The sequence below is a fragment of the Leptodactylus fuscus genome, chromosome 1 (genome assembly GCF_031893055.1).
Source record: "Leptodactylus fuscus isolate aLepFus1 chromosome 1, aLepFus1.hap2, whole genome shotgun sequence".
Taxonomy (NCBI): domain Eukaryota; kingdom Metazoa; phylum Chordata; class Amphibia; order Anura; family Leptodactylidae; genus Leptodactylus; species Leptodactylus fuscus.
In genome coordinates, this window is record NC_134265.1 from 274,770,834 (window position 1) to 274,842,922 (window position 72,089).

Here is a 72,089-nt window from a genome sequence, read left to right on the forward strand (position 1 = left end):
CACATCAGTTTTTCCTGCAGCGCTTTTTGCAGAAACTCCACAGAGGTTTGCTCTGAGGACTTTCTGCTTCCATTATACCTATAGGGACACTGTAGGTGATTCTGTAGGTATGACTGCTGCGATTTCCAAAAACTGCAACAGTTACCTACACACTCATACATATACATTCATATATACTCACACACACACACACACACATATATATATATATATATCTAGCATATACACATTTATATACATTCATATACCATATATACCATATATACTAACATATATACATACACTCACACATTATAGCATACTGTATATACACACACACATACCTGTATACAAACATACAGTCCTCACACAGTATACAAGACACATACTTTAACCCTTAAGTACTATCATGGTGTCTATCATAATGATATGTGTGTGGTAGTGGTGTATGATAGACACCATGGTAGGACTTAAGGGTTAAACAAATATACACACATACATATTAAATATTACATTTTACCAAAAAAAAGAAAAAAATATACTCACATTTGTGAAGCATCATCAGCAGCAGACTCCTCTGTCCCCACAGGGCCGATGTAAGCGATGACTCACTCTGAAGAGGAGGGGGAGGGGGGAAAGTCCCGGCTTGCAGAGAGATCGCTTCCTAAGATTGCACTGGCAGGAGGCCTCTGTGTAAGTGTCGGGGCCCTGGGAAACTGACGGCAGCCGTGCTTCTTTATTCATTACAGCGCTGCCTGCAGCCTGGGGCCCCGAGCTTACTGTTGCAGCCCCTGCCACTAGCAGTGCTCAGTTTGCAAATGCAAATGCACTGGACAGGGGCCCGAACCAGCCCCTGACATCCCGATCGGGCCCCTGACCAGTGCTTCTCCTGCCTATGCTTTTTCTTAAATAAAACGTGCAGCAATATATAGTCGGGGCCTGGGGCCCACCGGGGGATTCCCCGATGCTCCGGCGGGCCAGTCCGACCCTGCCCCCACATCACCCTCTTGCTTACACGCAGCCTGGTCCTCCATCCCCCCTTTTGCTTACACGCAGCCTGCACCACCATTCCCCCATTTTACTGACTTACAGTCTGCACCCCCATTCCCCCATCTTTTTCATAGACAGCTTGCACCCCCATTCCCCTCTCTTGCTCACACATGTTTTCTTCTCTCCTCCTAACCTTCCATCAGTCTCCGTTCCCAGCAGCTTCCTCTTCCAGTGTAACACCATACTGTACTGTGCAATCCAGAGCAGCTCTGCCCACACAAGAGTCTGATCATATCCTAGTGGGCTAAAGGATCTTTGATGACTTCATGACCATGTGTCATGACATCATCAAAGTTCCTTTAGCCCACTAGGGTTTATTGTCTACCATTCTAGACACCAGCACAAGATATTAGGGCTTGGGAACAGCAGGCAGGAAACAGAAATTTCTCCTGCCTGCTGTCATCATGAAAATGCCGATAGGCAGAGGCCTGGACAGCAGGCGGACCCTGCTTGGGTATAGTAGTGAAGCCAGAAATTGCTGGCTTCACTATTGTTAAAAGATGGAGTGTGGAGGAGGCAGTTCAGGCACTCCTCTGCAAAAGGCCGGGTGCTGTCACATCCATCTTCAGGCAGCAAAGGAGCCAAATAGAAACAGTCTACAAGTAGCGTTTTTCCATCCGGCTGAGGCACAGATTCTGCCTTTTGTGCGAGAACTGATCCCATAGAAAACTATGGGATACGTTCTGGCATCAGTTTTCCTCTGGCTTGTGTGCACCACCCCAGAGGGAAAGTGCTAGCAACGCCGGATACATGTGAACGCACGCTTAGCAGAACATGGTCTAATAAGTCCCTATACAAGTCTCTACCTAATGAAAGACATTACCCCTTCTCCTTGGATTTTCATATTGCATGAACTCTGCCAGCCTGTACTTTAGTCCTTATTGACTACAAATTTTTCTGAACTCCACCTGCCCATGAACAGAACACATGCTATATCCAACAGTGGATGAAAAATACTTTAAGCAGTAATTTTGATACAATAGAGTATTATTGATGGTCTACTCCATTGAATAAAATTCTAAGTTATAGTACAAGATGATCTGTCAGTGTATTACTAAGACCAAATCATTTTAGGGCCGCATAGATTAATAAACTGGGAATTGTTGTATTTCAGTCTTTAACATGCAATTGTATGTGCATATATGTAAATCATATTAGGGTGTATGTTATGTTCATTGATTCTTCACAAGAGGCTCTATGGCAATGCTAAAAAAAAAAAAAGAATAAAATTTTATTTGTGAACAAAACATGGTTTGTTTCATCCTGCTTGTCCCTTGTATGTTTTATTTAGTAGAGAGAAGACGGTAAAACTATTTCTCTAAGTCATATAGCATCTGTCCCAAATGGATAAAATATCACACTTTGAAAAATGACTTGGAAAATATAAAAAATATTGGGAAGCCCTACTGTGACACAATGATGGAAAGCCTGCAAAATGCAACTAACACAGAAGCAGCATAAACATCATTGTTTACCATGAGATGAAGTTGCTCGCTGCATTATAGGGCAGTATTTCTAGTATATTTTCCTAATAATGTTCTTGGTCGAGGCCGTAATCCAGGACATCCTATCCATTATGCTAAACAAGCTTTACCCTGCCTATGTAACTATATTTGTACATCTTTTTTCCTATCATTATCAAGCAAAAAGCGGAAACATTAATGACTTTATTACTGGAGCGTTTAATTTAGTTTTTTTTTCCTTACCTGGAGAATTTTGTAGTTGTTTTTTGCGGCACCATATTTAGGGTGCATTCACACTGAGTAAACGCTAGCTTATTCTGAACGTAAAACACGTTCAGAATAAGCAGCGTCTAAAGCAGCTCCATTCATTTCTATGGGAGCGGGGATACGAGCGCTCCCCATAGAAATGAATGGGCTGCTTCTTTCACTCCGTGCAGTCCCATTGAAGTGAATGGGGAGTGCCGGCGTATACGGCAATCTCTGCTCATGCCGGAGCGTACACGCCGGCACTCCCCATTCACTTCAATGGGACTGCACGGAGTGAAAGAAGCAGCCCATTCATTTCTATGGGGAGCGCTCGTATCCCCACTCCCATAGAAATGAATGGAGCTGCTTTAGACGCCGCTTATTCTGAACGTGTTTTACGTTCAGAATAAGCTAGCGTTTACTCAGTGTGAATGCACCCTTAGAGAGTCATAACTTATTATTTTTATGTTGATGAAGCTTCTATAAGGGTAATATAACATATTTATTCACTTTTTAGGACGGAAGGGAAATAGTTTTTAAAATTTAAATTTACATTTCTCACTGTACAGCACACATAACATGTTGGGGGGGGGGGGGCTTAGTACACCAGCCTTCATAATCCCTGCTGGAGGATATCCCTGGTTTATGATGAATCGCAGTGCTGAGAATGCTATAAAATTGCCATTTGAAACATTTTTGCTGCAAATGTCATACGAAAAGTTGTTAGGTGAGTATAATGCAAAGTTTAAAGTTACAAATAATGTTAGGTACACTGTGCCATAGAGCTTTTGTTGTCTTCTTAGACAAGATATCAGAGGGTAACGTGTTACCAATGTAATGTTAAACTTTGCTACATCTGTATTGTGATGCTAACTATGTTGTTTTCATTCTAATAGCACCTAGATCCACATGTAACTCTTAATTGTCTGGGAATTGTCTGAGATACTGTAGCTATTCTAAATGCTCATTGACACTGTGCTTGTGCCATAGAAATAATAAACCTGTGTCTCCACAATTTCCGAGACACTGACCAAAAACATACTTCAGTGTCCTTGGACAGGTCCAGCGGGATGAAGGAAAACTTCTTTGTTCCTCAGTTACAGTTACCTTGTCAGCTCACAATTTCCTGCAATGTTGCAGTGTTTCACCAAATGATCAGCACCATATACCACTATGCGTACACACAGAATACAGTACTTTACAGAGTGATAATTGAGGCTACTAGACTGGCTGAATCAACTACATAGGGCCATGGTGTCCTGATGTTTTTTAAAGATATAGACATGTAACAAACTATGTGACAACATAGTTAAACCAGCTATAGATTTTTTATTTTAATTAATTTGGCTTATATATAATACACTTTTGTACACTTCGCTTATCCAGCTACATGTCCTTTCCTCTTGTTCTTTCCATCTTTGTCCATAATACAGAACTCTAGTGCAACAATAATTCACTTCTTTTACTAGTTCATAATACAGGAAAAATGTTACAAAAACATCATCTATAAGAGTAATATCATGTGTCTACCTTATAGGTTCAGTTTCAGATTATAATACACATTAAATGACATCAAATATTAGTTTTCTACTGTATTTATCTTGACGATTTTTCATTCCAAACGCTTCCAACAATAAGTACATTACTGAACTTTTCAACCTTTGAGATTTATAAATATAACAATTTTTCTTATCCACTGCCTACGAAGCAATGTTTTTATTTAACTTGGAAGAAAACATAGAAGTAGACTTCATCCTAGGAGGCTTGTGGCAAAACAGGAAAAACAGTGCATGTATAAAATGCTGGTGCATGGAAGTGAAAATTGACAGAACTTCAAGTTTGATATATAAACATAAAAACACAGTTTAGCCTTGAGCTATTCCCCAGGTAAATGTGAAAAATTCTAACTGTGAAGATGAGCCTGTGGGCAAAATGATGTGATAAAATTGGAGTCTTTGCTAAATATTAAGATTCACTTAAAGATCTGACAGCCAATTTTCATTTATTTTCAGAATTATTGCATTGATTTATGAATGCTTATTATTATTATCCCATTAAAATGGAAGGACGTTGGGCTCACGTCCAAGCTACTGTGATAGGAAGCCTGTCTGTGAGATCCAAGCTTGCAATCTAATGGGAAACTTCATTCAGATTTCCAACTTTTTCCTTACAAAAACCTGTGGATAATAATAATGATGGCATTGTTGAAAATAGGACCCTGCCAATAGAGATGAGCGAGTAGTACTCAATCGAGTAGGCATTCGATCGAATACTACGGTATTCAAAATACTCGTATTCGATCGAGTACCACTCGCTGTTCGAATGTAAAAGTTTGATGCAGAACCAGCATTGATTGGCCGAATGCTATACAGTCAGCCAATCAACGCTGGTTCTTCTCCTACCTTTAGAAGTCTTCTCCGTGCAGCTTCCCCGCGGCGTCTTCCGTCTCTTCATTCACTCTGCCAGGCATCGGGCCTGGGCAGAGCCAACTGCGCATGTCCGCTTGTAGTGCGGGCATGAAGATGCCGCGGGGACGCTGCAAGGAGAAGACTTCTCGGAGGATCCAGCCCGACCCTCACTCGTATAATTTGATCGAATGTTGCCTACCCCTGAAACGAGCATTTCCCCCCCATAGACTATAATAGGGTTTGATATTCGATTCGAGTAGTCGAATATTCAGGGGCTACTCGAAACAAATATCGAACCTCGAACATTTTACTGTTCGCTGATCTCTACCTTCCAACATCACTAGTCCACGCTTTATCATTGTTTTTTGTTTTAAGAAATGCAGTATTGGTTCATAAGAAGACCTTGGTAAGCTCCTTTTCAAGAAGAAAGATGTAGGAGTAATATTGTCAATTATCTAAATGCATCATTCAGATCAAGGGGTTGTAAATATGAAAATGTTTGTTCAGGATCTGAAGATATTTCATACGGATGACCTCTCCAAAGGTCATACCCTTACCTATCCGATGCTGATGATCTATCCTATGGATAGGTTTTCAGTATCAATTATCTTCAGATCACAGACAACCCCTCTAAGCACATATTACAAAAACAAGTACAACAGAAGCTAAATAACAGACAGATAGCGGAAACTACCAGGAAGGACTTGCTCGTGATGAGGGGTTTAGGGCTTTGGTGCCTAGAACAAAATTTCACTATTTGCATTGCTGCATTTTAAGTCCGGACCCCATGTTATGTAAACACCACAGTGTTTTACAGTCACTGCAAATTACAGTAGATGGGATTCTAGTGAATCCCATCCAAACATTGCAGAAAAATTAGTGCAGTGGAAACAATGTGTTTTCCAAAATCGTTGGTGGTTTTTGAAATTGCAGCATGTCAATTATACCTACAGACACGCCAGCGGTTTCTCTATAGGTATAATTGAAACAGAAAGTCCGCAGATGGACTTTCTGTGAAAAGTACTGCTTGAAAAAATGTGAAGCATTTCTGCCATGTTTTTTTCCGTAGCGCTTTTTCACTTTAGCCAGCTACATGGGGCCGTAGCCTAAAGGTGAAATATTTTTTGGCTTCATATCCTTACTCCAACTGTTCTGGTTTTTTTATGGGACACATGAGGGTTGATTACTATACAACCCCTTTCCCTTCATCACTGCACTGTTGGGGAATCCCATTTTCTCACCCTGTTAGCTCCTCCATAAAAAGATCATAGGAATCTGAGGGGTTTGCATGGCAGCTAGGAAGCTTAACAATAACCAGAAACAGGGCTAAACTGTCACAAAGACCAAAAATGCATACCTCAAATTATATTTCTCCTTACTGTTATAGTTTATGTGTAGCAGGAGAGAAATAATATAAAACTTTCATATTAAAATAAAAACTAAAAACTACCTCCATCCTTCTTATGTTTAGCAAATTGTTGCAGCATTTTTTTATGTTTGTCTATACTGTATGTGTATTGTCATATATACTCTTCCGCAAGCTGGTACTAATGCCAATAAAAGCTAACCCCACCATGACATATATACCCCAGAGTGAATGTCATAAAAACACAAAAATCATTATATGTGTCACAAAATCGTGACATCTAAAGTTACAAATCAATATGCAAAAGACAAACCCTCACATAGTTATGTTGGCATTGAAGTAAAAGAGTTACCATTTCTGTAAGGCCCAAAGTAGGATTTGTTCTGAAAGGGTGAACATTTGAGATCATATTCATTAGCTTTCTATTTTTTTAATGGAAAATTATTTTCCTTCGCTATGTTGTCACTTGAAAAGAAGATATATGATCAGCAATAGTGCATTGATGGGGATATTATGCTGAGTACCATCATACCTTTATATTGTACAATAGGTGCACTATGTCCTTGAAAAACATGTTTTTATGAATATGCAAATATGCACTAGGCTTGCCAGAGTATCCAAGAGCTCTATATTCAGGTTTAAATTCAGAGCCTCCTTGGACTTCGATCCTGGCCCAAGACTGGTGCCATCTCATTGGGAATGGATGTCTAAAACTGGTGAGTATGGGCTCAGAGAGGTGTGCACTTTTTGAGAGGAAGGGAGTTGCTTTTCTACTTTTTATTCATCTTATTTTATCTATTTAAATATGTTTATTTCATTTATTAATGGCATTTTCCTATATAGTCACAGGTGTAATGTATTTTTTCTATCCTCATATACAGACCACTGATAATATTGATCTAATGGCCCATTACTGTAGCTCACTGTTACTAGTGAATTATACACTGCTCAAAAAAAATAAAGGGAACACTCAAATAACACATCCTAGATCTGAATGAAATATTCTCATTGAATACTTCTGTACAAAGTTGAATGTGATGACAACAAAATCACACAAAAATCATGGAAAATGGAAATCAAATTTATTAACCACTGGAGGCCTGGATTTGGAGTCACCACCAAAATTAAAGTGGAAAAACACACTACAGGCTGATCCAACTTTGATGTAATGTCCTTAAAACATTTTAAAATGAGGCTCAGTAGTGTGTGTGGCCTCCACATGCCTGTATGACCTCCCTACAATGCGTGGGCATGGTCCTGATAAGGTTTCAGATGGTCTCTTGAGGGATCTCTTCCCAGACCTGAACTAAAGCATCTGCCAACTCCTGGACAGTCTGTGGTGCAATATGATGTTGGTGGATAGAGTGAGACATGATGTCCCAGATGTGCTCAATTGGATTCAGGTCTGGGGAACGGGCGGACAAGTCCTTCAATGCCTTCATCTTGCAGGAACTGCTGACACACTCCAGCCTCATGAGGTCTGGCATTGTCCTGCATTAGGAGGAACCCAGAGCAAATCACACCAGCATATGGTCTCACAAGGGGTCTGAGGGTCTCATCTTGGTATCTAATGGCAGTAAGGCTACCTCTGGCGAGCACATGAAGGGCTGTGCGACCCTCCAAAGAATTGCCATACCATTACTGACCCACTGCCAAACCGGTCATGCTGAAGGATGTTGCAGTCAGTAGATCGCTCACCACAGCGTCTCCAGACTCCGTGGAGCAGATTACCTTGTATTACAATGTGTAGTGTATGGTAACTAGTATCCACCCACTGGCATAGAGACTAATGCAAACTATATACTGTAGCATTCGGGGGGGGGGGGGTAAGACATGCTAAATAATAACAAGAAATAGTATTAGTCCTTATGTATACACATGGCAGCTAACGATGAAATGTCACCTGACACAGCCAGCAGGCTTGAAACATGTAGAATGTATCTAAAAGCACAAGGTGAAAAATATTTTATAGATAGTGCAGTAAGACATATTTTTAGATGTACAACAACTACAGACACTAAAAAATGAGGACACATAATCAGTAATAGTTTCATTATTGGTATGTTGGAATTAATAGAAAACAATATATTAATAGCGGTTATAAAGGATTTTCACTTAGTATATGACCTACGGTAATTCTCCAAATACCTTTAGTCGTATTGGTATATAATACAACACTTAGCTAGGAACAGAAAAATAATAGGTGTACATAAAGGGATAAATATTAACCTGGTTTACTTGTCAGTGATATCATAAATCAAAACCAGTCATAAATATAGATCACAAAGACTAAATCAATAGAATTTTAATCATGAGTTTCAGTACCTGGAAATATGACAGTAGATTTAATGAAACTCCAGTCATAAATAATGTGATCTTGAAGGTGGGAACTAGCAATATAGAAATAAACAGGCGCACACTCAAAAATGGAACAACACTTAAAAAATATATTATGTGGACTGAATATCTTTGTAGCCCCCTGTACCACATATGTATTGAAAAAGTAGTCAGGGCTTGGAAGCACATACGAATTTTTACACCAATTTTCTACTGAAGAGCTGGTGAAAAATTACACCAAATCTGACATACCATTATATGAACTTGTGACAGATTTATCAACTAGCTATAATTAGAGATGAGCGAAGAGTAAAATATTCGATATTCGTTTTGAATAGCCGCTCAATATTCAACTATTCGAACAAATATCGAACCCCATTATAGTCTATTGGGAAAAATGCTTCATTTCAGGGGATCCCGCTATTCGACTCAGGAGAGTCACCAAGTCCACTATCACACCCCAGGAAATGATGCCAACACCCTGGAATGCAACTGGGACAGCAGGGGAAGCATGTCTGGGGGATCTAACATGCCCAAGTCACTGTATTACGTCGGGATCTCTGTCAGCTTGAGATATGCGAAAGATGACTTTTTCCCATAGGAGTGCATTGACCATCGTTGATTGGCTAGTGTACAGCATTCGGCCAATCAACGCTGGTTCTGCTGGAGGAGGTGGAGTCTAAGATCTGTCCACTGCATTGTGGTCCAATGTCAGATGTAGCAGTGCTGATGCAGCACTGCTACACGGAGAAGCGACACAGCTCAGCACACACAGAGATGCAGCAGAGCTGAGTGTGCAGCATGGTTCAGCGCACACTCAGCACTGCTACATCAGATGCAGCAGAGCTGTTTGTGCAGCATGGTTCAACGCACACTCAGCACTGCTACATCAGATGCAGGAGAGCTGAGTGTGCATTGAATCATGCTGCACACTCAGCTTTGCTGCATCTGATGTAGCAGTGCTGAGTGTGCACTGGACCATGCTGCATACTCAGATCTGCTGCATATCTGTGTGTGCTGAGCTCTGCCACTTCTCCGTGTAGCAGTGCTGTGTCAGCACTGCTACATCTGACATCGGACCACAATGGAAACTGCTGTGGACGGATCTTAGACTCCGGCAGAACCAGCGTTGATTGACCGAATGCTGTACACTGGCCAATCAACGCTGGTCAATGCATTCCTATGCTGAGATGTAGCAGAGCTGGCCGCATGCTCAGCTCGACTACTCCGAAGATGCAGACGGGCTGAGCGCACGGCCAGCACTACTACATCTCCACATTGCTGAGTTTGCGTTGAACCATGCTGCACACTCAGCTTTGCTGCATCTGATGTAGCAGTGCTAAGTGTGCGTTGAACCATGCTGCACACTCAGCTGTGCTGCATCTGATGTAGCAGTGCTGAGTGTGCACTGTACCATGCTGCATCCTCAGCTCTGCTGCATCTCTGTGTGTGCTGAACTCTGCCGCTTCTCCGTGTAGAAGTACTGTGTCAGCACTGTTACATTTGAGATCGGCCCACAATGGAAACTGATGTGGACCTATCTTAGACTCCGCCTCCTCCGGCAGAACCAGCGTTGATTGGCCGAATACTGTACACTGGCCAATCAACGCTGGTCAATGCATTCCTATGGGAAAAAGTCAGCTTGCGCATATCGCAAGCTGACAGGGATCCTGACCAGATAGAGACCCAAAGAGATGGGTGAATAACATTCCTCCCTAAATAAAGGTAATCCCTAGCTAAACCTGCCTGTAGATCTGTCCCTGTCTCACAGTCACATAGTTTTCAGTCTCAAATTAATCGAATGTTAAATTCAACATTCGTCTAAAGTGGAGGTCACCTGATTTCGGCCGCCAATTCCTTTTTCTGATTTTGTTCAATGCCTCCGTTGTCGTAGTTCCTGTCCCACCTCCCCTGCGCAGTTATTGGTGCAAAAAACGCGCCAGCGAAGGTGGGAGGGGATACAAATTTTTACTGTGTTTGCCTCGTGGTATTCTATTGTAATCGAATACCTCGAACGGCCTGATATTCAATGGAATATCTATTCGATCTAATGGTGTTTGCTCATCTCTTTAGCTATAATGTTTTTGCCAACCAGTACAGACTGAAACCAAGGATAAGTACAGGAGGAGGTATAACTATATTCAGAGCACAGGTTACTTAAAGGAGTTGTCCTGTTATGGACACTTATCGCCTATCCACAGTACAGGGGATAAATGTCCAATCACTGGGGGCCCAAGTCAACAGGAGGATGGGGGGCCAAAAGTGAATGGCGCGCCAGTGCGCTTGCATGATCGGTGCTCTATTCACTGCTATAGGGCTACTGAACTGTAATCTCCAGCAGCTCCCACAGCCCCATAGAAGTGAATGAGAAGGGAATAAGTGTCTACAACAGTGGCCTCTTTGCTATACAATGTTGGCCAAAAGTATTGGCACGCCTGCAATTCTATCAGATAATACTCATGTTCTTCCAGAAAATAATTGCAATCACAAATTCTTTGGTATTAATATCTTCATTTATTTTGCTTGCAATGAAAAAAACACAAAAGAAAATGAAAAAAAGTCAAATCATTGATCATTTTACACAAAACTCCAAAAATGGGCCGGAAAAAAGTATTGACACCCTCAGCCTAATACTTGCTAGCACAACCTTTAGACAAAATAACTGCGAACAACCGCTTCCAGTAACCATCAATGAGTTTCTTACAATGCTCTGCTGGAATTTTAGACCATTCTTCTTTGGCAAACTGCTCCAGGTCCCTGAGATTTGAAGGGTGCCTTCTCCAAACTGCCATTGTGAGATCTCTCCACAGGTGTTCTGTGGGATTCAGGTCTGGACTCATTGCTGGCCACTTTAGAAGTCTCCAGTGCTTTTTCTCCAACCATTTTCTAGTGCTTTTTGAAGTGTGTTTTGGGTCATTGTCCTGCTGGAAGACCCATGACCTCTGAGGGAGACCCAGCTTTCTCACACTGGGCCCTACATTATGCTGCAAAATTTGTTGGTAGTCTTCAGACTTCATAATTCCATGCACACGGTCAAGTAGTCCAGTGCCAGAGGTAGCAAAGCAACCCCAAAACATCAGGGAACCTCTGCCATGTTTGACTGTAGGGACTGTGTTCTTTTCTTTGAAGGCCTCTTTTTTTTCCCTGTAAACTCTATGTTGATGCCTCATCTGACCAGAGAACATTCTTCCAAAACGTTTTTGGCTTTCTCAGATAAGTTTTGGCAAACTCCAGCCTGGCTTTTTTTATGTCTCTGGGTAAGAAGTGGGGTCTTCCTGGGTATCCTACCATACAGTCCCTTTTCATTCAGATGCCAACGGATAGTACGGGTTGACACTGTTGTACCCCCGGACTGCAGGGCAGCTTGAACTTGTTTGGATGTTAGTCGAGGTTCTTTATCCACCATCCGCACAATCTTGCATTGAAATCTCTCGTCAATTTTTCTTTTCCATCCCCATCTAGGGAGGATAGCCACAGTGCCATGGGCTTTAAACTTATTGATGACACTGCGCACGGTAGACACAGGAACATTCAGGTCTTTGGAGATGGACTTGTAGCCTCAAGATTGCTCATACTTCCTCAAAATTTTGCTTCTCAAGTCCTCAGACAGTTCTTTGGTCTTCTTTCTTTTCTCCATGCTCAATGTGGTACACACAAGGACACAAGACAGAGGTTGAGTCAACTTAAATCCATTTCAACTGGCTGCAAATGTGATTTAGTTATTTCCACCACCTGTTAGGTGCCTCAGGTAGGTAACAGGTGCTGATAATTACACAAATTAGAGAAGCATCACATGATTTTTTAAACAGTGCCAATACTTTAGTCCACCCCCTTTTTATGTTTGGTGTGGAATTATATCCAATTTGGATTTTTGACAATTCTTTTTGTGGTTTTCCATTGAAGACAAATTAAATAAAGATAATAATACCAAAGAATTTGTGATTGCAATCATTTTCTGGAAGAAAATGAGTATTATCTGACATAATTGCAGGGGTGCCAATACTTTTGGCCAATACTGTATTAGGATAAGTTCACACTTTACAATATTTAGTATTCCTTTTTTGTGACGTTCTGTAAATCTCACATTCCCCCAACGTTGCCTGTAAATGACGTCCCTTCCTATTCTCCTTATATGTGAACTAGGAGCTATTGTTTTGCGGACACTTTTGGCTTACACATCAGCACCCGATTGTACTTTGAGCTCTATAGATCACTACCTTGTATCCACTTTTGTGACCAATAACATTGCTACAATTTTCTTGACATAAATTTACTCATCAAATGTTTCTCCAGTTTTGTTCTATATATAATATTTTTATGTATCTTTTACTGTATTTGTTGGCGTTTTCATAAATTTTATTGGACTGTTATCATGAATTATAGAAAGTTACTTTATTTTTAGAATTTTCGATCATGCAGTTAAACTTATGACCTTTGGCTATCGTGGCATTATTGCTCTAACAGTTCTAATATTATATCACAGAATACCATTGAGAAAGGTCATTGAGGAACAAAAAGTTAGGTATTGTATCTGCAGCTCCTATGGCTCTTTACTCTTGTGATGCCAATTTTGTCACTGCTGTTTTATAGATGTGATGCATTATTAATAAAACTATACCTAATCTTGAGCATACAAGGCCGGGCTGTGGATTTTCTTTCACTTTCTATGCTAACCAATAACTGGTGTAACTCAGTTGGCGTGAGTTATAGTAAATCTGATGGACCGAAACATTCCCGGCCTGCCTAAATTCCTGCTGCAATCTTTCCTATTTTTTGAAAAGTGGCACAAAACAGGAAAAACAACCCATGCAAAATGCGACAAAAATTGTGACTTTTCATGCCTTGTATGCCAGAAAACTGGTATAATAAAGTGGCCACAATGTTTTTAGAGAAATCACTGAATTGGAATGTGGAGGTCAAAAATAGTTAAAATTTAACTTTTATTGATACATTTATTAAAATGATTATTCCCATTAACCAATTTGTCACGACAAAGATAGAATAAAAAAAGTTTGTGGTGTCAGTTAGCTTTGGGCGATTGGTTTCAGTATTGAAGAAATTCAATGACTTTGTATGTATAAAGTGACTGATACGGTTCTGGGTCTGTCATCTATATACAACAGTGCAAAGAAAGCAAGGCATGTAGCTAATAATAGGTCACTGAGCAGCATATACTTGTATATGACTCCGCTCTAATCTGTTGTTCACGATTGACATTAGCAGTGAATTTCATATTGATGCTATTTTGGTTGAGAATAGCGACAAATGTCCAATGCCGGAAGGCAAAGATGGGAGGGATTTCTCGAGACATTTAATACTCAGCCCATCATGAGGGGATATTGCCTGATATTTATGGCTTTTCCTGTATCTATCATCTATCTGGTGCATCACTTTTATGTAGTCCGTTTGAGAATGTCATCTTCTTTCTTTTGATACAGTTGTGTGGAGTCAGTTTTTGTTTGGGACATAGGAACCATTCCTCAATAGATTCATTAACGCCACTAGAATAAAACATCTGGGTGGGGTGTCTGCTGCTCAGAGACCTATTATTAGCTACATACCTTGCTATCTTTGCATTATTGTATTTAGGTGATGGACCTGGAACAGTGTCACTTTATACATACAATGTCATAGAACTTTTTCAGTATCAACACCAATTCTTAAAGGGATTTTATCATTAGAATCCCTTTTTTCAGTACTAACATGTAGGAATAGACTTAAGAAATGCTATACCAAATAGAATATCCAGCACACGGTGGCTTTTTAAAACTCAACTTTTAATTCTTTAAATCCACATCTTAAAATTCAAGCAGCACATAAGGTCTAATATTTTTCCATGCCTTGCCTGGCAATACATGGAGAGCCAACTGCACATGTCTGTCGGCTATTTTTCTTTGGCCGCTACATTAGCATACTACGCATGTGCAGTACGCTCTTGTAGTTCTATGGAGTACAGAGTATACTGAGCATGCCCAGTAGCTCTGTACCAGTATCATTTATGCAGAAGAAGACAAAGGCTGTAGAAGAAGGGTGTCACTGGATAGTCTTCAGGCAGCACAGTGGATGCTACCAGTGCTGTCTGGAGACTCATTTGCATACAGAGAAAGCTGGGAATATCACCGGAATGGCGGCACAGAGAAGAATTCTAAAGGTTGGGGAAGAATAGCCTTTCTTAAGGCTATTCCGACGTGGTAGTACTAAAAAAGGGAATCTTTTGAGATTCGATATTCATTTCGAGTAGAGCCTCAATATTTGACTACTTGATCGAATATCAAATCCCATTATAGTCTATGCGGAAAAATGCTATTTTCAGGGGAAAACACTATTCGACTAAAGGAGAGTCACCAAGTCCACGAGTAGCAGGAGTGTTAAGTGTCTAGGAGGAGTGCTGTGCAGTGAAAGTGCACGGACCCCATTATAGTCTATCGGGTCTGTGCACTTTAACTGCACAGCGCTTGCAGTTGCACTGTTAAAAAGTAAGCTCCCTCGTAATCACAAGCTGCCAGCTCTCCCAACTAGCAAAGACGAGCCTGCGGCAAATCAACGCTGGTTCTGCATCAGGCTCATCCTTTCTAGTCGGGAGAGCTGGCAGCTTGATGTTACGAGGGAGCGGACTTTTTTGTCATAGGAATGCATTGACCAGCGTTGATTGGCCAGTGTACAGCATTCGGCCAATCAACGCTGGTTCTGCCGGAGGCTCGTCTGTGAGGAGGCGGAGTCTAAGATCGGACCACAATGGAGACTTCTGTGGTCCGATCTTAGACTCTCCTCACAGACGAGCCTCCGGCAGGCCAGGGTGACAGTGTATATTGTCTATATTGTCTATATGTATGTTATCAATATTGTCTATATTGGGAGACAGTGTATATCGTTGTACTAAATAGCTATGCTTTCAAGAGCAAAGTCCCTGCCTCCTTATGGCTGACATATACACTGTCTCCCTTGTCTGCCAGAGGCTCGTCTGTGAGGAGGCGGAGTCTAAGATCGGACCACAATGGAGACTGCTATGGTCCGATCTTAGACTCCACCTCCTCACAGACGAGCCTCTGGCAGAACCAGTGTTGATTGGCCAAATGCTTTACACTGGCCAATCAATGCTGGTCAATTCATTCCTATGAGAAAAAGTAAGCTCCCTCGTAACAGCAAGCTGCCAGCTCTCCTGACTAGAAAGGACGAGCCTGCTGCAGAACCAGCGTTGATTTGCCAAATGCTATACACTGTATAGCATTTGGCCAATCAACGCTAGTTCTGAATCAAATATTTACTGCGAATAGAGAGTAGTACTCGATCGAGTACGAATATTTCGAATACCGTAGTATTCGATTGAATACCTACTCGATTGAATACTACTTGCTCATCTCTAATCGACACCAATAGCAAGATGCTGACACAATTCTTTTTATTCTATTTTTTGGCGAGACAAACTGGTTAATGGGAATAGGTACTAGTGATGAGCGAGTAGTATTTGATCGAGTAGATATTACTACTATTAATACTACGGTATTCGAAATACTCATACTCGATCGAGTACCACTCGCTATTCGAATGGAAAAATTTGATGCAGAAACAGCGTTGATTGGCCGAATGCTATACAGTCGGCCAATCAACGCTGGTTCTTCTCCTACCTTTAGAAGTCCTCTCCGCTCAGTGTCCCCGCAGCGTCTTCCGGCTCTGAATTAACTCTGCCAGGCATCGGGCCTGGGCAGAGTAGACTGCGCATGCCCGCGCTACAAGAAAATGGCCGCTTTGACTGTAAGCGGCCATTTTCTTGTAGTGCGGGCATGCTCAGTCGGCTCTGCTCAGGCCCCATGCCTGGCAGAGTGAATTCAGAGCCGGAAGATGCCGCAGGGATGCTGCACGGAGAAGACTTCTCGGAGAATCCAGCCCAACACTGTGCATTTTTCCCCATAGAGTATAATAGGATTCGATATTCGATTCGAGTAGTCGAATATTGAGGGACTACGCAAAACAAATATCGAATATTTCACTGTTCGCTCATCTCTAATAGGTACTTTAATAAATTTATTAATAAAAGTAAAATTTTTACGACTTTTGTACACCACTTTCAGTGATTCCTTAGTATTTGTTTGGAATAGTTCCTTTGTGACTACTGTGTTTATTTTAGTTTTTGACCTCACAGTTTTTTTTTACATTCTATACTGTCATTGTATTACTTATTACATATTATTACTTTATGATTTTATCTTACTTTACTTTCACATAAATGTATGTAGGTATAATAATACCTGCACTGTTATCTTAATATGCAATATAATATATACAGTGGGGCAAAAAAGTAGTCAGTCACCAATAGTGCAAGTTCCACCACTTAAAAAGATGAGAGGCGTCTGTAATTTACATCATAGGTAGACCTCAACTATGAGAGATAAAATGAGAAAACAAATCCAGAAAATCACATTGTCTGATTTTGTAAGAATTTATTTGCAAATTATGGTGGAAAAATAAGTATTTGGTCACCTACAAACAATAAAGATTTCTGGCTCTCACAGATCTGTAACTTCTTCTTTAAGAGTCTCCTCTTTCCTCCACTCATTACCTGTAGTAATGGCACCTGTTTAAACTTGTTATCACTATAAAAAGACACCTGTGCACACCCTCAAACAGTCAGACTCCAAACTCCACTATGGTGAAGACCAAAGAGCTGTCAAAGGACACCAGAAACAAAATTGTAGCCCTGCACCAGGCTGGGAAGACTGAATCTGCAATAGGCAACCAGCTTGGATTGAAGAAATCAACTGTGGGAGCAATAATTAGAAAATGGAAGACATACAAGACCACTGATAATCTCCCTCGCTCTGGGGCTCCATGCAAAATCTCACCCCGTGGGGTCAAAATGATCACAAAAACGGTGAGCAAAAATCCCAGAACAACGTGGGGGGACCTAGTGAATGAACTGCAGAGAGCTGGGACCAATGTAACAAAGCCTACCATCAGTAACACACTACGCCGCCAGGGACTCAGATCCTGCAGTGCCAGACGTGTCCCACTGCTTAAGCCAGTACATGTCCGGGCCCGTCTGAAGTTTGCTAGAGAGCATTTGGATGATCCAGAAGAGTATTGGGAGAATGTCCTATGGTCTGATTAAACCAAACTGGAACTGTTTGGTAGAAACACCACTTTATGTGTTTGGAGGAAAAAGAATACTGAGTTGCATCCATCAAACACCATACCTACTGTAAAGCATGGGGGTGGAAACATCATGCTTTGGGGCTGTTTCTCTGCAAAGGGGCCAGGACGACTGATCCTGGTACATGAAAGAATGAATGGGGCCATGTATCGTGAGATTTTGAGTGCAAACCTCCTTCCATCAGCAAGGGCATTGAAGATGAAACGTGGCTGGGTCTTTCAACATGACAATGATCCAAAGCACACCGCCAGGGCAACGAAGGAGTGGCTTTGTAAGAAGCATTTCAAAGTCCTGGAGTGGCCTAGCCAGTCTCCAGATCTCAACCCTATAGAAAACCTTTGGAGGGAATTGAAAGTCCGTATTGCCAAGCGACAGCCCCAAAACATCACTGCTCTAGAGGAGATCTGCATGGAGGAATGGGCCAACATACCAACAACAGTGTGTGCCAACCTTGTGAAGACTTACAGAAAACGTTTGACCTCTGTCATTGCCAACAAAGGATATATAACAAAGTATTGAGATGAAATTTTGTTACTGACCAAATACTTATTTTCCACCATAATTTGCAAATAAATTCTTACAAAATCAGACAATGTGATTTTCTGGATTTGTTTTCTCATTTTGTCTCTCATAGTTGAGGTCTACCTATGATGTAAATTACAGACGCCTCTCATCTTTTTAAGTGGTGGAACTTGCACTATTGGTGACTGACTAAATACTTTTTTGCCCCACTGTATGTGTGCATTTTAAGGTGATAGGAATGTGAGCAGCAGAGGTCGTGATAAAACCCGGAAGCTAGCTCCTAAGGGTTCCAAACTGTTTTTCTGCCATATAAGAGGAGACCCATACTCTAAAAATCTTACTGTACAGTACATATAAATTGTGACACCATTACAATTGTTGCACGCGGCCTAGAATCTACTGTTTATAAAAATTGTAAAATAGAATTCAAAGGCGAATACAGTATTAAAAGGTGATGGAGGGGTGGTGATTTTGGGCACCATGCCCATTCATAAGGCACAAAGGGTCTGCATACTGTAGCTCTTAGCAAAATTTAAACTGAGCATTGTTCCCTTTGTATGTAAAATGCTATGGACTTTAAAGCCAGCTGAATCATTAGTCTGTGTCATTAGCATAAAATTTTGGTGCAGCAGACTGCCTGGTATTACATTCCATTGATTTTGTCAATGCTACTGTACTTCAGCATTTGCTAAACATTGCCCACTTTTTCTTTGACACATGTCATTGGACTTGGCAAATTACAATTGCAATCTGTGCCTAGATAGTCCTTGTAGCCAGGAGCAGATGGCACTCATTACCATTCTGATCAGCCAAATTTAGAAGGGCTTGTATTTCTAGACTACAGACACACACATTTCTATTTCCAGTCCTCCGTTTCTATGAAATATCCTGTTATAGTTATGATTATGCTTAATTAAAAACAAAATCTAAATCTAAAGTATTCAGTGAACTCTGGTAATGTTGATGTAAGCAAATTCAATCACATTAATTCGAAAGATTTATTGCATCTAGTCAGTGTTAGCGAAATTCTATGAATGTGAGTTTTCCATAATGAATATGAATATGCTTAATGTCTTTGATTATGTCCCTGATTGGGTGATTGTTTTCTATTTAAGCATAGAGTTCTACATGCAAACTAGAAACTATACTAATGGAATAAGCACAACTTAGAAAATTAAGTTACATGGATGGTGTAAATGAGAAGAATGAATACCAGAATCTATCTATCTATCTATCTATCTATCTATCTATCTATCTATCTATCTATCTTTGCATCGGGGTCACACTTCTACACATGCGCAGTTGGCTCTACCATCAGGCGTTGGGCAGAGCCGACTGCACATGTCGCGGCCATTTTTTTGCATCAGAAGAAGACATGGGGAGAGGTCGTTCCAGAAGAAGATAGAGGCATCGCTGTAGAGTTCTCTCTGTCTCTCTCTGCTGTTTGAGTGCTGAGGACCGCGCCCATTGTTGCGAGAGAACTCATTTGCATACCGAAGAAACACGGATTTCTACCAAACGGCAGCATGGAGAAGACATCTAAAGCTAGGAGAAGAATAGCCTTTCTTAAGGTTATTCCTACTTGTTAGTCAGAAGAAAAAAAAAACAAAAAACATTTTAATGATAGGATCCCTTTAATCCAGTTCTGTACCTTTCATGTGAGAGCTACATGTATCAAAACTGTACCTAGTTATGAAGAAGTCTTTAAACAGATGAGAGCTTTTCTTTACAAAACTTGTGCAAGAGGACATTGAATATGTTGTGTCCTCTTCACTTTTCTGAGCCTTCATGGTAACTAGCATTCCAGTGCTTCTCTGACCACCTCCTTGGTCAAAATGCTACCCATGTGCAGTACACATGGCCACAGTAGCATGCTCAGTAGCTCATAGAACTACGAAAGCGTACTGGGCATGCGCAGTATGCTGCTTCTTTTGTAAAATCCAAGATGAACTGCAAAAGCTACAGATGATAAGGGAACAAAATATCCACAGTAGCAAATCCACAATTGTATAAGGCTCACAGCAGAGTGGATAAAACTTAACTTTTAATTCTATTACTGAGAGTAAAACCATGTGAACAAAATAATTAATAAAATCACATGCATGCATATGGTACAATCTGCCGAATGGTCAACTATTTGGTTACGTATCCCATGCAAACACCTGAGGAAATCATTCATGAACTCAGGAAAAATGTAAAAAAATTCAAAATACTAAGAAGGGTTAACATGTAATTGCCTACTGACCATATGATAATGGATACAAGCCCAGACAGATGTATCCACAGTCAAGGCACAACAAGTTACACAGACAGCCACACCTCATATATAGATAATAGGACCAACATGGAGACCAAGCAAACAATGATAATAAAGGTTTGCTCTCACCAAGGGCAGGAGAATCAATCCAAGGTTCAGGCAATGAGACAATCGAACCTGGTATCAGGCAGAGCTGCAGTCTTCCGCTAACCCTATAATATACAGTCCCTAGCCCCAAGAAAAGCTCCCACCCTTAGGGGCAGTCCACAGCTGTCCCTCTTCATAGTGTCACCTCAATTTCTCACTCGTGTTGTCTATCAGAGTTGATAGACTACACTACAGCTATCTTGTCAGTGGTGCAAGTGTTCAAAGATTTTCATATGGTCAGTAGACAACTATATGTTAATACCTCTTAGTGTTTTGAATTTGCTACATTTTTCCTGATGATTTCCTCAGGCATTTGTATGTGATGCGTAAACAAATAGTTGTCCATGTGGCAGATAGTACCATATACATGGTACCATGTACATTCATGTATTTTTATTCATTACTTTGTACACATGGTTTTATTCTCAGTAAGGGGGCATTCACACTACCATTGGTGTCCACTCAGCAGTGTCCATGGCTATTTTCCGTACAAGATTTTAGCAACGGACACTAGCTGGTCCATTTGCAATTTTCATTCATTTCAATGGGATTTTCTATGAAAAACACTGCCACAGTTGTTCAACTACCATGAAGTACTCTATGAAGTTCATGAAAACTTATATTGCTAAGCATATCTGAGATACACTGAGTGCTGCTTTAGGTTTGTTATATGCAAAATACAGATTTAAAATATTGTACTAAATCTAAACTTTATATCACCTACACAAAAAAATTACACAACTAAGGCATCCAAAAAATACAATATCTCATTAAATTGATTATTTCCTTCTAGATACAACATTCCTTGGATTATTGTGCACATAATAAAGATTGTAATTTTTTGGTGTTCCTTGGTTGTAACTATTTTTATATAGGATATATATATATATATATATATATATATATATATATATATATATATATATATATATATATTTCAGCTTGATAACTTAGGTTATTTATAGGAATTAATTTTTTATATCTAAATTTTCTTACTAGATGAAACTATATTTTAGATTAATTAACTAAGGTGATAAATGGCTCACTATTAGAGATGAGCGAGTAGTGTTTGATCGAGTAGGTGTTCAATCGAATACTACGGTATTCAAGATACTCGTACTCGATCGAACACTACTAGCTGTTCGAAGTTTAAGGTTCGATTCAGAACCAGCGTTGATTGGCAGAATGCTATACATTCTACCAATCAATGCTGGTTCTTCTCATACCTTTAGAAGTCTTCTCTGTGCAGCGTCCCCACGGCGTCTTCCAGCTGGAATTCAGTCAGCTCTGCTCAGGCGTCAGGCCGGGCAGAGCCGACCGCGCATGCGCAGTCGGCTCTGCCTAGGCCCCAATGCCTAGGCAGAGTGAATTCCAGCTGGAAGACGCCGCGGGGGCGCTGCTCCGGGAGAAGACTTCAAGGAGAATCCAGCCCGACCATCACTCGTGGACTTAGTAAGTATAATTTTATCGAATTTTGCGTACCCCTGAAACGAGTATTTCCCCCCATAGACTATAATGGGGTTCGAAATCCGTTCGAACAGTTGAACAGTGTGCGGCTGTTCGAATCGGATTTCGAACCTCAGACATTTTAGTGTTCGCTCATCTCTACTCACTATTATGCTCAATATTTGACCTATATGTGATATGATTCACTTAAAAGGGACTGAGCTGCAATTCCAGACTCAACCAATAACAAGAGCAGCACACTTTCTGAAAAAAGTAGACTTTTTGTTATAAGCTATATAAATATTTTAACTAATATCATTGATCCTCTTGGCACATTAGCACAATGCTTAAAATACACTAATGATGTTAATCCTTCCACAAAAAGAGAAAAAAAAAGCCAGCATCTCTCTGAAGTTAGCTAAAATTTAACTTTTAATTCATCAAAAGGTAAAAATATACAAACAGAGAAAAAAGAAAAAAAAGAAAAAAACTGACGCTGTAAGGGAATTGCTAAGACAGCAATTCCCAGAACTGTTAAACCCTGGGAGGGGCACAAGAGACAGTGAGCCCTAAGCTGAAGCCCCCCGCTTTCCCTTCCTATTGCCAGGCCCTATCCTAGGTAATAGGCGACAACCATGAGGACAATCCCTCCCTGAATATGTGAAACACAAAACGCAGACAAGACGAACAACAACAAAGGGAGGTCAGCTAGCAAGGTTCGGTAACAGGAGAGCGATGCAGTGCCAAATCGGAGTCAAGAGAATAGTCAATGAGAAAAGCCAAAGGTCAAGTATAATAGTATAAGCAAACAGGGACAGTAAGAACAGGTATGCGAACGGCAATAACAAGCACTGGTGTGAATGGGAACCAAGGCTAAATAGTGAGGAAGAACCTGCCCATGGAGTTCACAGAAAGGCAGCTGTCAATCACAGGGCAAGGCCAGATTAACCACTTAATGGACAGAGGCAACCTTGGCAGAAGACGGGTGTGGTGCAAATCCAATTAAGGACTAGAGCCGTGTTCACACAGTGCAACTAAAAACTTTAAACAGATTCTCAAACTGCACACGCCTCCTGCGCCGCAGCATGCGAGCAGAGGGTGGTGCAGTGACCCGAACAGGCAGAGATGTTACAGACACATTTCGAGACTGACTGTCTCTTCCTCATAGCTTATTATTGAGGTTACCTATTTGCATACAGAGTATTCTGCCTCCTGTACATAATCATTGTAAAGATTTTCTCATGTTTAATAACATTAATGTATCTGTTAGTACAATAACATACATACATACAAATTTATAGGAAACACAAGTGCAAATTTGAAACATTTTTCTCTAAAACAATTGTTATTTCATTTTTTCATTACGTTCATGTAATTTTTTTTCTGCTTTTAATTTTAAAGCATGAAATTGATATTATTTTCAAACAACATGAACACATCCATCACACTTGATTAAGAAGAGATTGAAGATAATGAATGTAGCATAGGGGAAATGTTAAGTGCCTGTTTTTAATAGAAAGATCCTTAGAAGTTTAATGATCCATTACCAAAAGTGGAACCTCTCAGAAATTATAATTGCAAGTTCTGTTCTTTATATTTTAATAATGAAATGAATATTAAAATTAATTTCTTATATGGATTTTTAATATACATGTATTGTGGTTTGTGGCTGCATCCTGACCAGGGATATAGAGCCCTATTCCATTACTATTCTAAGGTTGAGGGCGATTGCCATAAGTGTGATCTTCTATACCTCTTGGGAATTATGAAGGTCTGGAAGCTCTTGAAGATTCTTTTCTAATACTTTTTGATGGTGACACAACATGTACAAATCTGAATACTAGAAATGGACAAATTGATTCTGACCCACATATTCCAAATTGTTCAGGTTTTTTTTATGAAATCGAATAAATGTCTGTGCATCACTGTGGGTTCCTGGCATCACCTAACTGCCTCTTAGCCAGTAGTCAGTAGAAGGTGGACAACATACAGTGCTAATTTCACATACAGTGTTTAAGATGCTACGTGCAGGAATACGGGGCATTACAGTTATAGTGGAAGTGCCCGCAAATCATGTTATGATGACATAATGTGCGGCAGAGGGGGACCCCTGGGGCTGAAGAGAGACTGCAGTGAGAGGGACCAAGAATAAGTAAATTAATAGGGGCTGTTACCAAACCTGCACTACCTATACTATATCTAGTGACCCAGTCAATCACATTATCCTATGCCTTACAGACACTCATGTTGCTACAGCTACCACCATTGTCACCATTTAACCAGACATGTCCTGTGGCCTGATCCACCATTCAATGCAGTACTGCCACTTATGTTGCCACAGCTATCGCCACTGCTACAACTCAGCCAAATATTTCCTGCAACCTAGTCCATCTCATTCCCTATACCACGATGTTAGTGCAACAGTTTTGACATCACAAAAACCATAACCATTCTGATTTCGCATCTGATCCCATGAAGGCATTTTTTTATGCCTTTCTCTTCTGGAAAGCCACATCTTCTTCATCACTTTCAGTTAGGCACAAAGCCACAAACTTGTCTCCTAAATAACAACAAGCCGGTAGCACTTACAAGTCATCAAAAGGGCTAATTTTTCTATAAAACCATTGTTTTTTGCAATATAACCACGAAGGGCAGGCACCATTCCCTCCAAAAAAATTTGAATTTTTGGAGTGTCTTAAATTTTAAAATGCATAAAATTGAGTAGCAGCACAGTGTATGGTTAAACTCAGAGTTTGTATCCACCATTTTTCCATAGACATACATGTCACATTCCCTTTCACTACTGCTGTGTTTGCCTTAGAAAAGCTAGAAACTGGATTGTTATGTTTCTAGGATCCCTGGCACCATGTTTTAAGCCAATTTAAGCTGTGAATTGTAATGAATCTTGGGACCAAAGCAGCCATACCAAAAATGAATCTTGAGAGGTTGGCCCGTCTCTACTGAATACTATGACATCATTCTCTCATAATATGCTTCTTATGTAAATTTTTTATACTTCATGGGTTTCTCTACTTTCAACATGATGTTTTTGTCATCCAAGGTGCAACATCTATGAGCAAACAGGGTTTTTTTTAATTTTTATCAAGGAGTGCAATGTCAGGGCCCACACGGTGGCTCAGTGGTTAGCAGTGCAGCTTTGCAGTGCTGGAGTCCTGGTGTTCAAATCCCGCCAAGGGCAAAAAACCATCTGCAAGGTGTTTGTATGTTCTCCCCGATGGATTTATCAGAATGTTGTGGGAGCCAATCAGTAAATGAATTATACCACCAAGAATGAAGAAAAATAGCTGTCCAGTGGGGTCTGACCACTGAGACCCCCACCAATCCTGAGAATGGGCGCTGTTCTCTTCCAATTGTACATTTCACCTGACCCCGGCCAGACTGAATGTAGGTAACTAGGTGACAGGTCTACATTCAGCATGTAATGGCAGGTCTGCTGTTAGCCTGGCCACAGTCTCCATTCCCAGAATCAGTGGTGGTCTGACTCCCCACTGACAACCTATTTATCTTCTATCATATGGGTAGAGGATAAATATTATTGGTGGCATAACCTCTTTATAAAGTACCTGATCACTGACATGCTTTTCATTAAATGTCATATTCTCTAGGACAACTATGGAACATCTTTGCTGGGAACTTAGTTCTCATTGCTCTGTTATTCTTCCTGGAAACACATGAATAAATTGACAATTGGGTGTCATCAGTTGGGGGGGGGGGTCCCTACACAAACTGATATTGTCCAATTAGTGCTGATTATGTTAGACAATATACAATAAGAACATATCCCTTTTACAAGGGCAATGGTAACATTCAGTTGTCTGGTGGCAGGAGGAATAACAGAAGGGAAATCAACAGCGAACTCTGAGAGAAGATATTCCAGAATTGTTGTTCCATGAAGAATATATGTATTTACTTAACAGACGTGTCAGGAGAATCGACAGGCTCACTTTGACAGAAATTGACAGACACTTCTTCATGAGATGTTTAAGTCCTTCCAGCCTCCCACTATATGTAAATAGCTGCAATACTACTGATAAAACAATTCTCAGCTTTCTTATAATATTGGGCATAGAATTCAGCACAAATTGCATTTGTTAGACAACATGTCTTATAGATGATGACACTCTATAGGCAGAAAGGCAGCGTCAGATTGACAACTAGCATTAGATATCTTTTTAGCAAAGATTTTCATATATGACAAGACTCAATCTATATATTTCTATATCTTTCTATTGCTTTATATACACACAGAAAGATATGGTTAACAGTCTCTGCAAGAAAATAACCTGTATGCCTTGGTGAAGGGCACTGTGCTGATAGGATACAAATATCACATAGAACTATATAAGCTGCGACAAGTAATGGCATGGCATTTCCTGGGATCTTTACTTGCTTTGGCAAGGTTCGTCGCCTGGAGCAAGCATGAGACAGGTAATGCAGCTTGTAACATATATATTTCTTTTTCCTGTTTTGCTCTGCTGCATTTTTTATTATGGATTTAGAATTAAGGCATATAAGTCCTATTGTATACAGATATAAAAAAAAACAGTATAGGTCTTGCTAACCTTTTGGTATGAAGGTACATTTAGGACATTACTTGAAAATTGAGGGCTTATTAAAGTTAGTGATCCATAAATCATTCAATGGAATTTTACATTGCATTTTAAGACAGATAGCAAATGACTTTATATGAAAACAATTTCCATTTAAAATAAAGTTCTCCCTGTACATGACGTATATGGTCGCAGAATATTTTGAAGCCTAAAATGGTCCATGCTATAAATATATATTAGGAGTTTAATGTATTGTATGTGCAAGATATGTACTTAAAGAAAAAAAAAATCAAATCACTTATAAGTTTGACTACTCAATACACAGACATTATTACCTTTACTTTTCACTCATATTTTTGAAATTTGTAGCATGAGGTGGCCAGCTTTTAAAAAAAAAAAAACAAACACAAATTTTGGAATGCTCTGTCATGAGATGTCTATTCTATATGTGTGTGACCACCCAGTGGCTGTTTTATGAACTGCAACCTATGTGGAGTTTTACTGTTTTGATACAGTATTGTATTGAATTAGTTTAATGTGAAATTGAAGTTATTAACCAGATTTAAGACTTTCCTCTCATCTCCCTTAATAGTACCATAGCCACTGGTTCTCCGCTGTATTATACAGCAAACAGGGTCGGACTGGCCCACCGGGGAACGGGTGAATCTCCCAGTGGGCCCTGAGTCTTGAATATCAGTTCTGGGCCCCAGGCTGCCGGCAGCACTGTAATGATTAAAGATGTCCGGCTGCCAGCAGTTTCCCAGGGCCCTGACACACACACAGGGGCCTCCTGCCAGTGGTATACTTTCCCTTTTAATATAGGGAAAGTATACATCCAGAGGACTGAGGACACCAGGGCAGCAGCTGCACCTAACCCTGCCATCCTCTGAAGTGCTTTCTCTGCAGCCCAGACTTCCTCTCCCTCCCCCTCTCAGCAGTGAGTCATCGCTTTAATCGTACTGTGTAGGGACAGAGAGACGTCTGCTGTGATATTCACTTTCAGCTTCACAAATGTGAGTATATATTTTTCTTTTTTTGGTAAAATGTAATATTTAATATGTATTTGTGTACATTTATTTAACCTTTAAGTACTATCATGGTGTCTATCATACACCATTACCATACACATATCGTTATGATAGACTCCATGATAGTACTTAAGGGTTAAAGTATGTGTCTTGTATACTGTGTGAGTACTGTATGTTTGTATACAGGTATGTGTGATTGTATACAGTATGCTATAATAATGTGTATGTGTGAGTGTATGTGTATATGTGAGTATATATAGTATTCATACATTCATATCAGTATATATATGGCTTATATATGGTATATGAATGTATATTTATGAGTGTGTAGGTATATAGTGTGTGCAATCCCATCCACACATTGCAGAAAAATACACAAAGCGGAAACGCTACAATTTCCAAAACTGTTGCGGATTTGGAAATTGCAGCCTGTTACTTATACCTACAGAATCACCTACAGTGTCTCTATAGGTATAATGGAGGCAGAAAGTCCTCACAAGAAACCTCTGTGGAGTTTCTGCAAAAAGCGCTGTAGGAAAAACTGATGTGTTGCCGCCGGGGGTTTTCCCGCAGTGTTTTTTGCTATGGCTTGCTACATGGGGCCTTAGCCTTATAGTGTAGTACACAGTGTATTGAGATAATAAGGATGAGGCAAAACAGTGAAATGCAGCTAAAAAAACATTGTGGAAAAAAATAGCGGTGAAACAAATTTTTTTTTTTCCACAGTGTATTTCATTGACCTTTTGATGCATTTTCCTGGCCTGTGCCGGCGTCTGGCCGCTTAACCCCCTGCACACCGGCTGCGTCCATTCATTCTAATGGGAGACTAGCTAACATCTCTAGTAGCTAACAACTGCACAGAAGCGCTGCCGCTGGCCCGCTCCCCGTTGTTCTTGCTCCTCTTCTGGCCTCGCTGCCCCCGTCTCCCAGGTTAGTGTTACAGACCTAGGAAGAAGGCAGGGCTTGTGGCTTAGGAGAGTGTGGGCGGGTACTGGGAGGGGAGCACTCACGTCTCCCCGCCCACACTCTCCTAAGCCACAAGCCCTGCCTTCTTCCTAGGTCTGTAACACTAACCTGGGAGACGGGGGCAGCGAGGCCAGAAGAGGAGCGAGATCAGTGGGGACCGGACCAGCAGCAGTGCAGGTACCTTACCTGCACAAAAGTGCAGGTAAGTGGACACCAGGGGGGGACTAAGTAGTCAGAGGATTTTTTTTAATCACTACACAGCGTGGAGTCTAACAATTAAAGCGTTAAATTTTTAGACTCCATGCTGTGTAGTGAATAGGATCGTTTTTAAAATCCAATCTTCGATTATTAAAAAAATCCCATTAATTTGCTTTGGGATCGGAATTGGGATTGGGATCGGGTTCAAATGGAAAATAATCGGAAATCGGATTTTAAAAACGATCCTGAAATCTCAAGATCGGCTCAACCCTACTGAAAACCACTCACCTAAGTGGGTGAAGAAACAGGAGAAGCTGGTCAGCAGGGTTGAGTGCAGTATGGATGATCGCCAGGGGTTGGTGAAAGCACCGCAGGAAAGTCATACAAGCTGAGTCAGTACACAGGTGGTCACGCAGAATCCAAGGGTAGTCAGAACGTATTCAAACAAGCCAGGTCGGTACACAGGTGGTCACGAGGTAACAGAGGGTGCAGAGGAAAAACAGTCAGAAGAGCCAAGTCATACACTGGAGGTCACGAGGTATTCAAATCAGATGTCAGGGAGAGGTGGTCTAGAAGGCATGGAGGTCAGATACAGGAGTAACAGAGGAAGGCAAGACAAAAGTGGACAGGCAGGAATGAGGTGCAGGAGAGCTGATACCAGTAGGAAACTGAATAACTAGTGGCGGGCCAGAGCCAGAATGAGGCCTAAATAGCCCGCAGCCCGCCGCTGACCCCTTGACTCTGGAAGCCGTAGATCCGGTCCCAGGAGGAGACCATAATCTCCCGCAGACCTATACTGTGGGAAGGGTCGGCATGAGACATTATACTGTATGTAAATGAGGTGTTATACTGTGTGGGGGACAGGGAAAAAAGGCTGTGTGAGGTTCGGCCCAAATCAAAAGTTTGCTATGCAGCCCAATCTTTGCTAGTTACGCCCCTGGTAAAATACGTACTCTTTGTTCTATAACCACTGTGGCGTTGTAGTGTGTGCTGCCTGCTGCCCTTCGCAGTATTTTTGCATCCTGGTAATAGAGGCTATTTTTGTAGGTGCTTGTTTTTAGTGTAGTGAAAAGCAAGGACATAGATCTGACTTCTGATTAAAATAGAAAATGCTGTTATGACATTATCTATATGTGACAATACAAGTAAGAGAAGTAAGAAATATAGAAGAACCTGACAAATTGGAATGCTTCATTGTCACTCACATTGGGCACTTGGCAGGGGCTTCGATACCTATTGACATTTCCCATGTGTATTGAATGCTAATTCATGATTATTTCTTCTTTAAATAATCCAATAGTTTTGTACTGAACTTTAGAGTCCTAACATAAAGTGCAGGTATATTTTGCAAAGAAACATTTCCAATATTTATCCATGTTGTGTGTCACTGTTCTGGCTTTCATTCATTTAAAGCAGCTCTGAAAATCCATTGCATCAAGCTGACTATCCTGCTGCTTCATCGCTATTACTTTTGGATAGTTACACTACAAGCTATTTTGGGTCCTAAATTGAATGTCAGAAGTCATTTGGTATTGAAAATGTGATGCATTTGACTGTCTGGTGAAGCTGTACAATAAATACACGTATCTTAGTTTCTAATACTATTCGCATGAATGCGCATGAGAGAAAGCCGGGATATACTTGGATTAGATTTACCAGAAAACATTTTAAACCACTCAAGCCATCAGCATTTTTTGCATTTAAACCTTTCTCATGATTTATCTTAATATAATAAATGGTGTGTTATTTATATTGGGAGATGTGTGAGATAAAGTGATTATAAGCGCAGATTTCCCTCTCATATGCTGGATGCTGTATTTCCTGTGACTAGTCCAATTGAGGATCAAACCATTGTAGCCATAAACTAGATAAATGAGCACATAAGTTTCTACTCTGCTGAATTACTTTCATAAAACGTGGAAAATTTCTATTTTGGTACAAAAATTATACACATATATGTGTGTGTGTGTGTGTGTGTGTGTGTGTGTGTGTGTGTGTGTGTGTGTGTGTGTGTGTGTGTGTGTGTGTGTGTGTGTGCGTGTGCCAGGATTTTTTTCTTCCTGATATTTCTAAACACTGTTTTTATACATCAACATACATGTGATAAAATCTGTAAACCAATTTGCTGTCATGAAATCTCAGTTTACCGTTACCTTATCAGTAAAAAGAGAGCTCCTTCATTCAACCTTCAACCTTGCCTCGGCCCACCCTCTACCCTTAAGGGTTCTCTAAGCATCATAAGGTCTTGGAAGGATCTACCACTAGGACAAGCCCTGGGGATAACATAACTACCATCACAAGAGGATCTGGTAGAGATTCTTACCACCATGACCGCAACTACTATTTACTCCCAACCTCCTGGCCTTCCTCTACTGGTCTACTACGATCAATTTAGCCTCACAAACAGGATAAATCAATGCTCTGTATTAGCAAGAAACATCTATGTGTTGTATGAGAAACTTTGTACATAAAATTGCTAGTTATACTGCCAGTTATTGTTGAATAAGCCTCAAAAGACTGTACATGACAAGTGGATTTATGGCATTATAGAAACTGTGTTTTGCCAAAAGAATTGCTGCTTGTGTGCTGTAGAACAAGAGATTGTGCATAAATTCTAGATTATAAATTGATCTGTGTAACTGAGGTTAATCAGCTATTTTGGGAACGCTATATACACAGTCCAGTCGTATTAATGTGACCGCCGCCTACTTTTGACATCAACGTTAAATAACCAATCACAGAAGGCACGTGACATCAGCCATCTGGGTGCCCTCATCATTGTGGAAGGCACGATGGATCAACACAAGTATACATCTATCCTTGCAGACCATGTTCACCCCTACATGTGAATTGTTTTTCCTCAGGATGATGGCATCTACTAGCAGGACAATGCAACGTGTCATAAAGCTTGCAGTGTATGGATGTGGTTCGAGGAGGACCAGGATGAGATTACTGTACTCCCTTGGCCAGCAAATTCCCGAACTTAAACCCAATTGAGAATCTGTGGGACCACCTCGATCGGGTTTTTCGCACCATGAATGCTCAACTGCATAACCTAGCGGAGCTGGCCATGGCACTGGAGTTGGCATGGCTCAACATCCCAGTGAACATCATCACAACATCCCCTTTCTTCCTGCATGTCTTGCAGTGGTCTGCTGTGCGAAAGGTGGTTATTCTAGATTTTGACAGGTGGTCACTGGACTGTGTAGCTTCTGGGTCCTATCCTGACTGATAGCATCCCATTCTTGCCTAATCGGTGCTTGGAGTTTATCACAAGGTCTGTGTTTTTGTTTGTCCACCCACTTTTTAAAGATTCTCAAAGGGATCCTCAAAGGGATTGAAATCTGAGGAATTTCCTGGCTATGGACCCAACATTCCAATGTTATGTTCACCGATCCCTTAGTTATCAATTTTGCCTTGTGACAAGGTGTTCTGTAATGATGGAAACAGCATTGTCGATCACCAAATTGTTCCTGGATGGTTGGAAGAAGTTGCTCTTGGAGGAGGTGTACATTCTTAATTCAAGGCAATGTTTTCAGGTAAGATTGTGGGTAAGCCCACATCCTTGGATATAAAGTAACCCCACACATGAATTTTCTCAAGATGTGTTAAGAAATTATATTTCATATCAATACTGTGCTGTTAAACAAAAAAGAATGTTCTTGTATTTGATGGATAATAAATTCGGCTAATTCATGTAAACCAGGCATAAACATGATATTGTAAGAGATTTACAGTATGTAGGTCAGTCACTGGAGCAAGTTATCTTATAGTAATGTTCTCTGATTTTGTCAAGAGTCACCGCTCTATTTCATTCCACCAGATGCTAACTAAAATTTGATAAGGTTATGTTTTTTAGAAATATTATTTTTGGTTTCATACTGTACTGTATAATTCATGTTATTAGTGTTCTTTTTGTATAAAAGATCCATAAAATCCTTTTCCTTTCTGACCTGAGCAGATTTTCTGGATAATACCTTTAAGGCTATATCTAATACCGCTGTGTATACTTGTCATTATTATTTCATATTAATAGTTCAAAAGATTACAAAGTGTGAGAAAAGCAATAAGCCAAGTTCATATGAAATATGGCTAAAATTGAAAATGTTTGAGATAAAGAAAATATCTGTGGTTTTATCTAAGAACTTTTGAAACTAAAATGTTAGAATTATATTTAGAATATGTGAGGTGTTTGGAAAATGAGACGGTTCAGAAAATAAATTTATAAACCCTTTTGCTTGGAAAATGTGTTAGGTAAGAGGTACAACAGACCGGTGCTAAAAGCTATAATTATAACCTATTTGCTGCATTTAAAGGGAATAACGGAATGTTGTTGAATTATGTTTCCCCTGCACTGTTAGATGACGGCGTTCTTTGCACAATGTCCTCTGATACAGATTGTAGCAACTTAGGGTTTTTTTTGTTTTGTTTTGTTTTTCCTAATATCCATATGCCAAACATCAGTAAATTGGTCCCTGTTGCTTCTTGTATCTGTAGCAAAATGGTTGTTTAGCTGTTGTAATGTTTTAAAAATACTTTTAGACTCTTTCACTAAACTTACATTGGAGAGAAGGGGATAAACATTTACAAATGCCCATATCCTGCACTAATTCCAAACTGAATCCTGAATAGTGATAAAGATTTCCCTAGATAATATTATATATATGTTACTAAAATCTGGCTGTGTAGTGTTAGCAGTGCAAATGGCCCTACACCAATTATGTATGTGATGGGGGAATTTGGTACAGGTATTGAATTGATTCTAAGATATGTTTTTTTATGGGTTCCTCTTAGAATCTATGCAGGTCTTTAGTCAAGTGTACGCACATGTTTTCCTAATATCTTTGGCTACATTATTTTCTTGTTTTTATTCCTGATATGATTGTCAAGAGTTTATTGTGGCTGGTTTTGTATCGGAGTGGTGTATCAGTACACACAATTGTGCTGTTAGGATACAGATGCAGTGCCGAGCAATTAGTGAGTACCAGTACCAGAGACACTGATCAAAATGGCACAATACTGCGCTGAGTGTCCTGTGCATCCCAGTCTGTTCAAAACCCAAACCTTCAGAGATGTTCACCAGAGCCCCTGATGATGGGGATGGACTTGGAAGCTACCATTGGACAGGGCAGTACTGGTCAAAGAAAGCTGGACGCACAGCACACCACTAGTCACAGCAAGTTTTCACTTACTAGCAGGTTTTCAGAGTTGAGATGAAGAGCTGAAAAACCAGAAGGCAGTGGTAGGAGGGAGTCAGTAGATGGCAACAGTACATCAAAGAGTAATTGTCCAATCCGGGTCGTCAAAGTGAGGTCAGTGCAGGACAGAAGGGTAATCCAGAATGGAGGTCAAGCAGGCCATGTTGCTAACAGGAGAGCAGAGCGGTACAAAAGCAGGTTCAAGGAACAGTGTTCTAAAGGCAAGTTGGTGTCATCAACAGGAGATGGCACAGTACAGTCGAGAGACGAAAGTAGAGTCAAGGAAGCAAATCAGGAGGTCAAAGGCAGAGGCACACAGGACAATAAAGCAGAGGGAGATTACTTACAGGGATACTGTATAGCTAGCAGCAAGCCAGAGCGAGAGCCAAATTTCAATAGGCTCCAGCCCGCTACATGACCCCCTGCGCTGGAAGTCGACGCTCCGGTTCCCGGTTCAGGAGGGGACTGGTAACTCCCGCACTCCCGCGTGGTTCCAGTCTGCCCGTTGAACTACCCAGAAGAAGAGGACCAGAGAAGAAGAGAGGAGAGTACTAGCAACCTTCGCATACTGCTGCGGATGCTCTGGCCCAGCCCCTAATATGTGCTATTTAATATGGGTAGGTGTCATTCTGCATGAAAAATGAAGTGCTACCCCTCAAGGCTTGCCTAGAACAGTGTAGATTGTCCTTCGAATCCACCCCAGTGTTGGAGTGTAAAATTTTGAGACAATCCATATCAAAGGACACAAGTTGCAGACCCATTCCAATAAGATTTGTATATAGTTTCTGCCCATGTCCCTGGCAGCATACAAATGCCCCAATGACCGCATTTACACCATGTGAGACCACGGCCTTAGACAAGTATTTATTTAGGAAAACAAGTACATAAATACCCAATGCTTTTATGACATGACATTGTGTCTCCTTTTAACACAAGTTTAATTACAACCCAGGTATGGTGCAATATATTGCAAAGTCTATGAATTGTACTATAATTGTATAGTAAATAAAGAATGCAACCAGTGTAGCCATTTATTAAGAAGCAAGCAATGGGATCCTGTGTGTATTAGGCACTTATCATTTATGCATGGCTTTATTAAGAGGGAGACAGCATTAGTATGGTGCTTTCAGTGCACATATACTGCATTACAATATATATTCTGCAAAATGTGATTCTTTTTCAAACAATGTTCACTTCATTACTCAAAGGACTGAGAGAGAAAGAATTATTCACTGCTATTTGTCGGAATGATTCTCAAGGTGCACATAAAAGAATTATGTGTGTCATTTTTAAAAATGTTTTGTGAACACGTTGCTTGTTTTTCTGGGAAATAAACATTACATTATTGATGCTAACTCCATTACGGTATTACGAGAAACTCCCATAGTGTTTCTCACAAGAGCAACTGTAAATTCATTCAACAATAAAAAGAAAAGCAGAAAGTATTTGTGATTGTAGTTATAGAGTTATATTTAAGGATTCAAAACAATGGCTTCTCTGACGTATACAATGGTATCGCTGGCTGAATTTATCATGCACCAGAATGCCTATGCCTGTGTCACTATATGTTTACTTCAGTCAGAATGAAGGTCTATCAAACCTGCTCTTACACTGATATAGCCTATGTAGTAATAACTGAGACAATGCACAAGTTTATTAACAGAAAATACAAAGTTTCTAGCCAAGCTTTATATATACATTACAAATGTTCAATGTCATTCCCATTAGTTACATATCAGATGCCTAGTCAATAGTCTAGTTCAGTCCAGACATGTGCCAGCATATCCTCTGATATGGATATCACTAGAGATGAGCGAATAGTATTCAATCGAATACTAATATTCGATCGAATACTCGTATCAGTCGAATACCACGCAGGAAAATTCCATTGAATTCAATTCAAAAACCTCCTCGTGCTCCTCGTCCTGCTACTTCCTGAACTTGGAGGATCCAATGTGTCGAACTTTGGTTTCTATGGAAACTGGAACAATATTCCCGTTTTTTCCCATAGACTATAATGATATTTGATATTCGATCGAATACTACTCGCTCATCTCTAGATATCACTGTCTCAGGTGAGCCTGTGGTTGGGGGTGGCAGATACACTTGTCCTTGGTGTAGCCCCTCAAAAGAAGTTGTAGGGTGCTAGGTCTGGCGATTATGGAGACCAGCGCAACATTGGTGAATAGATGAATAAGTGAAGAGTATCAATCATTACACATCCTGCGGGGAGACTATGCTTAGCAGATCTTCCTCTATCTTTAGCACATTCAGGTAGGAGTGCAATTACAGTTACAATGCCCGCAAATTACACAATGCAAATCTTGAAAATTCCAGCACCCAGAAATCTTTTTCTTGCCTTGATGTCACCATCTTATTTCACTGATTATGATTTTCAACTTCTGGACATTTAAAACTGATGTTACTTTGACTACTACTTTGCTTCTGCACCATTCTTTTTGAATCACCCTGTATTATAATAGTAGAATATTCAGGAGAATAAATGTAATTGATTAAAGGTATATTCCCATCTCAAGGATCGATCTATCTATCTATCTATCTATCTATCTATCTATCTATCTATCTATCTATCTATCTATCTATCTATCTACCTACCTATACTGGTAGCTTAAGTAAATTGAAGAGTTTTCCTAAATACATAGCTTTAGCAATGATGCTTTGTTTTCCTGCTATATGAAGTTATTCCTCACATTGTTTACATGTTTCCATAGAGCCAGACCTGTGTGATAAGGCAGGACATATGACAACACTCATTGCTCTCACTGTTATGTACAGCGCTGCTGTTCAGCTAATTGCAGTTTGCTGATAAAGCCAAGTCTGTTATCTCTCTATGTAAACGCACGGATAACACCGAGTCCATTCTCTAGAAGATTTCCTTTGCTTCAATTATACCTATAAGGAAACCGTCAGCGTTTCTGTAGGTAAAATTGACATGCAATTTCCAAAACTGAAAAGTGGGAATGGGATTCATTAAAATCCCATCCATTTTACTGTGACTGTAAAACGCAAACTTTGGCAGTTACGCCACATAGGGCCTTGGCCTTAAAGGAAGTCTGATCTATCTTAATGATATATGAACTAAATATAGAGGCCTATAGAGCACTCTGACAGCTTTACAAATGTCTTTTTGCTACTGCAGCTGTCCTTTTGATGAAAAAAATAAATTTAAAAAATATGCAAAGGAGAGTCTGGGTGTGCTGGTGATGTTACCTCTACTGCTGGTACATTGTTTTTTTCCTACTGCCAGCACATACTAAACAAAGCAACCTGCTCATATCTGCCATCTAGCATATAGCACAAGCAAATAGAGACAGCAGCACATAGAATTAGTATATAGAGGCAGTACCTGCTCTTATATACTTGTTTTACATGCCAGCGCTGCTCCTATATACTTGTTCTACATGCTGACAATGCGCCTATATATGTGTTGTATATGTTGTCAATGCACCTATATATTTGTTCCATGTGCCTTCGCATACTAAATGCGGCATAGCACCTAGCGCCTATCTGGCGCATGGAGCAAGTATATAGAAATAGCTCTGGCACATGGGACTAGTATATAAAAGGAACCTCTGCTCCTATATATGTGTTCTATATGCAAGCGCTGGCCCTTTATACTTGTTCTATATGCCAGTGCTTCTCTTGCAATCTTGTTCCATATGCCTGCCTCGGGATCCACATTGTATTAGCTTGTGTCGGCACCCGTCTTCTACTTGCCTAATAAGACGCCTCACTGTGCTGACTTAGGCTACATTTGCATCTGCATCAAAGTCTCTGTTCAGGGACTCGGTCACAGTGTTCACCTAAATTTTCAGGCAAAAAAGTCCTGCTTGAGCAAACCCTTGTAGGCTCCTTGTGCTCCCATTGCAGTATACGTATAGATAAAAATTGTTTGGTCTTCTGCCCTTAATTCCTCTCCAGAATCAACCCTGTGGAACCTACGGTAGAAAGTAGGGTTGAGCAATCGGGATTGGAAAAGATCGGATTCCGATTGGTGATCGAGTAAATTTCACGACCGCGATCGGAATTCCCATCCCAATCTTTTTAGGTGAGTTAGGTCGGAGGTTATTTCCCACAATGCTTTGCTACTGGCCAAGCATTGTGGGAAAAGTTAACAATGTTAGCTACTAGAGACGAGCGAGTACTATTCAAAACTGCCGTTTCGAATAGCACGCTCCCATAGGAATGAACAGATGCAGCCAGCACACAGCCTGTGCCGGCGTCTGGCCGCTTAACCCCCCGCCTGCCGGCTGTGTCCATTCATTCTAATAGAAGCGTGCTATTCAAAACGGCAGTTTCGAATAGTACTCGCTCACTAGCTAATATATCTAGTAGCTAACATTTACCTGCACAGATCGCTGCCACTCCCCGCTGTTCTCGCTCCTCTTCTTGCCTATTCTCACCTCGCTGCCCCCGCCGCCCAGGTTAATGTTACAGACCTAGGAAGAAGGCGGGGCTTGTGACTTAGGAGAGTGTGGGCGGGTACTGGGCGGGGAGACGTGAGTGATGCACTCACATCTCCCCACCCTGTACCCGCCAACACTCTGCTAAGCCACAAGCCCCGCCTTCTTCCTAGGTCTGTAACACTAACCTGGGCGGCAGGGGCAGCGAGAGGTGAGAAGAGGCGAGAAGAAGAGTGAGAACAGCGGGGAGCGGCAGCAATCTGTGCAGGTAAGTGGACACCAGGGGGGACTAAGTAGCCAGAGGATTTTTTTTTTAATCACTACACAGCGTGGAGTCTAAAAATTAAAGTGTTCAATTTTTAGACTCCATGCTGTGTAGTGAATAGGATCGTTTTTAAAATCCAATCTTCGATTATTAAAAAAATCCCATTGACTTGCATTATGATTGGAATTTGGATCGGCGTTGGGTTCGAATGGAAAATGATCGGAAATTGGATTGGAAAATGATCCAGAAATCTCAAGATTGGCTCAACCCTAGTAGAAAGCTGATTCTGGGCTTTGGATTTCTGCCTCAGGTTTGCTCACAAATTAGCCTCATATACAATAAGGTTTATCAAGCATGAGACTTATTATACAGGTTTCTGTGGTTAATGGCAGCACGATTGAGCACTTGATGAAAAAAAAGACATCTGTAGCTGGCTACTATTGAAAACAATGGAATGTAGATTTCAGATGGCATTTAGAGCTGATATTAAGAATAAAACCTGATGCATATCCGCTCCAAATTCCGCTGTGTGAGCATAATCAACATTATCAAAATGCGTACTAGGCGGGGTAAAATGAAGCAAGTAGTGGATTGGGCAGGGTTCTTACTGAGGAAGTATAGTGGGCATGGATGAAAGCTACTAGGAGGTACAAATGGGCACATGCTGGAATGAGCTGCTTTGACACTCCCACAACCAGAAAGTGTACGCCAGGAAGTATAGCCAAAGTTGACAACATGAAGACTGCAAAAAAATGGTCTAAACAGACATAAAGGTACTAAGTTGTCTTTATTCAATCATATAGTATTTTCAGACTTTTTAATTTCTTTATGTTCTAGACAAATCCCTTTAAGTATAGCGCTCAACAATCACTGACAGTTCCATAGAGTTAAATAGAGCGGCAATGTGCTTCATTGACAGCTACTTCATTTGCACAGGGAACACTTCTAACCTATTTCATGAATATTGATTCAGTTGTGATTTTGTAAAATCTAATAGTACTGTCAGTACACACGTTCTTCATAGCTTCCTTAACTTTCCTCTTGACTGAGCATGTCGAGAAATTTGTGCCATCATGTATATGTGTCACAAGATGATTAGCTTTTCAATATAGCATGACTAAGGAATATGCTATACATGTCTATGTGCAGCTGCGTAGTGGTTTCGTTGTGAATAGAGATGGGTTAACTCTCAAGATCTGAGTAGTTTTGAGATAAGATTGCTTGATGGCTATCCCAAAAAGCAATTGTTTTATAGAAATATTTGCTAGTTTTGATGACTTGTAAATGCTCCACGCTTGTTATTTTGATAAAATGTTTATGACTGTGAGCCACTAGAAAAATGATAAAGAATTGTTTATTAAAAAAAGAAAAAAAAAAAAAAAAAGCTACCGAAAATTATCCCTTGATGAAAGCATATATGATGGAGCATTGGCTGAGTGAGCCAGACTGGGAACGGCAGTGTTCAGGAAAATACTTTGGGAAAGTATTTTAAATACAAAACACTTATGACTGAAGTAATTTAAATACAAATACTAAATACTACTTCAAAAGTATTTTAAAAATACTAAAATAATTGAAAAAGTTAAACAAAAAATGTGTTAAAAACAAAAAATGGAACAATTGAACATAGACCAAAAAGTGTAGTATATAGGTTTAAAACATTGTTTAATAAGAAAAAAACGCAAATAAAAATCTAATCATTTTATGGGAAAAATACTGATTTTTTTTTAATGAATGGCATAGGCAACACTATCCCAATTCCTGAAAAAGCGCAAAATGTGCATTCAAAAAACCTAAAAAAATATGTGGGAAAAATATGCAAAAGAAGATAATTTACTGAATTTCATGACATAATCATACAGTAATATATTCCCGATAGGATACTTTTTAAAAAAAACAAGTAAATAACATGTTAAATATGTAGAAATTGTTCGTTTTTATCATTAATAAATTAACAAGTTAACGCAGCGTGGGCGAGATTCTCGTCAATTCTCGTGAATCTCGGGATACGTGAGAAAATTCTTTGAACGTATTTTTCTTGTTTTAAAAAAGGATATTAATTTAGTTTTTTTATATTTTATATAATTATATTTAATTTTTAATTTGAAATCGCCATTTTATTTTAATTTTTAATAGTGTGGTAAAAAATAAATCGTCCAAAAAAAAAAAAAAAAAGGAAAAGTCTTTTATCACTTTCAACTCACGCACCCCTAAACCGTACGTCTGGTTTTAAAAATTTGCTTCGGGGTTGGGGATTGTAAAATAAAAACCAAACCGTGATGTCATTAAATAACTTACCCTTAAGTGCTTAGGGACATTGGACGTTGAGTTTATTTGACCTGTGATTAACTTGTTTGGATAGTCCTTGCAGTAAGCAAACACTTTTTGTCCTGCCCCTCTGTTTTGGATTTAGTCTTATTAATTGTGAAAAAAGTTCTGTCCAAAATTGCAGGGAGATGTGGGTTTTTCGAGAGCTGAATCATTGTCGATTGCGTCCCCTTCACTGGTATTACGATTTTCCTCCATTTTTGAAGTAATTTTACAGAATGGATTATGCGATCGGGATGATTAAAAATTAAAAATAAATCACGCTTCACTGCAAGGCGGACTTGCGTTACTGGAACGTGCTGGAATTTTCCCTCCTCTCATTGCACCTCGCACGAGATACGAGAAACGAGAGTGATGATGTGACTCGCGCTGTTGTTTTTTTTTAAGTGCGGTGTGGCGGGTTATTTAAATTACATTTGTTTTGAATTTAGGCAGTAATTAAAATACTTAAAATACTTCCTAAAAGTAATTTAATTACAAATACAAAATACTGAATAAAAAAAGTATTTTAATTACAAAATACAAATACCTGACAAGTATTTTAAATACTATTTTAATTACTTGTATTTTAAATACTCCTGAACACTTGGGAATAGGTAGAGGCCACTTGGGTATGCGTATGATTGGCAGTTACAGTGGTCTCCCTAAACACTATGATAAGCTGGGTATCCAGTATACAGTAGAGGAATCACATCAGTTATGTTGCAGTCATCCCTTTGACAAATTTGGTGGCTACTTCAAAGGGCTTGAGAAGTCAGAACACTTCTTTCATGAGCCTCCAATGACATATCTCAAAGTAACACATGGTCCAAGTGGTCTGCTGCATGCAATAATCATTCACCACCTTTTGTTATTCACACAAATAATGGTCTGTAAAAGCCAAGTACTGTACTTGTCCATAATTGCTGATCCAAGTTTTGATGGTGGCATGTACCTTTCCCCAAAATGACGTATTCAAAGAAAGACCCTCATTTTCTGAAAAATGGCAATATAAAGCAGGAACAGCTTTCTAGAGAAATAATGGTGGCTTTGTATCCTCCATCCATTGAGGTTGAGTGTACTCCATCAGATGGTACGGCATTGACTACACTGCCAGAAACTTGGCTAGGTTGCTCTAACTAGGAAATATAGATTTCTCAGCAAGTGCCACATCACTTCCATGAATCTCTGAAGAATATGGGAAAAATATGCAAATCTGTTTCCTAAGATGTAAATAGGGAAACAGCGCCTCCATTTGCTGCCCTCTAGGTGAAGCTCCCTTGACCATCATGCCCGACTTTCCAACAAGTCTTTACTAAAATGGTGCAGGATTTTGGCAAGTCAATATCCCAGTATACCAGAAATGAGGCCAGCCATGGAGGCTTCAGGCTTACAGATCTTTTTAAAAAGTGTAAGCTCAGGATCCCAAGCTCCTCTAAAAATGGTACAGACTAAGTGGGAAATCTGAATGAAAACTCACTAGAGTGGTGAAGATGGTAGGAATGGTAGGAAGAAACAAATCCTATATCCCATAATATTGACAAAATTAAACAAGCCTACCTTCTGCCAGGGACCCGCTACCATCATCGTAAGCTCTGGTGGGAAGTAAAATAGAGTAATAAAAGCTGTCATTGAGGAGCTCCTAGTAGAGACATGGAAGTGACTGCACATGATCGACAGACATCCCTCATGAGGTCCATGGGGTCCAGTAGCGTAGTGGCTAGGGCATTATGGTGATCTGAGCAGAGAAGGGAATTAGGGTAATTGGGGGCCAACCACAGATTTTTAATCTCCATCCACTTGAAGTATGCCAAAAGGGTAGACCAGTCCGACACCCATCGTGGCTGGATGGCCCAATAATATTGGACCAAATTAGGGAGAGTGAGACCCCCCATTAGCCTAAGGGGTCATCATGAGTATGTTTCCCTCTGTCGCAGACAAACCACAGACTTAAGCCTTGCAAAGAACAAAGATCCTTTAAAAGGACTGGAATTGGGAGGGTCTCAAGTAAATACAGCAATTTGGGTAGTGTTGTCATTTTCACTGCGGAAATTTGGCCAAAGGGAGACAGAGGAAGAGCCATCCACTTGCCCAGTGGGGGAAGTTAGCCTGGTAGACGTGAAAGGATGAATTGATAAGATGATGCCTAGATATTTTAATGAGGTCTTCTGCCACGTGTATGCGAATGAAGCTTGAAGTCTAGCTAAATGGGGAGGTGGAATTTGAAATGTGAAGGATTTTGGTTTAAAAATGTTAATTTTATACCCCGATATAAAGCCAATCTGTGATAAGAGAGCATGGAGGATGGGAAGGATAATATGAAGATTAGTGAGGGTCAAAAGTACATTGTCTGCAAACAGCAAGAGTTTAAACACCTAATTTCAAGCCTCAAATCTCAATGGAGTGACAACCTTGTCATATCCCATTATAGAGTAGAAATGAGGAAGAGGAGGCCTGAGGGAGCTTAATCATAGCTGAGGGAGTCAAATAAAGGCTCCTAACTCTTGTAAAGAAGGAGCCTCTAAGACCATACATCTGAAGAGCAGCAAATAGAAAAGGCCAACCCAGGTGGTTTCTCCACATCTAAGCTGAGCACCAAAGTTCAGAACCTGATATGGAGACAACGTCATATAGATCAATTCTCCTCCCCTCCGTCTGCAAGGGACAAACACTACCTGATCTTTATAAACCAGAGATCTACATTAAATCTGGAATCCAAACATTGGGTGAGCAGGTTGAGGTCGGTATTCAAAAGTGTAATGGGCCTGTAGTTTTCACAGTCCAGGTGGTCTTGGCCTGGTTTAGGGGTAAGGGTTGCTCTTCTCTAGTGGTGGATTGCAGCCTGTCATGGGTTTTGCTATCATGTTTAATTTTGAGTTTTGTTTAGTGAGAAATTGGCAGGAATTGGAAATTCTTCTGTCCTTGAATGATAGAATTTACTTCCGAGTCATATGCTGCATTTACAGTTTGTATTTATTTTCATGGCATTACTAGAATAAGAAATAAATGTTGGAATTTACCTGTGCTAGTTAGCATGAATATAGTGTGCACTCCTCCTGCTATCCAATGTAACAGCTATTCATCTAAAGTCTTGCTTCTCCTGATAGCTGTGCTTTTTTCTTTTATCTTAATGGCTTTTAACGTTTCCATGAGTTGTAATGCAGCAGTAAGCTCCGCTATCTCTTTCTAGATAATTGACTTGTCCATGCTGCAGCTCAGGTAGCCCGAGCAGGACTAACAGCAAGTACTTGATTAATTTATTTGCAAGTACTCCAACCGCAGTGAAATATATGGGAGCCTGCTGAGATCTAGCTACCTGGTCAGACATTTTTAAGCTTGTCATAATAGTGAATCTATAATGAAAACGAGTTAAGACACACAACAACCGTTCCAAATAATATCAGAGACTTACAAAAACCCCAATACCCTTATGGCTCCTTATACCTCTTTCTCATATCAGTATTTGAATGCTCTGGGTTGCTATTAGGTTTGCCTTATCTTATCTAATCCATGGTACATGGAGCTCAGGGCAACTTCTACCAGACATTTATCAATGTGATTTGTTAGCTTCCAAATGATTGTTATTAGAGATGAGTGAATATACTTGATCGAATAGCTTGGCCACATAGCTCCCGATGCAAAAACACTTCCTGGGCTTTGAATTTTTACTGCCCCTCACCCTTCCCCGCCGCCGGGAGCTATGCAGCCAAAGTATTCAATCGAGTATATTCGCTCATCTCTAATTGTTACAATAATTGTTTAGTAGAAAGGCACAAAAAAATGAATAAATGATACGACTGATATAAAACCATAAAATTCATAACAATAATATTACTGGCATAGACATTTACACATACAACTGCCACTTATAGGAACTGGTATGTTGTTCATGTTATTTTCCAACTGTTCCCATTGACTAGAGATGAGCGAACAGTGTTCTATCGAACTCATGTTCGATCGGATATTAGGCTGTTCGGCATGTTCGAATCGAATCGAACACCGCGTGGTAAAGTGCGCCATTACTCGATTCCCCTCCCACCTTCCCTGGCGCCTTTTTTGCTCCAATAACAGCGCAGGGTAGGTGGGACAGGAACTACGACACCGGTGACGTTGAAAAAAGTAGGCAAAACCCATTGGCTGCCGAAAACATGTGACCTCTAATTTAAAAGAACAGCGACGCCCAGCTTCGCGTCATTCTGAGCTTGCAATTCACCGAGGACGGAGGTTTCCGTCCAGCTAGCTAGGGCTTAGATTCTGGGTAGGCAGGGACAGGCTAGGATAGGAAGGAGAAGACAACCAACAGCTCTTGTAAGAGCTAAATTCCAGTGAGAAGCTTGTCAGTGTAACGTGGCACTGACGGGCTCAATCGCCGCAACCCAGCTTTCCCAGGATCCTGAATGGAATACACTGTCAGTGTATTCCCGTATACCCGATATATACCCCGATACCCGTTCCAACGGTGTGCCCCCCCACCTTCACCCCAGAAATACCCTGCAAGTCCCCTAGCAATAGAATTGGGGCTATATACACCCACAATTTTTACTACTGGTATACAGTGCCATTGTCTGACTGGGAATTCAAAGAATATATTGGGAATACAAATACCCTCATTTCTTGCTACTGCCATATAGTGCCAGTTTCTGACTGGTAATTCAAAGAATATATTGGGGTTACATGCACCCACAATTTTTACTACTGGTATACAGTGCCATTGTCTGACTGGGAATTCAAAGAATATATTGGGAATACAAATACCCTCATTTCTTGCTACTGCCATATAGTGCCAGTGTCTGACTGGGAATTCAAAGAATATATTGGGGTTACGTGCACCCACAATTTTTACTACTGGTATACAGTGCCATTGTCTGACTGGGAATTCAAAGAATATATTGGGAATACAAATACCCTCATTTCTTGCTACTGCCATATAGTGCCAGTGTCTGACTGGGAATTCAAAGAATATATTGGGGTTACGTGCACCCACAATTTTTACTACTGGTATACAGTGCCATTGTCTGACTGGGAATTCAAAGAATATATTGGGAATACAAATACCCTCATTTCTTGCTACTGCCATATAGTGCCAGTGTCTGACTGGTAATTCAAAGAATATATTGGGGTTACGTGCACCCACAATTTTTACTACTGGTATACAGTGCCATTGTCTGACTGGGAATTCAAAGAATATATTGGGAATACAAATACCCTCATTTCTTGCTACTGCCATATAGTGCCAGTGTCTGACTGGGAATTCAAAGAATATATTGGGGTTACGTGCACCCACAATTTTTACTACTGGTATACAGTGCCATTGTCTGACTGGGAATTCAAAGAATATATTGGGGTTATAAATACCCTCATTTCTTGCTACTGCCATATAGTGCCAGTTTCTGACTGGTAATTCAAAGAATATATTGGGGTTACGTGCACCCACAATTTTTACTACTGGTATACAGTGCCATTGTCTGACTGGGAATTCAAAGAATATATTGGGGTTATAAATACCCTCATTTCTTGCTACTGCCATATAGTGCCAGTTTCTGACTGGTAATTCAAAGAATATATTGGGGTTACGTGCACCCACAATTTTTACTACTGGTATACAGTGCCATTGTTTGACTGGGAATTCAAAGAGTATATTGGGAATACAAATACCCTCATTTCTTGCTACTGCCATATAGTGCCAGTTTCTGACTGGGAATTCAAAGAATATATTGGGGTTACGTGCACCCACAATTTTTACTACTGGTATACAGTGCCATTGTCTGACTGGGAATTCAAAGAATATATTGGGGTTATAAATACCCTCATTTCTTGCTACTGCCATATAGTGCCAGTTTCTGACTGGTAATTCAAAGAATATATTGGGGTTACGTGCACCCACAATTTTTACTACTGGTATACAGTGCCATTGTCTGACTGGGAATTCAAAGAATATATTGGGGTTATAAATACCCTCATTTCTTGCTACTGCCATATAGTGCCAGTTTCTGACTGGTAATTCAAAGAATATATTGGGGTTACGTGCACCCACAATTTTTACTACTGGTATACAGTGCCATTGTCTGACTGGGAATTCAAAGAGTATATTGGGAATACAAATACCCTCATTTCTTGCTACTGCCATATAGTGCCAGTTTCTGACTGGGAATTCAAAGAATATATTGGGGTTACGTGCACCCACAATTTTTACTACTGGTATACAGTGCCATTGTCTGACTGGGATTTCAAAGAATATATTGGGGTTATAAATACCCTCATTTCTTGCTACTGCCATATAGTGCCAGTTTCTGACTGGTAATTCAAAGAATATATTGGGGTTACGTGCACCCACAATTTTTACTACTGGTATACAGTGCCATTGTCTGACTGGGAATTCAAAGAGTATATTGGGAATACAAATACCCTCATTTCTTGCTACTGCCATATAGTGCCAGTTTCTGACTGGGAATTCAAAGAATATATTGGGGTTACGTGCACCCACAATTTTTACTACTGGTATACAGTGCCATTGTCTGACTGGGAATTCAAAGAATATATTGGGGTTATAAATACCCTCATTTCTTGCTACTGCCATATAGTGCCAGTTTCTGACTGGTAATTCAAAGAATATATTGGGGTTACGTGCACCCACAATTTTTACTACTGGTATACAGTGCCATTGTCTGACTGGGAATTCAAAGAGTATATTGGGAATACAAATACCCTCATTTCTTGCTACTGCCATATAGTGCCAGTTTCTGACTGGGAATTCAAAGAATATATTGGGGTTACGTGCACCCACAATTTTTACTACTGGTATACAGTGCCATTGTCTGACTGGGAATTCAAAGAATATATTGGGGTTATAAATACCCTCATTTCTTGCTACTGCCATATAGTGCCAGTTTCTGACTGGTAATTCAAAGAATATATTGGGGTTACGTGCACCCACAATTTTTACTACTGGTATACAGTGCCATTGTCTGACTGGGAATTCAAAGAGTATATTGGGAATACAAATACCCTCATTTCTTGCTACTGCCATATAGTGCCAGTTTCTGACTGGGAATTCAAAGAATATATTGGGGTTACGTGCACCCACAATTTTTACTACTGGTATACAGTGCCATTGTCTGACTGGGAATTCAAAGAATATATTGGGGTTATAAATACCCTCATTTCTTGCTACTGCCATATAGTGCCAGTTTCTGACTGGTAATTCAAAGAATATATTGGGGTTACGTGCACCCACAATTTTTACTACTGGTATACAGTGCCATTGTCTGACTGGGAATTCAAAGAGTATATTGGGAATACAAATACCCTCATTTCTTGCTACTGCCATATAGTGCCAGTTTCTGACTGGGAATTCAAAGAATATATTGGGGTTACGTGCACCCACAATTTTTACTACTGGTATACAGTGCCATTGTCTGACTGGGAATTCAAAGAATATATTGGGGTTATAAATACCCTCATTTCTTGCTACTGCCATATAGTGCCAGTTTCTGACTGGTAATTCAAAGAATATATTGGGGTTACGTGCACCCACAATTTTTACTACTGGTATACAGTGCCATTGTCTGACTGGGAATTCAAAGAGTATATTGGGAATACAAATACCCTCATTTCTTGCTACTGCCATATAGTGCCAGTTTCTGACTGGGAATTCAAAGAATATATTGGGGTTACGTGCACCCACAATTTTTACTACTGGTATACAGTGCCATTGTCTGACTGGGAATTCAAAGAATATATTGGGGTTATAAATACCCTCATTTCTTGCTACTGCCATATAGTGCCAGTTTCTGACTGGTAATTCAAAGAATATATTGGGGTTACGTGCACCCACAATTTTTACTACTGGTATACAGTGCCATTGTCTGACTGGGAATTCAAAGAGTATATTGGGAATACAAATACCCTCATTTCTTGCTACTGCCATATAGTGCCAGTTTCTGACTGGGAATTCAAAGAATATATTGGGGTTACGTGCACCCACAATTTTTACTACTGGTATACAGTGCCATTGTCTGACTGGGAATTCAAAGAATATATTGGGGTTATAAATACCCTCATTTCTTGCTACTGCCATATAGTGCCAGTTTCTGACTGGTAATTCAAAGAATATATTGGGGTTACGTGCACCCACAATTTTTACTACTGGTATACAGTGCCATTGTCTGACTGGGAATTCAAAGAATATATTGGGGTTATAAATACCCTCATTTCTTGCTACTGCCATATAGTGCCAGTTTCTGACTGGTAATTCAAAGAATATATTGGGGTTACGTGCACCCACAATTTTTACTACTGGTATACAGTGCCATTGTCTGACTGGGAATTCAAAGAATATATTGGGGTTATAAATACCCTCATTTCTTGCTACTGCCATATAGTGCCAGTTTCTGACTGGTAATTCAAAGAATATATTGGGGTTACGTGCACCCACAATTTTTACTACTGGTATACAGTGCCATTGTCTGACTGGGAATTCAAAGAATATATTGGGGTTATAAATACCCTCATTTCTTGCTACTGCCATATAGTGCCAGTTTCTGACTGGTAATTCAAAGAATATATTGGGGTTACGTGCACCCACAATTTTTACTACTGGTATACAGTGCCATTGTCTGACTGGGAATTCAAAGAATATATTGGGGTTATAAATACCCTCATTTCTTGCTACTGCCATATAGTGCCAGTTTCTGACTGGTAATTCAAAGAATATATTGGGGTTACGTGCACCCACAATTTTTACTACTGGTATACAGTGCCATTGTCTGACTGGGAATTCAAAGAGTATATTGGGAATACAAATACCCTCATTTCTTGCTACTGCCATATAGTGCCAGTGTCTGACTGGGAATTCAAAGAATATATTGGGGTTACGTGCACCCATAATTTTTACTACTGGTATACAGTGCCAATTTCTAACTAGGAATTCAAAATGCGCAAGGCTCCCGGAAAGGGACGTGGACGAGGCCGTGGGCGAGGTCGGGGGAATGGTTCTGGGGAGCAAGGTAGCAGTGAAGCCACAGGGCGTCCCGTGCCTACTCCTGTGGGGCAGCAAGCATTGCGCCACTCCACAGTGCCAGGGTTGCTTGCCACATTAACTAAACTGCAGGGTACAAACCTTAGTAGGCCCTAGAACCAGGAACAGGTCTTGCAATGGCTGTCAGAGAACGCTTACAGCACATTGTCCAGCAGCCAGTCAGACTCTGCCTCCTCTCCTCCTATTACCCAACAGTCTTGTCTTCCTTCCTCCCAAAATTCCGAAGCTTTACAGAACAATAACCCAAACTGTCCCTGCTCCCCAGAGCTGTTCTCCGCTCCTTTCATTGTCCCTCAACCTGCCTCTCCACGTCACGATTCCACGAACCTAACAGAGGAGCATCTGTGTCCAGATGCTCAAACACTAGAGTCTCCTCCATCTCCGTTCGATTTGGTGGTGGATGACCAGCAACCCACCCTCATCGACGATGATGTGACGCAGTTGCCGTCAGGGCATCCAGTTGACCGGCGCATTGTGCGGGAGGAGGAGATGAGACAGGAGTTGGAAGAGGAAGTGGTGGATGATGAGGACACTGACCCGACCTGGACAGGGGGGATGTCAAGCGGGGAAAGTAGTGTGGATGTTGAGGCAGGTGCAGCACCAAAAAGGGTAGCTAGAGGCAGAGGCAGAGGTCAGCAGCTTAGGCGAAGCCAGGCCACACCCGGAATCTCCCAAGATGTTCCAGTTCGTACCCAGCCCCGAAAAACTCCCACCTCGAGGGCACGTTTCTCGAAGGTGTGGAGTTTTTTCAAGGAATGCGCCGAGGACAGATATAGTGTTGTCTGCACAATTTGCCTCTCAAAATTGATTAGGGGCTCTGAGAAGAGCAACCTGTCCACCACTTCAATGCGCCGTCATTTGGAATCCAAGCACTGGAATCAGTGGCAGGCAGCAACGGCAGGACAAAGGCCGCCTGCCGTTCACGCCACTGCCACTGCCTCTGCCACTGCCTCTGCCTCTGCCACTGCCACTGCTGACTGTGCTGGCGATGCACTCCAGAGGACGAGCCAGGACACCACTTCATCTGCCTCCGCCACTTTGTTGACTTCTACCTCATCCTCCCCTGGTCCTGTCTTATCTCCTTCTCCTGCACCATCAAAGGCACCATCAGGCGTTTCTTTACAACAACCCACCATCTCTCAGACATTGGAGCGGCGGCAGAAATACACTGCTAACCACCCACACGCGCAAGCCTTGAACGCCAACATCGCTAAACTGCTGGCCCAGGAGATGTTGGCGTTCCGGCTTGTTGAAACTCCCGCCTTCCTGGACCTGATGGCAACTGCGGCACCTCGCTATGCCGACTCCCTAGCCGTCACTACTTCTCCCGGTGTGCCGTCCCCGCCTTGCACCAGCACGTGTCACTCAACATCAGGCGGGCCCTTAGTTCCGCGCTTTGCACAAAGGTCCACTTGACCACCGACGCGTGGACAAGTGCATGCGGACAGGGACGCTACATTTCACTGACGGCACACTGGGTGAATGTAGTTGAGGCTGGGACTGCTTCCCAAACTGGCCCGGTGTACCTCGTCTCCCCGCCTAACATTCCTGGCAGGGACACGAGAAGAACACCCCCCTCCTCCTCCTCCTCTACCGCCTCCTCCTCCGCCACCGCCTCCTCCTCCGCCACCGCCTCCTCCTCCGCTGTTAGATTGACCCCAGCTACGAGTTGGAAACGTTGCAGCACTGGCGTTGGTAGACGTCAGCAGGCTGTGCTGAAGCTGATCAGCTTGGGGGACAGACAGCACACTGCCTCCGAGGTGAGGGATGCCCTCCTCGATGAGACGGCAATATGGTTTGAGCCGCTGCACCTGGGCCCAGGCATGGTCGTTTGTGATAACGGCCGGAACCTGGTAGCAGCTCTGGAGCTTGCCGGACTCCAACATGTTCCATGCCTGGCCCACGTCTTCAACCTAGTGGTGCAACGTTTCCTAAAGAGCTACCCCAATGTTCCAGAGCTACTGGTGAAAGTGCGGCGCATGTGCGCCCACTTTCGCAAGTCGACAGTAGCCGCTGCTAGCTTAAAATCTCTCCAGCAACGCCTGCATGTGCCACAACACCGGCTTTTGTGCGACGTCCCCACACGCTGGAACTCAACGTTTCAGATGTTGAATAGAGTGGTTGAGCAGCAGAGACCTTTGATGGAATACCAGCTACAAAACCCTAGGGTGCCACAAAGTCAGCTGCCTCAGTTTCACATCCATGAGTGGCCATGGATGAGAGACCTTTGTGACATCCTACGGGTCTTTGAGGAGTCCACAAGGAGGGTGAGCTCTGAGGATGCGATGGTGAGCCTTACAATCCCGCTCTTGTGTGTTCTGAGAGAATCCCTGATTGACATCAGGGATAACTCAGATCACACAGAGGAGTTAGGGATAGCATCCGATCCGTCACAGCTGGAGAGTAGGTCCACACATCTGTCCGCTTCACTGCGTTTAATGGAGGAGGAGGAGGAGGAGGAGGAAGAAGAGTTGTCCGATGATGTGATGGTGATACAGGAGGCTTCCGGGCAACTTCGAATCGTCCCATTGTTGCAGCGCGGATGGGTAGACATGGAGGATGAGGAGGAAATGGAGATTGAACTTTCCGGTGGGGCCAGAGGAGTCATGCCAACTAACACTGTGGCAGACATGGCTGAGTTCATGTTGGGGTGCTTTACAACCGACAAGCGTATTGTCAAAATCATGGAGGACAACCAGTACTGGATCTTTGCTATCCTTGACCCCCGGTATAAAAACAACATCTCGTCTTTTATTCCGGTAGAGGGGAGGGCCAATCGCATCAATGCTTGCCACAGGCAATTGGTGCAGAATATGATGGAGATGTTTCCAGCATGTGACGTTGGCGGCAGGGAGGGCAGTTCCTCCAGTAGGCAACCAAGTTCTCACCGGTCCACACAAACGAGGGGCACACTGTCTAAGGTCTGGGACACCTTGATGGCACCCCCTCGCCAAAGTGCCGCCACGGAGGGTCCTAGTGTCACCAGACGTGAGAAGTATAGGCGCATGTTGCGGGAATACCTTTCCGACCACAGCCCTGTCCTCTCCGACCCCTCTGCGCCCTACACGTATTGGGTGTCGAAGTTGGACCTGTGGCTTGAACTTGCCCTATATGCCTTGGAGGTGCTGTCCTGTCCTGCCGCCAGCGTCCTATCTGAGAGGGTGTTCAGTGCAGCCGGTGGCATCATCACTGACAAGCGCACCCGTCTGTCAGCTGAGAGTGCCGACCGGCTCACTTTGATAAAAATAAACCACCACTGGATAGAGCCTTCATTTTTGTGCCCACCTGTGTAAAGCACCCCAACATGAAACTCCATGTCTGTACTCAACCTCTCCAATTCCTCCGCATCCTCATACTCATCCACCATAAGCGTTGCACAATTCTGCTAATACTAGGCTCCCTCCAACATGATTTCCCCCAACTCTGCTGGTTAGAGGCTCCCTCCACCCTGATTTCCACCAACTCTGCTGGTTAGAGGCTCCCTCCACCCTGCTTTCCCACAACTCTGCTGGTTAGAGGCTCCTTCCACCATGAATTTGCCCAAACTGGGCTGTTTAGAGGCTCCCTCCACTATGAATTGGTCCAAACTGGGCTGGTTAGAGGCTCCCTCCACCATGAATTTGCCCAAACTGGGCTGTTTAGAGGCTCCCTCCACCATGAATTTGCCCAAACTGGGTTTTTTAGAGGCTCCCTCCACCATGAATTGGTCCAAACTGGGCTGGTTAGAGGCTCCCTCCACCATGAATTGGTCCAAACTGGGGTGGTTAGAGGCTCCCTCCACCATTAATTGGTCCAAACTGGGCTGGTTAGAGGCTCCCTCCACCATTAATTGGTCCAAACTGGGCTGGTTAGAGGCTCCCTCCACCATGAATTTGCCCAAACTGGGCTGTTTAGAGGCTCCCTCCACCATGAATTGGTCCAAACTGGGTTTTTTAGAGGCTCCCTCCACCATGAATTGGTCCAAACTGGGCTGGTTAGAGGCTCCCTCCACCATGAATTGGTCCAAACTGGGGTGGTTAGAGGCTCCCTCCACCATTAATTGGTCCAAACTGGGCTGGTTAGAGGCTCCCTCCACCATGAATTGGTCCAAACTGGGTTTTTTAGAGGCTCCCTCCACCATGAATTTGCCCAAACTGGGCTGTTTAGAGGCTCCCTCCACCATCAATTGGTCCAAACTGGGCTGGTTAGAGGCTCCCTCCACCATGAATTTCCCAAAACTTGGCTGTTTAGAGGCTCCCTCCACCATTAATTGGTCCAAACTGGGCTGGTTAGAGGCTCCCTCCACCATGAATTGGTCCAAACTGGGGTTTTTAGAGGCTCCCTCCACCATGAATTGGTCCAAACTTGGCTGTTTAGAGGCTCCCTCCACCATGAATTGGTCCAAACTGGGGTGGTTAGAGGCTCCCTCCACCATTAATTGGTCCAAACTGGGCTGGTTAGAGGCTCCCTCCACCATTAATTGGTCCAAACTGGGCTGGTTAGAGGCTCCCTCCACCATGAATTTGCCCAAACTGGGCTGTTTAGAGGCTCCCTCCACCATGAATTTGCCCAAACTGGGCTGGTTAGAGGCTCCCTCCACCATGAATTGGTCCAAACGGGTTTTTAGAGGCTCCCTCCACCATGAATTTCCCAAAACTTGGCTGTTTAGAGGCTCCCTCCACCATTAATTGGTCCAAACTGGGCTGGTTAGAGGCTCCCTCCACCATGAATTGGTCCAAACTGGGGTTTTTAGAGGCTCCCTCCACCATGAATTGGTCCAAACTTGGCTGTTTAGAGGCTCCCTCCACCATGAATTGGTCCAAACTGGGGTGGTTAGAGGCTCCCTCCACCATTAATTGGTCCAAACTGGGCTGGTTAGAGGCTCCCTCCACCATTAATTGGTCCAAACTGGGCTGGTTAGAGGCTCCCTCCACCATGAATTTGCCCAAACTGGGCTGTTTAGAGGCTCCCTCCACCATGAATTTGCCCAAACTGGGCTGGTTAGAGGCTCCCTCCACCATGAATTGGTCCAAACGGGTTTTTAGAGGCTCCCTTCACCATGAATTGGTCCAAACTTGGCTGTTTAGAGGCTCCCTCCACCATGAATTGGTCCAAACTGGGGTGGTTAGAGGCTCCCTCCACCATTAATTGGTCCAAACTGGGCTGGTTAGAGGCTCCCTCCACCATTAATTGGTCCAAACTGGGCTGGTTAGAGGCTCCCTCCACCATGAATTGGTCCAAACTGGGGTTTTTAGAGGCTCCCTCCACCATGAATTGGTCCAAACTTGGCTGTTTAGAGGCTCCCTCCACCATTAATTGGTCCAAACTGGGCTGGTTAGAGGCTCCCTCCACCATGAATTGGTCCAAACTGGGTTTTTTAGAGGCTCCCTCCACCATGAATTTGCCCAAACTGGGCTGTTTAGTGGCTCCCTCCACCATGAATTGGTCCAAACTGGGTTTTTTAGAGGCTCCCTCCACCATGAATTGGTCCAAACTGGGCTGGTTAGAGGCTCCCTCCACCATGAATTGGTCCAAACTGGGGTGGTTAGAGGCTCCCTCCACCATTAATTGGTCCAAACTGGGCTGGTTAGAGGCTCCCTCCACCATTAATTGGTCCAAACTGGGCTGGTTAGAGGCTCCCTCCACCATTAATTGGTCCAAACTGGGCTGGTTAGAGGCTCCCTCCACCATGAATTTGCCCAAACTGGGCTGTTTAGAGGCTCCCTCCACCATGAATTTGCCCAAACTGGGCTGGTTAGAGGCTCCCTCCACCATGAATTGGTCCAAACGGGTTTTTAGAGGCTCCCTCCACCATGAATTGGTCCAAACTGGGCTGGTTAGAGGCTCCCTCCACCATGAATTTCCCAAAACTTGGCTGTTTAGAGGCTCCCTCCACCATTGATTGGTCCAAACTGGGCTGGTTAGAGGCTCCCTCCACCATGAATTGGTCCAAACTGGGGTTTTTAGAGGCTCCCTCCACCATGAATTGGTCCAAACTTGGCTGTTTAGAGGCTCCCTCCACCATGAATTGGTCCAAACTGGGGTGGTTAGAGGCTCCCTCCACCATTAATTGGTCCAAACTGGGCTGGTTAGAGGCTCCCTCCACCATTAATTGGTCCAAACTGGGCTGGTTAGAGGCTCCCTCCACCATGAATTTGCCCAAACTGGGCTGTTTAGAGGCTCCCTCCACCATGAATTTGCCCAAACTGGGCTGGTTAGAGGCTCCCTCCACCATGAATTGGTCCAAACGGGTTTTTAGAGGCTCCCTTCACCATGAATTGGTCCAAACTTGGCAGTTTAGAGGCTCCCTCCACCATGAATTGGTCCAAACTGGGGTGGTTAGAGGCTCCCTCCACCATTAATTGGTCCAAACTGGGCTGGTTAGAGGCTCCCTCCACCATTAATTGGTCCAAACTGGGCTGGTTAGAGGCTCCCTCCACCATGAATTGGTCCAAACTGGGGTTTTTAGAGGCTCCCTCCACCATGAATTGGTCCAAACTTGGCTGTTTAGAGGCTCCCTCCACCATTAATTGGTCCAAACTGGGCTGGTTAGAGGCTCCCTCCACCATGAATTGGTCCAAACTGGGTTTTTTAGAGGCTCCCTCCACCATGAATTTGCCCAAACTGGGCTGTTTAGAGGCTCCCTCCACCATGAATTGGTCCAAACTGGGTTTTTTAGAGGCTCCCTCCACCATGAATTGGTCCAAACTGGGCTGGTTAGAGGCTCCCTCCACCATGAATTGGTCCAAACTGGGGTGGTTAGAGGCTCCCTCCACCATTAATTGGTCCAAACTGGGCTGGTTAGAGGCTCCCTCCACCATTAATTGGTCCAAACTGGGCTGGTTAGAGGCTCCCTCCACCATTAATTGGTCCAAACTGGGCTGGTTAGAGGCTCCCTCCACCATGAATTTGCCCAAACTGGGCTGTTTAGAGGCTCCCTCCACCATGAATTTGCCCAAACTGGGCTGGTTAGAGGCTCCCTCCACCATGAATTGGTCCAAACTGGGGTTTTTAGAGGCTCCCTCCACCATGAATTGGTCCAAACTTGGCTGTTTAGAGGCTCCCTCCACCATTAATTGGTCCAAACTGGGCTGGTTAGAGGCTCCCTCCACCATGAATTGGTCCAAACTGGGTTTTTTAGAGGCTCCCTCCACCATGAATTTGCCCAAACTGGGCTGTTTAGAGGCTCCCTCCACCATGAATTGGTCCAAACTGGGGTGGTTAGAGGCTCCCTCCACCATTAATTGGTCCAAACTGGGCTGGTTAGAGGCTCCCTCCACCATTAATTGGTCCAAACTGGGCTGGTTAGAGGCTCCCTCCACCATGAATTTGCCCAAACTGGGCTGGTTAGAGGCTCCCTCCACCATGAATTGGTCCAAACTGGGTTTTTTAGAGGCTCCCTCCACCATGAATTTGCCCAAACTGGGCTGGTTAGAGGCTCCCTCCACCATGAATTGGTCCAAACTGGGGTTTTTAGAGGTTCCCTCCACCATGAATTTGCCCAAACTCTGCTGGTTAGAGGCTCAATCCACCCTGAGTTTCAAAACAAATGTTGGTGCCAACCTCAACTTACTACAAGGGCCAAATTCACTGCTGGTGACAAGCTCTCCTCACTGCAAGTGCCAAATACACATGTTTCAAGGTGTTTTCCTACTGTCAGAGAGGTGGTATTGAGTGTGTAAAGTGTGTAGTTGTTAGGCTGTGATGTTGGGGTAATAGAGGGTCTTTGGTGTGTTAGATGCCCCCAGACATGCTTCCCCTGCTGTCCCAGTGTCATTCCAGAGGTGTTGGCATCATTTCCTGGGGTGTCATAGTGGACTTGGTGACCCTCCAGACACGGATTTGGGTTTCCCCCTTAACGAGTATCTGTTCCCCATAGACTATAATGGGGTTCGAAACCCGTTCGAACACACGAACATTGAGCGGCTGTTCGAATCGAATTTCGAACCTCGAACATTTTAGTGTTCGCTCATCTCTACCATTGACCTTTGTATAGCACAGTGAGATGTGTTTGGACACAACAAGGGCATTAAGAAAATTCCCTAAAATAGTCACAAATTGCAATTAGTGTCTTTATGCTGGTCTCCCCACTTTTCTGTAAGTGGATGCCACCAGGTGTAGTTGTGCATGAGCAATAACTCATCAACATACGTGGCATAAATGACTATTGACAGTCTTTCCTCCCCGCTGCGGTAAGGCTGTACAACCAACGCCGTGGTAAGCGTAGATCAATCCATACAGGGACTGAAAGATCCTTAAATTGTGATATCCCTCCTACTATTTTTTTTTTTTTTTTACCTTTATCTTTTTTTTCTGTGCCTACTGTCACTGTAATGCCTCTACTATGGAGCTTTTGTATTAGTATTATTATTGTAATACCTATGCTGCTGTAACACATTGTATTTCCCCATGGTGGGACTATTAAAGGATTATCTAATCTTATGCTTGCAATATCCCATAGTGTCTAATTCATGATGAGACACAGCCTCATTATGAAATAAGAGTGCCCTTTGCTGGTGCAAAGGACTATAAGATATAGAAATATAAGAAATATACAACTGGTCTTAATGAATTCCACCTGCCTTCTCCAATAAAAAAAATGGAAAAACAATTTAAAAACAAAAAGGTGTTTTGGAAACAAAAGAATAAAAATAAACCCAGACAGAGGCTCTAGCAAGGGTTCAGCTTTAAAAGATGCAGTTACCGGGATATAAAGGAAACTCAGAGGGATAGAATCAGTGTACTTGTCTGACTAGAGAACTGTTATCTACCATAATACTGCAGTAATGTCTGCAATATGGTGGCTTAGAGAGTATACGTGTGTGTGTGTGATCCTGGGTAATATGTTCTTTTAATATTCTGTAATTGTTTTACGAAAGGTCTTTTCCTCAGTAATATGGTTTGATCGTTGTCTCTGTCATTACTACTTTACTTTGTATCTGATCTTCTTGCCTGATGCTTGAGTTCAGCGATGGAGATGGTCTTTGCAGTATACTTGCAAATCCTTGACATTATGAAAAGGCAGCCTGTGGTCAAAACTAATGAAGAAAAACTATTACCGCTCACATGTGTTGTCCTGTATGTTACCATTTGGGTTTTGCTGTGGGATCTACAACCAAAATCTAAGCTGACATTGGCGGAACACGACCTTGGATGAAATTAACAAGATTATAAGGTCCATAACAGCATATTATTGTTATATAGGCAACAACTGAAGAACTGTCAAATAAAGATTGTTAGCAAAATAAAAAGAGTAGACCTAGATATTCATACCAAAAGCCAGGATAAACCTAGGCGGAGAACCCAGCTCAACAGTAGTAAATGTGTAAAGCACGCAACATAAGACTTGTATATAAAACATAACTTATTCCCTTATACCTCCCTATATCCTGAATCTATAGCTGAATCACAGGGTATAAATGTAAGTGTGTGTGTGTGGGGGGGGATTTATTAAGACTGGCATTCTGTACACCAGTCTTAATCCATTCCATCCTGTTAGTAACTACATTCTTGTGAATCAGAATGCATATTTATTAGAGACTAGCTTTTACCCGCGACTTCGTCTGCGGTGATTTGAGAATTGGGCGGACACAGACGTGTGAAACTGTAAAAGTGCTTTAAAAAGTTTGGTGGGCTAGCAAATGTGATGTGATGTGTTATATTGTGTATCTAGTGATACAGACAATGTGATGTGTTGTATTGTGTATGTCGTGATACAGACAATGTGATGTGTTGTATTGTGTATGTCGTGATACAGACAATGTGATGTGTTGTATTGTGTATGTCGTGATACAGACAATGTGATGTGTTGTATTGTGTATGTCGTGATACAGACAATGTGATGTGTTGTATTGTGTATGTCGTGATACAGACAATGTGATGTGTTATATTGTGTCAGACAATGTGATGTGTTGTATTGTGTATGTCGTGATACAGACAATGTGATGTGTTGTATTGTGTCAGACAATGTGATGTGTTGTATTGTGTATGTCGTGATACAGACAATGTGATGTGTTGTATTGTGTCAGACAATGTGATGTGTTGTATTGTGTCAGACAATGTGATGTGTTGTATTGTGTATGTCATGATACAGACAATGTGATGTGTTATATAGTGGAAAGCTATATGTAAAATGTGAGTGAGTAGAGTGAGGGCTACTCCTGAGGTGACAGTAAGGAGTGTGCAGGCAGGTTGAGGCAGGAAATGCCAGGCAGTGTGTGTGTATGTAGTGATACAGACAATGTGATGTGTTGTGTATGTAGTGATACAGACAATGTGATGTGTTATGTGAGTGAGTAGAGTGAGGGCTACTCCTGAGGTGACAGTAAGGAGTGTGCAGGCAGGTTGAGGCAGGAAATGCCAGGCAGTGTGTGTGAGTCTATAGCTGGGGCTAGGAGTCCTGCTTTTGTGAGTCTCCTGCTAGGAAGCCATGTTGTTTAGTGGCACCAAAAGTAGCCTGTGACTCAATCCTAAGGGAAAACTATGTTTGTGGAAAATTGCACGCAAATCCGTCCAGGCGTTTTAGCGTGATTGAGGAACAAACATCCAAACTCACAAACATCCAAACATCCAAACACACAAACTTTCACACTTATAATATTAGTAGGATGAGCGAACAGTAAAATGTTCGAGGTTCGATATTCGTTTCGAGTAGCCCCTCAATATTTGAATACTTGAATCGAATATCGAACCCTATTATAGTCTATGGGGGGGGGGAAATGCTCGTTTCAGGGGTAGGCGACGTTCGATCAAAATATAATTACCAAGTCCACGAATGAGGGTCGGGCTGGATCCTCCGAGAAGTCTTCTCCTTGCAGCATCCCTGCGGCGTCTTCTGGCATTTCATTCACTCTGCCAGGCATCAGGCCTGGGCAGAGCCGACTGCACATGCCCGCACTACAAGCGGACATGCGCAGTCGGCTCTGTCCAGGGCTTATGCCTGGCAGAGTGAATGAAGACCCGGAAGACGCAGCGGGGAAGCTGCACAGAGAAGACTTCTAAAGGTAGGAGAAGAACCAGCATTGATTGGCCGACTGTATAGCATTCGGCCAATCAATGCTGGTTCTGCATCGAACTTTTACATTCGAACAGCGAGTGGTACTCGATCGAGTACGAGTATCTCGAATACCGTAGTATTCGATCGAATACCTACTCGATCGAGTACTACTCGCTCATCTCTAATATTTATAAATCTACAGTTTTGGATGTGATCTCAGTTTGATATCCTACTTTATCTTATCGAATGTTTAGTTTTTTGGTGTGAGTTATAGTAAATGTGTTTGTCTTAGGTATTCCTGCCAGTTGGAATGCAGAAAGAAGAAGGTGGTGCATTTTTCATGCAAGAAAGGCCTGAGCACCAAATATTATCATCTATAGCAGTTTAGAGGCATAACGTAAATAGTAAATTCCCCCAATATATATTTAATCATAAGACACAGAGATAGAAAAGCAGGGTAGCAACGTTTCTTTGAAGTCGCGGAATACAGATTTTTTTAAGGCAGAAATGGCAACATTTAAGGCGATGACTAACTTTTATTAAGCTATTTTTCATTTATTTTTTCTTATTTTTTCATATAATATGTATTTGGCTCAACATTACCTTTTTTTCTAGTTCAATGGGAATTGTTGAGGGGAAACATATAGTCAGACTTTTAAGAAGAATACAGGTAATCTATAACCTCTCTGCTACATTTGAAAGCTTTAGTGTTTGTGCCCCATACCATGACTTTAACAGTATTTTATCATTTGAGAGGTTGTTTAGTGGCGTCTGCTTATTTAGTCTGTAAGCACAAGGCAGTAGTAAAGGTTTTCATAGTGCCGTAGTTGATTCACGTTTGTGTTACGTTCAATGGTTCATGTTGGTTTTGAAGTGAGACAGACACCATTTACGTGGTTTTCTTTCTTTCGTACATGTTCTAAGGGTCATCCAAGGAGTTAGAAGTTAACAATGTGAATTTGTAGAAGTTCCAGCTATTGTTAGAACATGCCGTTTTTGCCAAGGAAAGTATTTTATAAGAAGCTGGCAGCAGCTGTGGTGGATGTCAAAAGGCCGAATCATTTTACTTGCGCTATACAGGGGGAGTTGAAGGTTTGTCAAGGATTTTTGTGATAGCTTCTATCTGCAGTAGATTATTTTATTGGTACCACCCAGAAATGTCCTACAAGGGTACCGAGCTAACAATAAAACAACATTTCATAGAAAATATCTCGCACAGTTAGATAAAAGAGATTACACTATGGATCCATGTACAGTATAGCGTATAGTACATCCACTACATTAATATACCAATATGTGGAATTATTTTATAGAGATAATAAAGTAATAGAACTGTATATAAGTTACATTTCTACTGGCATGTGTATTGCTTAACTTTAAATATTCTATGTTAAATTTAATAGCACTAACAATATATATATTAATATATGATTATGTGAATATGAATTTGTAGAAAATATCGTAATGTTCACAAAGTTGAACCACATAAAACAATAATTTCAAGATATAAGTTTATTTTTACATTAGTAGGACTATATTGGCTTATACTATTATTGGAGTTCTGATGCTACTATGACTACTGTGACATATAAATGGAGATTGTTGGGGGTATTACATAAGACTAATCAGCAGGTTATCATAGGTCCTTCCTCTCAACCACGGTCAGGCTGTATAATCAACATCAGGTTAAGCGGAGATCACTCCGCACAGAGAACTAAATGATCCTGAGTCTTTCTTTTCTTTTAGTTGCTATGACTCCTAATATATTTTCTATCTGCTATTCTGAGCTTGTATATGTTCTTTCTTGTAATATATTACTGTATTATCCATGCTGCTGTAACACACTGAATTTCCCCATGGTGGGACTATTAAAGCATTATCTTATCTTACTTTAGCTATTATTGAAGTTTGGTTTTTTGGGCACACGGTGAGGTTGGCACTATTGATTGTGTAATATTTTTTCAGTAATTGCTTGTCTGACACTAGTTTGTGATTGATCACATGCTACTGCACAATTGCATGGGAAATTATGTCAGGTTGTTAAGGACATTAATTATAGTTTTCTTCTTTTTTTCAAATTTAGATGAACCCTAAAATCTAATGTAATCTACTGTAAAATCTAGTGAAAAAATTGTATTTCTTGTACCTCAATTTCATTCAAATCAACTGTCTTATTTGACTGACCTAAAAAAATAAGTTCTGAATGAAAAGTGATGTATCCTATGATTGTATCTGACCTCCTCTAGATTCTTTAATGCAAAGACAGCATTAGTAATGTTAGAATGAGAGAACCATATATCGCTATGAGTAAGTAGATGGTAGGCAGAGGTAACAAACAGCCTCTTTAAAAACACACTGCAATGTTCTATTTTTATGCCTTTAAAATAAAAAAAATCATTCTTCTCTGTCTTCTTCACCATTTTCAGTAATTCATATTGGACAAAGCCCAATGTTTCAGAATCTGAATGAATTCTATTCATGCCAAATCGATTCACTCATCTGTAATCTGTAAGAATATAAGCACAGCTATATAAACTGTACTGGAGCAGAATAGGACCGGCTCTATAATCATCCATATTATCGGAACAGAATGGATCTGGAATGGAAACTCAGCCCCTAATTCGGATGCACCGATGGTCATGTGTATGGACCCTAATAGCTATCTATGATGCTAGGAGTCCCTTTTTCCCAATGAAATACTGTCCTGTAGTGAATATAGGATAGAAATAGTACAGGACAGTATGGTGGTGGCAGATAGCTATTGCGCTAAGTAATGGGCCCTATTTACTTACCAATCTTGGCAGGGGCCGGCATAAGTAAGTGACGCCACGGGCCCCACGAACACTATTATTATACTCGGGGGTCTTTTAAGACCCCCGAGTATAATGATCGGAGGTCCGGAAGAGGTAAGGGAACATAAAAAACACAGTTAATTACTTCTTCGTGCTCCAGACAGGTTTTGGCCTAGTTGTGTGAAATATCTGACATCACATGACTAGAGATGAGTGAACAGTGTTCTATCGAACTCATGTTTGATCGGATATTAGGCTGTTCGGCATGTTCGAATCGAATCGAACACCGCGTGGTAAAGTGCGCCATTACTCGATTCCCCTCCCACCTTCCCTGGCGCCTTTTTTGCTCCAATAACAGTGCAGGGTAGGTGGGACAGGAACTACGACACCGGTGACGTTGAAAAAAGTAGGCAAAACCCATTGGCTGACGAAAACATGTGACCTCTAATTTAAAAGAACAGCGACGCCCAGCTTCGCGTCATTCTGAGCTTGCAATTCACCGGGGACGGAGGTTTCCGTCCAGTTAGCTAGGGCTTAGATTCTGGGTAGGCAGGGACAGGCTAGGATAAGAAGGAGAATACAACCAACAGCTCTTATAACAGCTAAATTCCAGGGAGAAGCTTGTCAGTGTAACGTGGCACTGACAGGCTCAATCGCCGCAACCCAGCTTTCCCAGGATCCTGAATGGAATACACTGACAGTGTATTCCCGTATACCCCATATATACACCCCAAATCCCCGTTCCAACGGTGTGCCCCCCCACCTTCACCCCAGAAATACCCTGCAAGTCCCCTAGCAATAGAATTGGGGCTATATACACCCACTATTTTTGCTACTGCCATATAGTGCCATTGTCTGACTGGGAATTCAAAGAATATATTGGGGTTATAAATACCCAAATTTCTTGCTACTGGTATATAGTGCCATTGTCTGACTGGGAATTCAAAGAATATATTGGGGTTACAAATACCCTCATTTCTTGCTACTGGTATATAGTGCCATTGTCTGACTGGAAATTCAAAGAATATATTGGGGTTACAAATACCCTCATTTCTTGCTACTGCCATATAGTGCCAGTTTCTGACTGGTAATTCAAAGAATATATTGGGGTTACGTGCACCCACAATTTTTGCTACTGGTATATAGTGCCATTGTCTGACTGGGAATTCAAAGAATATATTGGGGTTACAAATACCCTCATTTCTTGCTACTGCCATATAGTGCCAGTTTCTGACTGGTAATTCAAAGAATATATTGGGGTTATAAATACCCTCATTTCTTGCTACTGCCATATAGTGCCAGTTTCTGACTGGGAATTCAAAGAATATATTGGGGTTATAAATACCCTCATTTCTTGCTACTGGTATATAGTGCCATTGTCTGACTGGGAATTCAAAGAATATATTGGGGTTACAAATACCCTCATTTCTTGCTACTGGTATATAGTGCCATTGTCTGACTGGAAATTCAAAGAATATATTGGGGTTACAAATACCCTCATTTCTTGCTACTGCCATATAGTGCCAGTTTCTGACTGGTAATTCAAAGAATATATTGGGGTTACGTGCACCCACAATTTTTGCTACTGGTATATAGTGCCATTGTCTGACTGGGAATTCAAAGAATATATTGGGGTTACAAATACCCTCATTTCTTGCTACTGGTATATAGTGCCATTGTCTGACTGGGAATTCAAAGAATATATTGGGGTTACAAATACCCTCATTTCTTGCTACTGCCATATAGTGCCAGTTTCTGACTGGGAATTCAAAGAATATATTGGGATTACAAATACCCTCATTTCTTGCTACTGCCATATAGTGCCAGTTTCTGACTGGTAATTCAAAGAATATATTGGGGTTACGTGCACCCACAATTTTTGCTACTGGTATATAGTGCCATTGTCTGACTGGGAATTCAAAGAATATATTGGGGTTATAAATACCCTCATTTCTTGCTACTGGTATATAGTGCCATTGTCTGACTGGGAATTCAAAGAATATATTGGGGTTACAAATACCCTCATTTCTTGCTACTGGCATATAGTGCCAGTTTCTGACTGGTAATTCAAAGAATATATTGGGGTTACGTGCACCCACAATTTTTGCTACTGGTATATAGTGCCATTGTCTGACTGGGAATTCAAAGAATATATTGGGGTTACAAATACCCTCATTTCTTGCTACTGGTATATAGTGCCATTGTCTGACTGGGAATTCAAAGAATATATTGGGGTTACAAATACCCTCATTTCTTGCTACTGCCATATAGTGCCAGTTTCTGACTGGGAATTCAAAGAATATATTGGGGTTACGTGCACCCACAATTTTTGCTACTGGTATATAGTGCCATTGTCTGACTGGGAATTCAAAGAATATATTGGGGTTACAAATACCCTCATTTCTTGCTACTGCCATATAGTGTCAGTTTCTGACTGGTAATTCAAAGAATATATTGGGGTTATAAATACCCTCATTTCTTGCTACTGCCATATAGTGCCAGTTTCTGACTGGTAATTCAAAGAATATATTGGGGTTACGTGCACCCACAATTTTTGCTACTGGTATATAGTGCCAGTTTCTAACTGGGAATTCAAAATGCGCAAGGGTCCCGGAAAGGGACGTGGACGAGGCCGTGGGCGAGGTCGGGGGAATGGTTCTGGGGAGCAAGGTAGCAGTGAAGCCACAGGGCGTCCCGTGCCTACTCCTGTGGGGCAGCAAGCATTGCGCCACTCCACAGTGCCAGGGTTGCTTGCCACATTAACTAAACTGCAGGGTACAAACCTTAGTAGGCCCAAGAACCAGGAACAGGTCTTGCAATGACTGTCAGAGAACGCTTACAGCACATTGTCCAGCAGCCAGTCAGACTCTGCCTCCTCTCCTCCTATTACCCAACAGTCTTGTCCTCCTTCCTCCCAAAATTCCCAAGCTTCACAGAACAATAACCCCAACTGTCCCTGCTCCCCAGAGCTGTTCTCCGCTCCTTTCATTGTCCCTCAACCTGCCTCTCCACGTCACGATTCCACGAACCTAACAGAGGAGCATCTGTGTCCAGATGCTCAAACACTAGAGTCTCCTCCATCTCTGTTCGATTTGGTGGTGGATGACCAGCAACCCACCCTCATCGACGATGATGTGACGCAGTTGCCGTCAGGGCATCCAGTTGACCGGTGCATTGTGCGGGAGGAGGAGATGAGACAGGAGTTGGAAGAGGAAGTGGTGGATGATGAGGACACTGACCCGACCTGGACAGGGGGGATGTCAAGCGGGGAAAGTAGTGTGGATGTTGAGGCAGGTGCAGCACCAAAAAGGGTAGCTAGAGGCAGAGGCAGAGGTCAGCAGCTTAGGCGAAGCCAGGCCACACCCGGAATCTCCCAAGATGTTCCAGTTCGTACCCAGCCCCGAAAAACTCCCACCTCGAGGGCACGTTTCTCGAAGGTGTGGAGTTTTTTCAAGGAATGCGCCGAGGACAGATATAGTGTTGTCTGCACAATTTGCCTCTCGAAATTGATTAGGGGCTCTGAGAAGAGCAACCTGTCCACCACTTCAATGCGCCGTCATTTGGAATCCAAGCACTGGAATCAGTGGCAGGCAGCAACGGCAGGACAAAGGCCGCCTGCCGTTCACGCCACTGCCACTGCCTCTGCCACTGCCTCTGCCTCTGCCACTGCCACTGCTGACTGTGCTGGCGATGCACTCCAGAGGACGAGCCAGGACACCACTTCATCTGCCTCCGCCACTTTGTTGACTTCTCCCTCATCCTCCCCTGTTCCTGTCTTATCTCCTTCTCCTGCACCATCAAAGGCACCATCAGGCGCTTCTTTACAACAACCCACCATCTCTCAGACATTGGAGCGGCGGCAGAAATACACTGCTAACTACCCACACGCGCAAGCCTTGAACGCCAACATCGCTAAACTGCTGGCCCAGGAGATGTTGGCGTTCCGGCTTGTTGAAACTCCCGCCTTCCTGGACCTGATGGCAACTGCGGCACCTCGCTATGCCGTCCCTAGCCGTCACTACTTCTCCCGGTGTGCCGTCCCCGCCTTGCACCAGCACGTGTCACTCAACATCAGGCGGGCCCTTAGTTCCGCGCTTTGCACAAAAGTCCACTTGACCACCGACGCGTGGACAAGTGCATGCGGACAGGGACGCTACATTTCACTGACGGCACATTGGGTGAATGTAGTTGAGGCTGGGACTGCTTCCCAAACTGGCCCGGTGTACCTCGTCTCCCCGCCTAACATTCCTGGCAGGGACACGAGAAGAACACCCCCCTCCTCCTCCACCGCCTCCTCCTCCGCCACCGCCTCCTCCTCCGCTGTTAGATTGACCCCAGCTACGAGTTGGAAACGTTGCAGCACTGGCGTTGGTAGACGTCAGCAGGCTGTGCTGAAGCTGATCAGCTTGGGGGACAGACAGCACACTGCCTCCGAGGTGAGGGATGCCCTCCTCGATGAGACGGCAATATGGTTTGAGCCGCTGCACCTGGGCCCAGGCATGGTCGTTTGTGATAACGGCCGGAACCTGGTAGCAGCTCTGGAGCTTGCCGGACTCCAACATGTTCCATGCCTGGCCCACGTCTTCAACCTAGTGGTGCAACGTTTCCTAAAGAGCTACCCCAATGTTCCAGAGCTACTGGTGAAAGTGCGGTGCATGTGCGCCCACTTTCGCAAGTCGACAGTAGCCGCTGCTAGCTTAAAATCTCTCCAGCAACGTCTGCATGTGCCACAACACCGGCTTTTGTGCGACGTCCCCACACGCTGGAACTCAACGTTTCAGATGTTGAATAGAGTGGTTGAGCAGCAGAGACCTTTGATGGAATACCAGCTACAAAACCCTAGGGTGCCACAAAGTCAGCTGCCTCAGTTTCACATCCATGAGTGGCCATGGATGAGAGACCTTTGTGACATCCTACGGGTCTTTGAGGAGTCCACAAGGAGGGTGAGCTCTGAGGATGCGATGGTGAGCCTTACAATCCCGCTCTTGTGTGTTCTGAGAGAATCCCTGATTGACATCAGGGATAACTCAGATCACACAGAGGAGTTAGGGATAGCATCCGATCCATCACAGCTGGAGAGTAGGTCCACACATCTGTCCGCTTCATCGCGTTTAATGGAGGAGGAGGAGGAGGAGGAGGAGGAGGAAGAAGAGTTGTCCGATGATGTGATGGTGATACAGGAGGCTTCCGGGCAACTTCGAATCGTCCCATTGTTGCAGCGCGGATGGGTAGACATGGAGGATGAGGAGGAAATGGAGATTGAACTTTCCGGTGGGGCCAGAGGAGTCATGCCAACTAACACTGTGGCAGACATGGCTGAGTTCATGTTGGGGTGCTTTACAACCGACAAGCGTATTGTCAAAATCATGGAGGACAACCAGTACTGGATCTTTGCTATCCTTGACCCCCGGTATAAAAACAACATCTCGTCTTTTATTCCGGTAGAGGGGAGGGCCAATCGCATCAATGCTTGCCACAGGCAATTGGTGCAGAATATGATGGAGATGTTTCCAGCATGTGACGTTGGCGGCAGGGAGGGCAGTTCCTCATGTAGGCAACCAAGTTCTCACCGGTCCACACAAACGAGGGGCACACTGTCTAAGGTCTGGGACACCTTGATGGCACCCCCTCGCCAAAGTGCCGCCATGGAGGGTCCTAGTGTCACCAGGCGTGAGAAGTATAGGCGCATGTTGCGGGAATACCTTTCCGACCACAGCCCTGTCCTCTCTGACCCCTCTGCGCCCTACACGTATTGGGTGTCGAAGTTGGACCTGTGGCTTGAACTTGCCCTATATGCCTTGGAGGTGCTGTCCTGTCCTGCCGCCAGCGTCCTATCTGAGAGGGTGTTCAGTGCAGCCGTTGGCATCATCACTGACAAGCGCACCCGTCTGTCAGCTGAGAGTGCCGACCGGCTCACTTTGATAAAAATGAACCACCACTGGATAGAGCCTTCATTTTTGTGCCCACCTGTGTAAAGCACCCCAACATGAAACTCCTTGTCTGTACTCAACCTCTCCAATTCCTCCGCATCCTCATACTCATCCACCATAAGCGTTGCACAATTCTGCTAATACTAGGCTCCCTCCACCCTGATTTCCCCCAACTCTGCTGGTTAGAGGCTCCCTCCACTCTGATTTCCACCAACTCTGCTGGTTAGAGGCTCCCTCCACCCTGCTTTCCCACAACTCTGCTGGTTAGAGGCTCCCTCCACCCTGCTTTCCCACAACTCTGCTGGTTAGAGGCTCCCTCCACCCTGCTTTCCCACAACTCTGCTGGTTAGAGGCTCCCTCCACCCTGATTTCCACCAACTCTGCTGGTTAGAGGCTCCCTCCACCCTGATTTCCACCAACTCTGCTGGTTAGAGGCTCCCTCCACCCTGCTTTCCCACAACTCTGCTGGTTAGAGGCTCCCTCCACCCTGATTTCCACCAACTCTGCTGGTTAGAGGCTCCCTCCACCCTGTTTTCCCACAACTCTGCTGGTTAGAGGCTCCCTCCACCATGAATTGGTCCAAACTGGGCTGTTTAGAGGCTCCTTCCACCATGAATTGGTCCAAACTGGGGTTTTTAGAGGCTCCCTCCACCATGAATTGGTCCAAACTGGGCTGTTTAGAGGCTCTCTCCACCATGAATTGGTCCAAACTGGGGTTTTTAGAGGCTCCCTCCACCATGAATTTGCCCAAACTGGGCTGTTTAGAGGCTCCCTCCATCATGAATTGGTCCAAACTGGGGTTTTAGAGGCTACCTCCACCATGAATTGGTCCAAACTGGGGTTTTTAGAGGCTCCCTCCACCATGAATTTGCCCAAACTGGGGTGTTTAGAGGCTCCCTCCACCATGAATTTGCCCAAACTCTGCTGGTTAGAGGCTCAATCCACCCTGATTTTCAAAACAAATGTTGGTGCCAACCTCAACTTACTATAAGGGCCAAATTCACTGCTGGTGACAAGCTCTCCTCACTGCAAGTGCCAAATACACATGTTTCAAGGTGTTTTCCTACTGTCAGAGAGGTGGTATTGAGTGTGTAAAGTGTGTAGTTGTTAGGCTGTGATGTTGGGGTAATAGAGGGTCTTTGGTGTGTTAGATGCCCCCAGACATGCTTCCCCTGCTGTTCCAGTGTCATTCCAGAGGTGTTGGCATCATTTCCTGGGGTGTCATAGTGGACTTGGTGACCCTCCAGACACGGATTTGGGTTTCCCCCTTAACGAGTATCTGTTCCCCATAGACTATAATGGGGTTCGAAACCCGTTCACATTGAGCGGCTGTTCGAATCGAATTTCGAACCTCGAACATTTTAGTGTTCGCTCATCTCTACACATGACCAGGACCTGCGTCATTGAAGATGGCCGACACCACCGAGGACTGCAGTGGAGCCGGGGATAGGTAAGTGACAGTGTTTTTTATGTTTGTATCCCCCTCCCCTTGGTCTGAAAGGTCCGCCAGAGTATAATAATTGTTCATGGGTGTCCACAGTGGGGCATAATACTGTCTGAAGGGGCCACTATGGGGCATAATACTGTGTGCAGGGGCCACTGTGGGATATAATACTGTGTGCAGGGGCCACTATGGGGCATAATACTGTGTGCAGGAGCCACTATGGGGGATAATACTGTGTGCAGGGACCACTATGGGGCATAATACTGTGTGCAGGGGCCACTGTGGGATATAATACTGTGTGCAGGGACCACTATGGGGCATAATACTGTGTGCAGGGGCCACTGTGGGGTATAATACAGGTAGTCCTCGGGTTACGACGGTCTCGGGTTACGACGTTTCGTGGTTACGACAGCTCCCTTGTAACAGAAAACTGCCAGCACTCCCAGCTAGCAAGGACTAGCCTGCGGAAAATCAATGCTGGCAGCTTGCTGTCCCAAGAGAGCTTGTAAAATAAAACCCTGAAACAGAATGTGAAACTTACCGTACGGTGCAGGGTGGGCGGGCGGGCATTCAGGATTCCTCTTC